Genomic DNA, 72,089 nt, shown 5'->3' with positions numbered 1-72,089 from the left:
CCTCCAGAAGACATGGTTTCTACCCCCTACTTTGGCAATAACCAGGAGCAGACTTAGGACATTTCCTGTTAATTATTCTCTCTCTCTCTCTATTTTCTTCTGTACAAATAAAGAGGTTGGGTCACATGATTCTTTGGATACTTTCTCATACTAACCATTCAGTTAAAGTGATTCTAGGAATTACAACTGACTCTAATAATGGTTTGGGCTCTGGACTGATGGGTTAATTTGATCTACAAGTACCCCTCCTCTTCTACCTGAAGAAAATGAAAGAGCGTTTACAAAATTGGAATCCTTAATAGGGACTATTATAAAGGCTCTGTCCATTTTTTGTAAGGCCTTCATTTCAAAGCATTTCTGAGATGGATCTTCTCAAACTCCTGATATAGAATCACACCTTAGTTCTGCAGTAGAATATGATTTAATTTTTGCAGTAGTTAAATGCAATAAATATTTACAGGTGGAAATGTGAATATAACACACATACACACCTATACACAAGTTGGGTTGGCCTTTGTTTTTTAAGTAAAAATGAAAGACACATTTTTCATTTTCACCAAGAACTATATTGAACAACGTATTCACCCTTTTGTTCTACTACCTTCTGCTATTTTTCAGACAACTTCATAATTCCATCTTCCCAAAACTTTTTATCTTTTTGAGCAAAGAACTGTTCCAGGTGCCTTTTACAGTCTTTCAGGGAATTGAAATTTTTTTCATTAAGAGAATTTTGTAAAGACCAGAACAAACGGAAATCCAAAAGTGCAATGTCTGGTGAGTACAGGGGATGAATAAGAACTTCCCAGCCAAACTGTAACAGTTTTTGCTTGTTCATCAAAGAAACATGCTGTCTTGCATTATTCTGATGGAAGATTATGCATTTTCTGTTGACTAATTCTGGACGCTTTTCATCGAGTGCTGCTTTCAGTTGGTCTAATTGGAGCAGTACTTGTTGGAATTAATTGTTTGGTTTTCTGGAAGGAACTCAATAGATGACTCCCTTCCAATCCCACCATATATACAATATCACCTTCTTTGGATGAAGACCGGCCTTTGGTGTGGTTGTTGGTGGTTCAATTCGCTTGCCCCACGATCTCTTCCATTCCACATTATTGTACAGTATCCACTTTTCATCACCCGTCACAATTTGTTTTAAAAATGGAACGTTTTCATTACGTTTAATGAGAATCGGATGCGGAAATATGGTCAAGAAGGTTTTTTTCGCTTAACTTACGTGGAACCCAAACACCAAAGCGATTAATCATACCCAAGCAAATGATTTTCAATGCTTGATTTGGATATTTTGAGTATGTCAGCTATCTCCCGTGTGGTATAACGTTGACTGTTCTCAGTTAATGTCTCGATTTGATCGCTGTCAACTTCAACTGATCTACCCGATGGTGGAGCATCATCCAGAGAGAAATTTCCAACATGAAACTTCGCAAACCACTTTTTTTTTTTTAACATCTTTATTGGGGTATAATTGCTTTACAATAGTGTGTTAGTTTCTGCTTTATAACAAAGTGAATCAGTTATACATATACATATGTTCCCATATCTCTTCCCTCTTGCATCACAAACCACTTTTGACATGTTCGATCAGTCACAGCACCTTCTCCATACACCGCACAAATCTTTTTTTGCATTTTGGTTGTGTTTTAACCTTTCTTGAAATAATAAAGCAGAATATGCTGAAAATGTTGGTCTTCTTCTTCTGTCTTCAATATTAAAATGGCTACACAAAAATTCACCAATTTTGGTGTCTTTTTTTAAATGCACGTTGATATGACAGCTGTCACAAACAATCTAACAAAATTGTTTCAAATGCAACTTCCGAATGAAGTTAAAGACAACAAAGTGCTACTAGAGCCATCTTAAGGAAAAAAACAAACGAACATTTTGGCCAACCAAATACATACATTGTTTCAGTTTTAGGAGTAGGTGAAATGATTAATCCTTTTAGTGTAGACACAAATTTCTTATCATACTTTTAATTTATGTGAATAACATGTGCTGAGTTTTTAATACAGTTAGAAAAGGAGTAAGCTCAGTTCACCTCTTCCTTTCTTATCAGGCTTAGTAAAGACTAAGAGAGGACCCTTTGTGGGAAGGCAAATGAATGTGTTGTCTTGGATTTACCTCACGCAATGAAGTACAATGATCTCCTCATTTTCTTTTCTTTTTTTAAAATAAATTTATTTATTTAATTTATTTAATTTTGGCTGCATTGGGTCTTTGTTGCTGCACGCGGGCTTTCTCTAGTTGTGGTGAGCGGGAATTACTCTTCGTTGTGGCATGTGGGTTTTTCATTGCGGTGGCTTCTCTTGTTGGAGAGCATGGGCTCTAGGCGTGTGGGCTTCAGTAGTTGTGGCACGCAGGCTCAGTAGTTGTGGCTCTCAGGCTCTAGAGCTCAGGCTCAGTAGTTGTGGCACACAGGCTTAGTTTCTCCGTGGCATGTGGGATCTTCCCGGACCAGGGCTTGAACCCACGTCCTGCATGGGCAGGTGGATTCTTAACCACTGCGCCACCAGGGAAGTCCCTCTTTATCTTCTCTCAGTATTTATAGTTATTTTTCTGGACACTTAAAATTTGGTGAATGTTATACTGTCACTTTCTCTTTCACACATTTCAACCACTGTTCTTCCATTTTTATAGTTTAAAAGAAAGCTGTAAAAGTTGTTCATCTTGTGTTCACTTGACAAGACTCCAGCTTGGGAGGCTAGAACAGTTATTTAAAACTAGTAGGAAATATTGGAAAAATATTAAGTTAAGTATCTAAAAGTAAGGTTGCTGTATGAGAAATAAGAATCACCACTGACTGGAAACCTCAAACATTCAGATCAACTGAACAGTTATTTTGGGCTTTATTTTTCATCCTAAGCAATCTCATGTTTCTGTGTAATCTATAGCAGTTTCATTTTACTACCCCTCTAATGTAATGAAGAGGCAAATTACTTCATCTAGTCAACAAAGTTTTTGGGAAGTTAAGCATAAGCATGTGTTACTCGGGACAATAAAAATACTAACTACATATTTGAAGACAGTATCTCCATTAGCAAAATGTATTTATTTGGCACAATGTGTTACTTCAGATTAAAAAAAACACACAAACCCTAGCTACATGGATCTTCCATTGAGTACTTTGAGGACATTCTACTGTTGGAATAAGTAAAGATTCAATGAGGTCTGCAAAAAGGTGGGATTTCTAATGGCCTTCACATATAACTTGATTTTTTTGAATGAAGCAATTATTACAACTTTTAGAAAACACTCCAATTAAAAATTTATTAAAATTGTTAAAAATGTATACAAATAATAAATGTGCAATTGGAAAGTGACGATACTATCTTAGTTGTTTAAGATTTGATTATAAAGAATATACAGATAGGTTTTAGAGCCATTTGATGACTGAAAGGGCAGACATATAAAACCACAATAGACCTTTTTGTTTTCAGAGTATATTCTCCTAACTACATCACTTATGTACGATTATTGAGCATATGAAATGAATGTGCCTTAAATGAAACGAAGGTTTTTGTCTAAGAATAACTTTCAGAGTCAAACTAACTCAATACATAAAGTGGAAAACATCATATTTTGAAACATCACAGAAAAATAACTACATGTGATAGTGGTAATTCAGCTAATATTTTTATCTTTAAAAGGCTTTTCATCTATTTCTTTATGCAGTAAGGAAATGGTGCCCATTTGGGCTGACTGGATAGAGAAAATTATTGGTGAATGCATCTGGAATTGTTGATTATGCTTAGGCATGGTAAGAGTTGTTAAAAGGAGACTGAATCAGGGAAATTGAGCTGAATTCTCTCACCGGTGGTTCTGTACTTTTCTTCCCTAACCATACTCCCTCCCTGTGCAGAATCTTCAAGATCACAGGTATGCACCAAATTCAAGAATGTTGCTGAAAAGACATTTATGATAATGTGTGATAACGAGGCAAGGAAAGCATAACTTAAGGCACATTTATCAATCCAGTAATATGCATTTGCTTGATGTGGGAGAAAGGACTGGAACTTGAGGATGGTGCCAAATCACAAAAGGCTGTGTGAGTGCATGTTAAAGAAGTTGGCTTAATTCTTTATCTATGAGTGGGAGTAACAATAATAGAACTCTCAAGGCTCCTCTTCTACACTTCTTCAATTTCAGGGGATTTTTTTCATTCCCATTTTCAATAGATTGTGCAGTTACTTTTAGGCTCTAATTCTCTTTTCTCTTTGTTCCCTCCCCTTCTGTGTTTTTAATGTGTTTCAAATCCAGCTCACATCTGTCAACTACTGAACATAGCTCTGGGATGCCTGCTTTAGCAAATCTGTCCTAATTCTCCTTATTAGTATTTATTAACTTGATAAAATCGCCAATTCCGACAGTATATATAAAATGCAAGCCCATGGTTCAGAGCAGGAACTTTCCTCTTCAGTGATCAAATGATATGAGACAGCCATCCCATGCATCTGCAAAAAATGTTTAGGAAGCCTTAAGAGTGAGAAGATATTCTAATCATTACTGGGGAAAAGCAAGGCTATTTCATTTATAAGGGAGCTTAAGTAGAAAGATTTGTGGAGCTATAAAGCAAGGTAATAAACGATTCTTTAAACATGTCAAGTATTATATAAACTCTAAACACGCTTTCTGATACTAAGAAATGCAGATGCCATTAAAGGTTTGTAAAATAGCCATTGCAAGATTTAGAGAAGGCCAACTTGGGACTCTCATCTTACAAAATTCTGCTGGGATTCTGTCAAATATTTTTAAAGGAACGAATATTTTATCCTGAACTTGAATTTGCCTGCTGGCTAATTCAGGCTCAATGGACATTTTTTTATGTTTAATTTTGATGTGTGTGAAACTCTGCAAAATAGCTGGATAAAATTCCGCATTGTCTGGTAGGTAATGAGTCTGGACTGGATCAAATCTTGTCAGGTTCAGATTAGAGTTGACCCTATCTTTAGGGTCACATTTTCCAATCCTCACACCACTCTACAAGCTTCAGTGTGCATGAAATTATAAAACATGGAGCATGAGAAAATATCTCCTAGGTTGTTTTTGAGGCAAGAGAGCCCAGAGAAATAAAGTGATTTTCAGCCCTTTGAGTTTTATTACTTTCTGAAGAAAGAAAATTCGGTTAGGGTCAGTTTTCAAGTTTAACAGTTCATCAGCCCATAATTGCACTCATTACTACTGTAGCCAGCTTTATATTGGAGTTTGATTAATAACTATATGCACTTCAGGAATGCTTTCCATTAAGTGGCACTAATTATACTTTAACTGCTGTTCAACAACCAAGCAAGTGTAACTACAATGTCATTTTTATGAACAAGATTTGCTCAGAAGGGTACTTGGATGATGCTAATATGGGAATGTAGTAACTGAAAGTGTGTGGTGCCATAGTTACTTTTTACTTTAAATCTTACAGACATTAAACCAAGGCATTCTGAGGTTCTTATGGTAGGAGAAGCTTTTGATATGGACTCAGTGAAAGTCTTTGAAATGTAATGAATAAGATTTATCTCCTTGGAACTACTTTGGGTACTAAGAGGCCCAGTTATTGAATATAAGAGCATAGGATTTAATCAGAAGACTGGGCTCAAATCTTCAGTTTACCTATTTATTACTTTGATCCTGGGCAAAGTATTTAACTTCTCTGAAATTACCACATATGTGTAATGATGCCTGCTCCTGTATTTGTGACATTAGGATTAAATGAGATACTGTCTGTGCAGATGCCTAATTTAGTGCCTGGTTTATAGTAAAGGCTTCCCAATGTTTCATAAAGGCACGCCCTCCTCATTCTTTCCATCATTCAGTAGTAGGTAATGGACCATTGCCACCTCAATAAGCTTTCTACTTTAATTAAGATTATATAAATATAAATACTTTAAAAATATGTACATGAGTAGGGAGGAAAAGTGTAAAACTCTAACAGGAAAGAATGCAAATTAATCACCATTGCATTAAGAAACCAAAGAAACTATAGGAAGGAGGAGGAGAGTGTAAATTTCATTCACAAAGTCGGGTATTATGCAGAAGGACAATAATCCATATTTAGCAAGGCTGGGGGCAAACATTTCAGCCAGATCTCAGGGAGGAATAAATGCTAGAAATAATGAAGCAACTTGGAGTGGACAAATTGCACAAGAAAGTGAACTTCTATTACTTGAGTGGTTGGGTTTTTTTTGTACTACTTCTGGTTCTTCTGGTAATCATTACATTTTTTTTTAACCCCAAAAATCTTGCTGAAAAAAAAAAATTGGAACCTGTATAGAATAAATGATTGCATTTCCCAGAGTGGGAGATAGATAGGATTTTTTTTTTTTTTTGAAGAGGAACCACAGGGAATGGGCAGTGTTCCAGTGTCTATAGCAGTACGGTTTGCAGATAATGTATTTAAGAGCGAGCGGTGACAGGCCAACTGAATTAGAATTCTTGCAGGGAATCACAAATATTTGTTGGAGAGGTCAGATGATCAAAGTAAAATCAAAATATCTTTATAAACTGATATGTCTTCTGAATATTTCCTTCATTTGAACACCGCTACTTCTTCATTTCTAAAAAATCACCTTATGTGGTCAAAAGGTACAAACTTCCAGTTATAAGATAAGTAAGTGCTAGGGTTGTAACATATAGCATAATGACTAGAGTTAACCATGCTGTATGATATACAGGAAAGTTGTTAAGAGAATAAATCCTAGAAGTTCTCATCACAAGGAAAATAATGTTTTCTTTTTATTGTATGTATATGAGATGATGTATGTTAGTTGAACCTATTATGGTAATTATTTCACAATATATGTAAATCAGAGCATTATACTGTACATCTTGAATTTATACTGTGATATATTTCAATTATTTTGCAATAAAACTGGAAAAAATAAAAAGGAATTTAAAAAATAATTTTAAAAACCACCTTATAAAAATTAGTTCAAAAATATATCCTGGGACTTGGTATGAAGGGTGATGTACAGGAAACATGGAGAAAAATAACTTAGATATAATGGTGTCTCAGTAGCTCTGGGTTATTGGAATATTACACAAATGAAAAAAGAGAAAGAAAGAAAAGAACAAAGAGAAGAAATCTCAAATGATATTTCTCTTTTAAACTATGTGCCCTTTCATCTCATTTTCTAATGAAATGAGTTATTGCTAAAGCCCAAGTATATCATGCAATAATTTAGCAACTAGTCTTTATGACACAATCAGTTGAAAGACTAGGATCTATTGAGTTAATGCCAAGAGACAAGGAGACTTGAGTGTAATGAAAAATCTTAAAGGTTGGTGAGCTTGCTGACAGGAATGGGCCCTTTCTGAATGCCGGCATCTGTGATTAATAGCTGGTGAGCATCAGTAATTAAACATTTGGTTCTGATTTTCTGGATTGTAACAAACTCAACTTTTACTTAAACTTGTTGAAAGGGTTTTCATATTTCCTTTCAAATAAGATTTTTGTGAACTTCCATTTATCTAAACATATTGAACTGTGAGAAAATTACAGGCTCCCATAACATTCATATTTGATGGGAAAGTCGCACCAACAATGAGTGGAACCACCAATTGATAAAGAAGACTCAACACTATCTCCAGCCAAAGAGGTACTCAAATCACTGATATTTCATGTGAAATATTTAATCCTCATTCTAGTTTTAGTTACCTCTAAATATATTGAAATATGGTATTGTACAGAATTGTGACTAAAAATAATGAGTTTAGTGTTTCCACTTATATAGGCATGTATTAATTCACAGTATATATTAATTTACAGTAATTGTAAAGAAAAAAATAAACTTCATTAGTGTTAACTAACTAGAAATAAGTTTATGTAAATCTATTTAAAATATTTAATTCTTCATTAAAATATGAACTGTAGTTGTTGGGAAAACTGATGCCTGAAGAGTTTCTATTGAAGAGTGAGGTGGCAGCAAACCTAATATGTGATATTGAATGGAACAGAACACAAAGGATAAAGGTTTATCAATTCACAGTACAGCATAAATTAATTAATTATGGTTACTTTATCCACTGGTTATGATCAGTCTAACATAGGTTCTTTAAAATTTTAAAAGAAGAATAAATATTTAATTATAGTTAGTAAGAATTCTATGAAAAATCTACTTGTTTTTGGTATAGAAAAACTATACAGGGTCGTTTAACATTGAAAACACAACCTTTTCCTTGTGAAAACATTTGTTTGTTGACAAATGCATTTGAATTTTGTTAAACACAAAACAGATCTACCAGTTTCAGATTTTGGTACATTTGATAGCATGACACAATAACATATCTTGGGTACCTGTAAACACAAGTTATTAAAATTTTCTAAAAGCAAAGAGTTGTTCATTGCTATCTAACTCTCTGGAAAAAAACAAGAATATAGAACATTGTTTCATGTTTCATGTCCATAATAACCACATGGAAGTTAAATGGCAAATTTCTCACACAGTTACAAGAATGAAGCTTCTATATGGTCAATTGTTTGCCTCAACCAGGATGACCTTCTAATGGCTGCATCAAGGAACGTCTAGAAAGAGGACTTGTTTTATATCAACTTGAGAATGTTAGTGCTTAATAACTTTTCCCAGAGTGATAAATAAATTTTATTTTAGATTGACCTTGAAATTATTTGCATGTTCAGGTTAAATTATCTGTATTGAATAATACCATTTATAATTCGGTATCACTTTATTTGCCTTAAATTTTCCTATAACTAGTAACTAGGAAACCCTAAAGCCAATAATTTGAAATTTTATTGTAAAGTCCATGTGCATCCTAAATGTACTATACATAACTGTGTAGACTTTGCTAATTCTCCACGTTGAAGTTAGGACTCCAACAAGTTCTGTTCATTTGGACACTTGCTCACTTTCACTTCTCCATCTTTATCAAAACAACTTTGTAGCTCTTGGGGCAGAATTCTACTTTACTGGGCGTTTGTAATAAAGCTTTTCTTTAATTCTCAATATGTTCTCAAGGGGTGTAGCATGTTTGATTTGAAAATTCTAACAGACAATCTGAACATTTAAAAAATATCTTAAAAAAGCGTTGAAAAATTCTCTCAGATCCTTACCTGGTTTGTACTTGGGAGTCTAGTTTTTCAATTGCTTTTCCCCACATACACATCACCATCTATTCATTTCTTGATATGTTTATTTGTAAAATAAGGTAGACTTAGTATTCTACTATCCAATCCAATACAAACTCAACACACACACACACACACACCATACTTTTTAACATGTATTATACTTTGGAAATTATTTATTATACATTCATGCACTGTATTTATGCCATCAATTTTTATTTGTTCAAGAATCAATAATTATCTATATTTACAAATATCATTCACAATTCCTGTAGGTTATCAGAATTGATTCAAGCCTGTATCTGAATTGTTAGAGTTGTCTGAAACATGGAGGTCGGAGAATAACAAAGGTCTGACAACAAAACAGATTTTCCATTTACACGTATGCATGTGTGCTCATACAGACACAAACACACACATTCACGTACACAACTTTGAGCATATTTAGCTGAATACCTCTGTATCTATATACTTTTGGGTGTTTCTGCAATTAAAAATTCCTTAAAAATTTTTTTTCCTTTGGTCTATGCTCCCAAGATATCCAGGATGAGGCCTATAGAAAAATATGAATGGCTCATACCTTATTTCTTTTTTAAATACATTTTTTCATTTATTAGTGAAAATAACAGTTATTTGCCTCCATGTGTGCGTGTGTGTGTGTGTGTGCGCACGTGTGCATGTGGGTAACCATAGAGAGCAAAACACAAGCTTTATTTTTCTTTAGTTTTCTTACTGACGGGTAGATTCATATCTATTTTAAAATAGAAAAATTAGCACCACTGTGAAGATATTTGTATATCTAGATAGAAATCCTTTTTACTTCTATTGTAATTCTAATATGAAAATTGAAAAGCCAAATAAAAACAGCAGGATTTTAGTTCTGAGGAACTAAATAGTCAAAAAAACCCACAAAATCACCTGAATGTCCAAACTGTACTGTGCAAGTCTTATTCTTAGCCACCAGTAGGTTCTCCAGTCCATATTTTGGTCTATCTACCAAACATTTCTTATATATAATCTTTCATATTTTCCTAGCCTCTTCTGTCTCTTGTTTTAGTTGCTGCTGAGACAATCCAGCTGTGCCTAGGGTTCAACCAACTTTGCAATGGCATAACCCGACTGCCTCACCACATGTTTGTGCTGCATGCCTTAAGCCTTATGCCTATAGCTTCTTGATTCACACCAAAGCATGAGACATCTTAGGGCCCCTCAGTGTCCATACATGCACAAGCTGGATGTATGTGAGTTAAAACCCTGTGGGCTGAACCAAGGAGACAGGAGGTCTGTGAAGTGACCTATGGGATACAGGAGGCGATTAATGCATTTTCTCCCTCTTTTTAATATAGACCATACTGAGAAGCAGTTGTTTATATGGCCTTTTGGAAGAGGGTCTCAGTGAAATCCATCAAGAGGTTGCACTTGACACAATGGCAGTTGCCAGCTAAACAACACATCATTTTACTGGTAATTTCTCTTCCTGCCTCACTTCTGATTTCCCTCACTCCCTTTCCCTGGGATTAAACTCGAGGCTCCACTTTCCAGAGAGCTCAGATTAAAACTGGTGTTAGGAATAGCCCTCAAAGACAAAACTCATAGGTCTATTGGCAATAAAGATTCATTTGCTGATGGTAAGCTAGATGATGATATGTTATGGTGTATAGTAGCTTTGCAATTTCTAAGGATTTGTTTTGCAGTTAAATAGGGTAAGGTTCAGATAGAAGGTAAGCTGCTGCATTTTACAATGGCGTTGCTCTTTAATGGTATGGGGCAAAAATAATCATAAGAATTGTGCAGTGGGCTGGCTTTTATTAACAGCATTGGGATCTGTGACAGAAGAAAATAATAGACTAAAGAAAACCAAATGCCTACTGAAGCCCAAGAGCCTCTATTGCATCTTTTTAGAAACTCCCTTATTCTGTAACCAAAACGCAGACTGCACCAAATATACATCCTAAACAGGTCTCCATGTCAAAATCAGGTCTCTAATAGAAAAAGACAGGGACTCCAAGATTTATCATGGGGCCATTTGACTGGGCAAGACTCAGACCTTGGATAGCATTGTCCTTAAAGTCCTGGCTATATTCACCTCCCTTATACGTATAGCTACTGTGAAAATAACCCAAGGAGGGAATCTTTACTGTTTATTTACAGAAGGGCTGTCCTTGAGTAGGTAACCAGAATTGTACCCAGTGCATCTGTGGAATGTATACCCCCAGAAAGAAGCATCTTCCTTGAATCTATAGTAACAAAATGAAAAGCATAAGAAATGAATATAGAGCAGTTGTGATGGTTAATTTTACGCGTCGACTTGACTGGGCACCAGGGTGCCCAGACATATTTAGTCAAATGTTATCCTGGGTGTGTCTGTGGCAGTATTTCTGGATGAAATTAACATATCAGTTGGTAAACTGAGTAAAGCAGATTGCTCTTCCTAATGCGAGTAGGCCCCATCCAATCATTTGAAGGCCTGAATAGATCAAGAAGTCTGATACGCCTTTGGGTATGAGGGAATTTCCTCCTGCCTAACTGCCTTGATGTGGAACATGGGTTTTTTTTCCTGCCTTTGGGCTCAAATGGAGATATCGACTGAAACATCATCATCCTCTAAGCTGCTCAAGCCAAATACTGCATATTGACATCCCTGGCTCTTCTTTCCCTCGTTCTCATAACTAGTTAATCAGCAAGCCTGGTTGATTCTATCTCCTATATATATATCCTGAATCAATTTACTTCTATTGTCCTATCTTTTGAGTTCAAGCTACCTTCATCTCCAACCTGACTTTCCACAGTACACTGCTACCTAGTTGCCCCTGCTTCTATTCTTACACTATCAATCTATTCTCTATTGAGCAGTAAAATATTAAATATATATATATATATATATATAATATTTCATCTCATTCCACTGCATTAAATTCACAGTGCTTTCCCATCACATGTGAAGTACATTTTGAATGCCTTACTCTGGCTTTCCAAGCTCTTCATGGTTGGCTAGCACATGCCCTGTCCCAATTTCCCTCCACGATGACACTTGTTCGGTACTCTTGAGCCACACTGGATTTCTATCTGTTCCTTGACCATGGTGAAATTACTCGTGCCTTAGGGTCCTCTACTTCTTCCTTGCTCTTGCATGACTTCTAATCATGCAGATACCAGCTTAAATGTCTCCACCTTAATGCAGCTTTTCTTGACCACTCAATATAAAATAGCTATCCTGGCAGCTGCTATCAATCTTTACTGAATCTTTATGGAGAAAGTGTCAAAATGCTAATTAAGGCTTGGCTGGAGAAGGATGTGGTCAGAGGTGTGACAGATAAATTCTAGGGCAGGACAGTTTAGTGGAGCACAGATTTTAAAAAGTAAACAGCAGTTAGTCTATTAAAAAAAGAACTGTTTTTTTGTCTTCAGAGACCTTTGGACAACAACTAGGTTAAAAAAGGGGAAGACAAACAGTAAGTAAATGGAGGACACAGGGAGGGGGTACAGATATTGTGTGTGGATTTTATGAGTATTGCTAACAGAATAAACATTTTCAGCAAGAACTGCAATGTTCAGAGACAATCTTTGTGATCAAGAGATGACTTGTAGTTTTCTGCTTATTTAATAATTTTATTACTTGAAAGCCTTTACTATCTAAGTACTACATTGGCTGGAAAGAAATTGGTGTAAAAAAGGATGTTAAGGACGTTATTAATAAATGATATGTAAGCTGATTTAAAATTTTCTTAAATACTGGTTGAACTCTTTTATACTACTCAAACTAATGCTAGCCACATGGTCTAACTCCATTACAATGCAGTGTAACTGTAACAGTAGTCAATTATTTATGAATCAGTGGAAACATCTGGAAGCTTGACCTCCTTTTGCTATTAAAAGGACTTGGAGCATTTGCTGTATTTCACTATTAGTGCCACTTCAGTGGCATCTTAGACTGAGATAGTGAGGTGGCTTGGCCCGAGAGCTCTAACTGGACTGATTTCCTTCTGACTCATAAGGTCAGCTGGCTGTGAAGGCAGTGAGTTTTCTAGGCACTGACACCTACGTCTATCTCCTTATTGATACAGTGCCCTGCTAACTAATGCTCAAACACAGTGGAAAACAGGTTAGTCTAGCATTATATAGTACACTGTGTAAGCATCAAAGAGAATAAACTAATTTATTTTTCTGGACCAGTCTTACATTCATGTTTTTTAGTATTTCCAATCTTTTCATTTTTTTGACTTATGCATGTATATATGCACAGACAGACACATAATTAGATGTTCACATAATTAGATGTTCCTCATCTATATCTAAAAATACAATGACCTTACCCACAGGTAGAATTTACTTTAGCCAGTTAAAAAAAGAATACTTCTGTTTTATATCAAATATATTTCCAATGTACTTTGCATGGAAAGTAGTGATGAAGAAAGTTTATGTTCACAAGTGAACTTGCAGTTCTATCTCTGACGAGACAAAGAATATGCAACTAAGCGGATGTATTCTACTTAGTTGGATAATCCCAAACTGTAGACAGTATGTTATTTGTATTTGGCTTTGTTACTGTTCTGCCAACAGACTTCCATCCTAATTCATTTTGCTTAGGCTTATTTTTGTTCATGGGATACTTATTGTGAATATTCCCTGTATCTGACACAGTATCAGACACTGGGAGATAAAAATGATGATTAAGAGAGTCTTTGGTTGTAATGGATTTCAATGTTTATATGTAGTTTAAAACAACCCAGAGAAGCACAGCACCAAGGTGAAATGTTTAGAGAACCTAAATGGGATATGAGTAGTTGTCCCAAGATTAAAAAACATATGCAAACAAATAAACAATAAAAAACAAATTGCCAGTTTAATACCTAATCTGACTAGTTTGCAAAACTCCTATATTTTCTTATCAGGGTGGCTCAATAGCAACATTGAAAGAACTGAGGTGAAAAAACAGAACAAGTGATGTGAGTCCTTAGAAGGGACCATGTAAGGAACAGATTTGGAAAACAAGTCTTTTTAATTTCAATAGAAAACAAATGTTTGGGGAGGTATAAACACTTCAATTGTGGACATGGAAAAACTGTGAACCTTGGAAGACAGAGCATATTTTGTCCCTTGAAATCACTGGAAAATACACATATCTAGCACCTGTCTCAATCCCTTATCCATTCCTGGCAGCTTCTTGTGGTCTGGTTGCTATGCTTTGTGCCTTATTACCCCACCACTCTGGCAACTGATGATTGGATCAGCAATTTGACTCTAAAACCATCTTAGACAGAAGATAGTGAGGTGGCTTGGCCCGAGAGGTCTAACAAGCTAATGCTCCCTAAACTGAGTGTGGTTGACTGACCCAACACCCCATTTCCCTTGGAGGGTTTGCATGGGAGATATAAAGATAGAGGCAGCAGCTGGCAACAGCAGATTAATACAAAAGTCGAGAGTTATATTGAAACAAGGCAGTATGCCACCAGCCAGGGGAATCCACGTGGTGAGAAGACAGAAGGCAATAAAATCTGGCAGGTGGTAGAGCAATAAGCAAGCAAGAGGCATGAAACAGAGAAAAAGAGGTTAGACTAATGTTATTGGGTAGAGGCAGGAGCACTAGCAGCAGAAACAGAGAATAGTTGAATCATCTTAACTGCAAGACTCTGGAGCTCTGAAGGCTAAACCTCAAGCATCCATTGGCAAAGCAGGTGGTACCAACTTTAATTAAGAAGTAAGCATGAAAAGGAAATCATAAACAAGACGAAAAGGCAACCCTCAGAATGGGAGAAAATATTTGCAAATGAATCAACTGACAGAGGATTAATCTCCAAAATGTACAAGCAGCTCATGCAGCTCAATATCAAAAAAACAAACAACCCAATCCAAAAATGGGCAGAAGGCCTAAACAGACATTTCTCCAAAGAAGACATACAGATCGCCAACAAACACATGAAAGAATGCTCAACATCATTAATCATTAGAGAAATGCAAATCAAAACTACAATGAGGTATCACCTCACACCAGTCAGAATGGGCACCATCAAAAAATCTACAAACAATAAATGCTAGAGAGGGTGTGGAGAAAAGGGAAGCCTCTTGCACTGCTGGTGGGAATGTAAATTGATACAGCCACTGTGGAGAACAGTATGGAGGTTCCTTAAAAACTACAAATAGATCTACCATACAACCCAGCAATCCCACTACTGGGCATATACCCTGAGAAAACCATAATTCAAAAAGAGTCATGCACCACAATGTTCATTGCAGCTCTATTTACAATAGCCAGGACATGGAAGCAACCTAAATGTCCATCACCAGATGAATGGATAAAGAAGATGTGGCACATATATACAATGGAATATTACTCAGCCACAAAAAGAGACGAAATTGAGTTATTTGTAGTGAGGTGGATGGACCTAGAGTCTGTCATACAGAGTGAAGTAAGTCAGAAAGAGGAAAACAAATACCGTACGCTAACACATATATATGGAATCTAAAAAAAAAAAAAAAAGGTCATGAAGAACTAGGGTTAAGACAGGAATAAAGATACAGACCTACTAGAGAATGGACTTGAGGATATGGGGAGGGGGAAGGGTAAGCTGGGACAAAGTGAGAGAGTGGCATGGACATATATACACTACCAAAAGTAAAATAGATAGCTAGTGGGAAGCAGCTGCATAGCACAGGGATATCAGCTCGGTGCTTTGTGACCACCTAGAGGGGTGGGATAGGGAGGGTGGGAGGGAGGGAGATGGAAGAGGGAAGAGATATGGGAACATATGTATATGTATAACTGATTCACTTTGTTATAAAGCAGAAACTAACACACCATTCTAAAGCAATTATACTCCAATAAAGATGTTAAAAAAAAAAAGTAACCATGAGGTGTGATTACCATACTCAGTATTTCTACAGAAATAAAAGCCTCATATAGTCTTTCTCCCATAGTAGGCCCAAACACTTAAGAGAATCTTTGAATAAAAGTTACATCACATGGGAAAATGGGTCTCCTAAATAGGATAAAGTTTTCTTTACAATTAATTACATCTGCAAAACTTCTATTTGTACAAATAATCTTTGGCCAGAACATTGACAAATTATCAGGATTTCTTAAGTGTTCTTGTCTTTAGATTCAAAGAAATTGGGTAACAAAGGACCCAAAGGTCAAGTGGTAATCGTAATTCTGAATATGGAATCATCTTATTCAATTCCTTTTCCCTTCAGGGGAAAGAAAGACCCCAAATGATCCTAGGTGTTTTGCTTGGTAAGTAGTATATCTCAGTGAAAATGGCTAGAAAGCAAATTCATTCTCTTTCATGGTAAAATCAATATTCCGTTTAAAAAAATAAACTTCATGACTGTGGAACAATGTTCCTCAAAGTCAACATCAGGGAGGAAGAGATACACCTAGGATTACTGTTTCACATGGGGGTACACCCTGAGAGAAGTGGGATGTTGGAAGGAAGAAGCCCATTTCCTTCGTGGGATTCACTGTAAACCATCCAAATGTTTTTCTCTTTTTCGTCTTTCATGGTATCAAATAGAGTTGGGTTATGCCACATTTCTCATCTTCTATCTTTAAATAAACGAATTGTCACAGTTTCACAACCTGACCCAACACTTACTATCTTTAATAGGAGAAAGTGAGGCCCTGCATACTTAGGACTGGGTTTCAAGCAGGTATGAGAACACTAGAGCTCCTATTTTATCCTAATAGCATCTTTCTTTCTTTTTGAGCCTAACTACAGTACGGCTAGAATGGTTTCTTCTTATCTTTATATTCCTTGGTTTCTCTCATTAAGCACCAATTAACTGACAGGCACCTGTTTTCTGCGATCTGTAAGACTCTTAAGAAAAAGGGTGAAAACAAAGATTCAAACCATTTTAGGATATAGAGGAAGGAAACTAATGACTGTTTGCTTTCACTTTCTAAGTAATGAGGAGGCAAAGTTAGCCACACAGAAATAAAAAGTTGGGATAGAAATGGGTAGTAAAGTTTGGAATTGCTACTGTGAAAATATGGCAGGGAATCAACTACAGATGACTAAGAAAATTGCAATAAGGGTCCAAGAGGTGATGGATAGCATGTCTTATTACAGTGATTTGTACAGTTTTTTCCTCAAGTCATGGCCAAATGTCTTTTGGCAGAAGTCCGTGTTTGAGGATGGGAAAATTTACGTGTTTATTTTCAGTAACGTTGAACTGAAGTTTACATTTCCTTCAATTGTGATTATAGGCCACAAACCACGTTAGTATTAGTAGTTCTTGTAACATTTTACCCAATTGAACTATTAGATATTTTCATATCATATTAGAGATAGTATCTCAAAGTATCATCTATTATAATCCAATGGTGTTGCTTTTTATTTAATGTGTTATTACAGAAGAACACATATTGCAATTTCAATTTTTTTATAATTATATTTCAATATAATTGGCTTCCTGTGTATTCTATAACTTTTTTAAGACTTTAAAGTACTTTTAGAAGGGTTCTGTGCTGTTCATAGGCTTCATAAAGTTACCAAAGGCATTCATGTCATGTAAAAAGTTAAGCATTCCTGTTTTTTGCTGTGTCAATATTTGTCACATGTTATATAACACTTAAGACTGAAAGGAATAGGATAAAATCGGAATGAAATATTGTTATTGAAATGGGCAGAAAATATAAGCAATTACCTAGGTTCAGCAGCTAATATGAGATGCTGCTTTTTATGTCAAAATTTTAATATTATGACTTAAGTGGTATTTTTCTTTTACAAATGCCCAGGACTTTCTGTTACAGTCAATTAAACCTGTCTCATTAATCCTCTCTAATCTTCAGTTAGAATGCACACATAATGTAGCATTGATATTTTAACATTGTATGTCCTACAGCATGACTTAAGGTTGATGAAGGCTTTCTATATAGGTACTTTATTTGCTGAATATCCATGGCTGCCATTTACAAGTCTGTGGTTGCTTGCATCAGAGATTTTTGCAGGTTAATATTGATTGCCTACCTTTGATTTGTTACTGATTGATAAATCATTTCCTAAATGAGGTGACTGAAGAAGACTGACAATTTAGCTTCAAAGTAAGGATTACAATACTGTAATGGATATCTGCTCCTTCCGGCATTCACCACATCAATGCACCTCCCCCATCATTTTTGTAGGAAAGCAATTAACCTTCTATTTTGTCAAAATATTCTCTCTACTCTTAATTCTTATGATTCACTTGGGATTGGTCCTTTCCCCAGATTCTGGGGTGAGCGTGTAACTCAGGCCAATCAGAGCATTCTGTTCTTTTTTGCACAGTGATTGTCATAGACAGAGGCATAAATGATTGAGGCAAATAAGACTCATTTTGAGGGACATTCATTGGAACTATTGGGAAAAAAATGGGGCTGTTGAGAGCGTGCATTAAGCCTGGAGCAGCTGGCAGCCATCTTTCCACTATGACAGCAGAGTCTGAAACAGAATGGAAGCTGTAGAGAAAAGCATTCCTTGGGAATGTAAGAGCCATAGTCATTCTGGTGACCTAATTAGAGCCTTGGATCTAGCTGTGCCTAAAGTCAGCATGTGGGTTTTCATTTCTGTGCACCTATCTATGTGAATCTATATTCATCAAGTCACTTTGAGGCTCAGTTGCTTGGAACAAAAAGTGTCTGGACTAACAGATGTTTTTGCTAAATTCCAAATTCTAATTAGTCTGGAAAGTTCTTATTAACTATGAAATACTTATTAGTGATGCATGAATTAGTCAAAATAAGAATAGCAACAAAGGACAATTATTTCATACTTTAAAAAAATCTTGCTTTAAATTAAACCAGGACCAAGTATGGAAGGAATAAAATAAGTGGGATATTTCAGGTGATCAACAAATTGTATGAGTTAATTATTTGAGGGGATTCTGCATTTATCATCCAAGATGCCATAATTTATAAACTGGCATGCTTTGAGCATTTGCATACTTTGAAGTCAGGGAATCTAATCAATCTTCCTCCTAGATTTGTATTCCTATAGAAATGATGGCCTGTTCTAGGGCAGGCAGTATCGCCTGGCCTATTGTACTGAAGAATAAATGAGTAAGAGTCTTGATTACCTTACAAATAAATCTGGTTAACAGTTATATTAATTAAAATGCCTGGTTCTGCGGCTATTCTGAACTATTTATACGTGATTTAATTCATATCAGCAGCTAATTTGTATTTAATGCAAACTAATGGGTTTTATGTAAATGGAGCATGTGGCAGTCTATTTAAAAAACAAATTATCTCTAGTTTCATTTGAGTTATTTTAATTAAATTTAGAGTGTGTGTGTGGTGGGGGGCTGAAGGGGAAAGGGATGTGTTATATATGAAGTGATGATTAAATCCAGTTTAAGTCTACAGAATAAGAAACAAGTAATTTTCTCAACAGACACATTGGCCCTTTCATAAAGTTTCAAGAAGTCAAGAGGGTTAGTATACAGAAAAGCCTCTAAGATTCTAGATGGCATAACTATCTTAAGATCATGCTTTTACATTATAAACTACAAGTACTTATAAGTGCTTGTGGAAATACATCTCTTTAAAGATTTTTTAATTTGCCTGGAAATTATTTTATGACTTAAGTACTCATAATAAGTATCTATGTGCATTTTTTTCCTTTCTTTGATTTGGAAATTTTGAAACCATCCTTTAAATTGGTTAACTAATGTTTCTTTACTTGGTTTTTTGTCAATAGCTTAAACCTATGGAATCATTTTTAACTGTAATAAAGCTTTCCCCAACCTGTAGTTTATTTTTTGCTCATTCATCTTTGATCTTTTTATTTCTTTCAAAGGGTAATTTTTTCTCTCTTATTTCCTTAATTTTGATATGTACTCTGGAGCTAAAGAGGATTTTGGCATAGTTTCTGCTATTTAGTCCTAGTGCAGAACCATCTCTCAGCTTGTGCAATTTGGTTAACTTCGAAGTTGCTACACTTCCCTTTCTTTTTCTTGCATCATGATAACTTTTTTATGTTTCTCTTTCCAGCCAGATCATACTTTTTTTAAGAACTAGAACTAATTTTTTCATTTCCACACAATGCATGTGATTTTGTTGCATGTAGTAAGTGTTCAGTGTTTCTTGAATATATCCTTTAAAAAGAATCATTCAAACCACTGAATGACAAGTCTTCCAAAGTCTCCACTTTCAACAAAAAGCAAAATATAACTCTCCTCCTTCTGATGCTATTCATTACAGGATAAAAACAAAACTCAACAATCTAGTTTTCCAGACCTAATGCCCAAAATTATCTCAAAAATTCACAAACCATTACCTCTAAGAAGTTGTACTCATGTAACAGTAGCAATGAAGGATCACCTGTTGGCTTCTGGGATTGGGAAGGCCTCCAAGGGGAGGCAATGATTGATCTCAGGCTTAAAGGAATTTTCTAGGGAAACAGGGGAAATAATGGGTTTCCATGATGCAGAACAGCACATGTATTCCTCACGTAATATGGTACAGCATTGATCCTAAAGAACACTCTGTGGAGTGGCATTGAACTCTTTCCTTAAGAAAATACATTAAATCATCATCTACCTTAAAACTTTTTCCAATTTTACATTTGTAAAATTTGTAGCCATTCTTTTTTTTTTAGCCATTCTTAAGATACCCTGGATCGCCCCCCTCCTCGAATATTCTAAGATTACCTAAAACTATAATGGCAAAGATTAAAATAAATTTTAGAATCGATGTATTTATCCTCAATTATAGAATATTGTCACAAGCTTGTACAGGAAAAGACGATCAATTTTTAAACTTCACATTTCCTTGTCACCAGAGACAGAAAGAGCAAATCCAAACAATTGTTTGCGGATGTTAATCCTTGTCAGATTGATTAGCTGACAACTTCTCCAGTTTCACTGGTTGTCTAGGGAGCCTTGACTTTCCCACAGAGCAGATACAATGACTTCTGTTTTAATTCAACTGCCGCCAATTTGGAGCCACACACAATTCAACTCCACCAGAGGAACTTTAACAGATATAATTCGCCATATTAGAAATGAAAGAACATTCACTCAGTCAAAGTGATTGGAAATCCATTTTTCTTTTTTTACAATCGAGTTAGATTCTAACAAATTATTTAATTAATTTAATCATAACTCACTTCAGGAACATCTAACTATTCAGATGGTATAGTAAATGCTTTGTTCAGTACTGTGAAGTAACAGATGCACCAGAATAGGGTGGTCTCATTCATTCTTCAAAAGCAGACAGACAGTGGAAAGCTGGTATGGTGTATAGGAGCCACCTCATTTCAAAGTGCATATGCAAATTGTAATTTATACAAAAGATACCTCAGAGGATGTGGTTCAAGGAAGAGACGGGAGGGTGAGAAAATGCACTTCAGAGAACACATTGCTATATCCTTTTTCTAAAGCAAAAAGTAAGTTACTAAGATAGCATTATTTGTGTAGTTGCCAAATCCCTCTTCTCCGACCCACTCCCTTTCAGGCCTTCCTCCTCTCTCAATTTAGCTACATTAGCTGTCTACATTGATTCAATTGACAGGTGATTTATCAGGCGAGCATTTCATCTCCTTACAAAGGCAAAACATGCCCTGTTCCTGGGTGCTACAAGGGGGAACAGACAAATATTCCTTTGATGCTACAAGGACACCAGACTGATAAAATTTGCTCCTGCATTGAACTTGACATGGAGGTAGAGTGCTTTAACTTTTAAAAGTCTGTTCTGTAACTCTCAGCATAACTGATGACCCTCGCTGATATGCACGTTTCAAATGCAGATATACCTCTTTTTTTTTTCCCTTTGATTCTAGGTCCAAAATTTTCACCTTCTACACACATACACCCTGCTGTCTCAAACTGACAAAACCTTTTTACTTGCTGAGTCACTCAGTCCATCCAGCTATTTATTCATCTACCTATCCATATGCAGTGGGATGGAAAAATATTGCTATTTAAACCAAAGTCACCTGCATTTGCTGAGTGGGATGATTTATAATTGAGAGAAGATTCTTTGTTTAGAGAAGTACTATAGTGCTTATTCCCCTTACTTGAGTGGGACAGATAAGAAGAAAATGCATAAGAAAATGAGAAGCAGCTGGAGTTTTCAAAGGCACTTCAGGAATTAAGGAAGGAAACAGCAGCACGCCACTTCACAGGTGAGTGATTTGTGCGGTAGTAGCACAGAGCCCTGCATTCAGAAGGGTGCCATGCTTGGTTTAATGTTCTACTGTCACTATCTTGAAATCCTAAATAATGTTTGGACAAGGGACTTGCATTTTTATATAACATTGGAACTGCAAATTATGTAGTCAGTCCTGGAGAGCAACACTCCATTTTCTTTAATTTAGCCCAAATCTTGAGTTAAATATAGTGAAGTATTGTCAATCAAGTGTCTTAGGTTTATTTCCAGGTATGAACCATTATACCAAATATTGTGTAAAGCCATTTAATAGCAGTAATGACTCCGTATCCTATAGCCCTGAGTTTTTGGATGCTAGGGATGCTTTATTCCATAGGCTTGAGGTTAATTTACAAAATTAGCATTTATTTAATTAGATTAAAACTTCTTTTCCCTTCTTTTACGAGTGTGTGTCCTGTGCTTTTTCTAGGAAACTGATTTTCATAATGAGCGTTCTTAGGGCATGGGCTAATGTAACACAGACTACCTTAGACCTCAGCTTTATTTTTTAATTTATTTTTTAAAGCTGAATGTTCCCTTTGGGTGAATATGAAGGAGGCTTGGGTAGGCAAGACTGTAGTAACCTTGTGGAAGGTTACCTCTCTGCCTTTAGGCTGAGAAAGTTAGTCTTTAAATATAAGGCCCTGAATGCCAGATATTCTCCTTCACCAGATTTTCTTAAAAATAAGCAATAAAATTTGTCAAATCCTGGCTAATGCGAGCAGAGGGGAAAGGCCTGTTGGAGGTTTTGAGGATAGGTTTTCTTTAGAGAGGAAACACATCCATACTGCTTGCCTTTGGATATGGTTGCATGAACACATGGTGCAAAGAGCTACAGCAGACATCTTGTGACAATGCAGGAAAAACCAGGAAAATGGAAAAGAGGAAAGATGGGGAGCACGTGGGACATGGTTATTGCTGGCTTAACCAACACAGAAAACACCTGCCTCCAGAACTCATAAATTTAAGCCAGCGGTTCTCAAAATGTGGTCCTTGAACCAGCAATGTCGGTATTACCAGGAAATTTGTTAGAAAGGAGAATTCCCGCACCCCCCCCCCAAAAATTTGCTGAATTAGAAACACTGGGTATGGGACCAAGCATTCGTTGTTTTAACAAGCCCTCTTGGTAATTCTGATGCACATTAAAGTTCAAGAACTACTGCTTTAAGTTACATTTTGTCAGCTACTAACTAGAGTCACCATGCTGGACATTTTGTCAGCTATTCTTTTCACTGTAATTCATATAATCTCAATTTTATGATGAGAGATTGAGACACTGTAAAATTATTATTTTTAAAAGATTGTATTTTCTTCTAATATTAGTTTTTGGCAACACACAGATTCCAGCAATTAGAACTGAACTTAGTATTTAGTTAACAAAAATAGTTTAAGAACTTATGCCCCGTGTTCACTATAGCATTAATTACAAAAGCCAAGATATGGAAACAACCTAAGTGTCCATCAGTGGATGAATGGATTAAAATGATGTGTTATATATATCCAATCAAATAGTATTCAGTCATAAAAAAAGAATGAAATCTTGTCATTTGCAATAACACAGATGGACCTGAAGGGCATTATGCTAAGTGAAATAAGTCAGACAGAGAAACACAAACACTGTATGATCTCACTGTACTGCAGAAGCTTAAAAACAAAACAAACCAAGCTCATAGATACAGAATAGATCGGTGGGTTCCAGAGTGGAGGAAAGTGGGGGTGGGTAAAGTGGTGTCAAAAGGTGCAAACTTCCAGGGCTTCCCTGGTGGTGCAGTGGTTAAGAATCTGCCTGTCAATGCCGGGGTTGCGGGTTCAAGCCATGGTCTGGGAAGATCCCACATCCTGTGGAGCAACTAAGCCTGTGCGCCACAACTACTGAGCCTGCGCTCTACAGCCCGCGAGCCACAACTACTGTGCCCGCATGCCACAACTACTGAAGCCTGCATGCAACCCGTGCTCTGCAACAAGAGAAGCCACTGCAAGGAGAAGCTCGCGCATCGCAAGGAAGAGTACCCTCACTCACTGCAGCTAGAGAAAGCCCGCGCAAAGCAACGAAGACCAAATGCAGCCATAAATAAATAAATAAATAAAAGTACATACAAAACCATGTAATAATTTTAAAAAAAGGTGCAAACTTCCAGTTATAAATAAGTTGTGTGGATGTAATGTCCAGCATGGTGACTCTAGTTAATAATACTGTACAGCATATTTAAAAGTTGCTAAGAGAGTAAATCTCAAAAGTCCTCATCACAGAAGAAAAAAGAAAAAAAATTGTAACTATATATGGTAAGGGGTGGTAACGAGACTTATTGTGCAGATCATTTTGCAGTGTATACAAATATCGAATCTTTATGCTGTATACCTGAAACTAATATGATGTTCTAGGTCAATTATACCTCAATTGAAAAAAGAGAGCTTGTCACTTTGCTGGTAACATCCATCTGTGAGAATCATCAACATCAGATATGAAGTTGATTTGATATATTATTATTTGTCTCATTTTCAAAATTGTTAGTTACATTTTTGCTGCTACTTAAGGATTATTTTTTATCTCAATGGGAAAAATCAGAATAAAGAGAAATATTAGTTGTAACAATGTATGAAATTTGATATGAGCAATCTCTTTGTACACCAATAAAACCATCATTAGATCTGGACGTAACATTCCTGAACTGACTCTAACATTAGTTTGTCACTTCCCAGTATCACTCACACATTCTTGCTTAGTATATTTGCATACTCTGCTGTCAGCTTACTCTGCTTCAATCATAGCTCAACCTATGTCTTCTGTGTAAGATTCCTCATTGGTTCACCTCTGCCTATAGAAGTCTTCAAAGTAGAGACATGTACACTCTAGAAATTTTCAAGATGATAAACTGAGGCATGGGAAGAACTAGTAAAACTTATATTTTTTTATCCACTAATAGGAAACAAATCTTTACTAATAATGTAAACATATGGATCGACACTCATATACAAGTGGTCAATTTTCCAGTACATCATACATCATATACAATTTGAGAGCTATCTTGAAGAAAGAATGAAAGTGACACATTGGATAGAGGGGAACAGCAGAATCTCATTTTTTAATTTATATTTTTTGCTGTCAGCATAATGTTATTAATGCAGTTTATTTGTGCTAGACTTTGTGGAGTTATTGACGATATTACCATTTTAACTACATGAGCTTTCACAAATTAAGGTAGTAAGATAATCCTAAAAAGAAGTTGCAGGTTGAACAATCATAAATAATGTAAATATTGGTGAAAAAAGTGATGTTGGTTCTTTCCATTTTATTCATGGGCATTTTGTCAGGCTTGCTACAAGATAAAAACAAGTATGTTCTAATATGGCACAATGACAAGTTACCAAGTATTTATTAAAATAATCAAGATTATTTGGAATATGGATTTATAATAACTATTTTAATGATGTCCCTTACTCTAAACTGATATTTGCCTATAGATATCAGCTAATGATAGTTATAGCTAGCTCTATAACCATCTATTATGCACACTACACACACAGTGCTATTTTATTTTTTGTTTCTAAAATTTTTTGGTGCTCCTGATTTTATTCTAATTTATATATTTATTTTGTAACTGATAGAGGGTATTTAGTCAAAAAAGTGTGTAGTCTCTTGACTCATAGAATGAGGTAAAAATTCCTTGCTTTTCATACTCGGGCTTTTGGCATCTGAGCCCAAACTGCTTTTCAGTCATAATTTGCCTTTACTCTTCCCTCACGTTTTGTATGCTTCTGCTGCAGTGAAGGAGCTGTTTGCTTTTCTCCATGCCCAACTCTACACCCTTTCTCAAACTAATCTCAGCCAGGAGTCATTTCACCTTCTCTGAATCATCATAATGAAAGTTGATACTTCATAGCCTTTTGAGTTCTCTGAGGGCAGAATTCATCATCTGATTCATTTTACATCCCCTGTAATGCACAGGATATGCATTCCAAGAAAATGTGTTAGAAGGAAGGAAGACAGGAAAGAAGAAATATCAACTATGTGAGCAAAAAAATAGTCCTTCACCTTTCCTGTCTGAAGGTTCAGGCTGATGGGGAGTTACCAAGCTATTCAAATTAATTCCTTTCATTATCTCATTTTGAAAGTGTACTTCTTTTTACACAATGTTTCATGACTAGAGCAAGTTTAAAATATTACTGGGCTGCTGTCTTTCTGTCATGTAGTGACATGTGAAATATTACTTTATTTATAAGGCTGTCCCCATATGACAGAAACTACTGAACTACAGCCAACACAAAAGCCTTAGAGGCAGGAGTATGTGGGGTGTGGACTTTTTACACCATCTGACCTAGATGACAGTCCCAGCCCTGTTGCTTACTCAGTGTGCACATGCCATCATTCTCTACTCTTTGTTCTCTGAAGATCTCATCTTTTTTTTTTTTTTTTTTTTGCGGTACGCGGGCCTCTCACTGTTGTGGTCTCTCCCGTTGCGGAGCACAGGCTCCGGACGCACAGGCTCAGCGGCCATGGCTCACGGGCCCAACCGCTCCGCAGCATGTGGGATCTTCCCGGACCGGGGCACGAACCTGTGTCCCCTGCATCGGCAGGTGGACTCTCAACCACTGTGTCACCAGGGAAGCCCTAAAGATCTCATCTTTAAAATGGTTGTATGAATGCAAATAAATGATATGTGTAAGGAACTTAGCATAGTACCTGGACATAATAAATGTCCTATATGCTACTGATGGGAAACTTTTCTTTCTTCTACTTACAACACTTCTGATATCAAATATGTGTGTGTGTTTTTTTCCCCACACCAACCAATTCTCCAACTCTCTCAATACCAAGTAGGTGTCAGACAATTCAGTTATGACACTACCCACAGTTAGCACAGGTTAAGGGCTCAATCTCATATGACTATCTCCAACTTCAGATGCCAGTTGTAAGGTTGTCCAAGGTTGTCACCTGTACTTCTGATCAACTGGCTATAAATCAAGGGTTCCCATAACCCCCTCCTAGGTTTAATAATTTGCTATAATGGCTCAAAGAACTCAAAGAAGACCTGTTTACAGCTACTGGTTTATCATAAAGGATACAATGAAGGAAGGATACAGATGATCAGTCAGATGAAGAGGTATAAAGGGCTAAGTCTGAGCTCAGGAACTTCTGTGCCCATGGATTTGGGGTGCACCACTCTCCCAGTATAGGTAGTGTTCACCAACCTGGAAGCTCTCTGAACCCTATAGTTTAGGAATTTTTTAATGAAGTCTTCATCACATAGGCACGGTCAATCTCCAATCTCCAATCCTTTTCCCTTCCCCAGAGTATTAGAAGAGGGGCTGAAAGTCCCAAACTTCTAATCATGCTTGGTCTTTCTGGTTACAGCCCCCATCCAGGAGCCCAGCAAGAGTTGTTTCATTAGAACAAAAGATGATTCTTTCACCCAGGAAATTCCAAGGAATTTAAGAGTTCAGTCTAAGGTGCTACTATCATGACTATTACTCAGGAAATTACAAGGATTTTAGGAGCACTGTTTCAGGAACTGGGGGCAGACACCACATCTATATTTCTTATTATCTCACAGCTATCTTATTATTAATCATTCTTCCTATTTCATGTAACCTTAAAGCCTAACTATGATAACATATATACATTATTTTGGTTTATATTGTTTAATCTCTAAATTCTAAAGTTAATTAATTAGCATTGGTACAATTATCTTACATTTCATTCATAGCTTAATAATTTTATACTTCGATTATTTTCTCAGGCTTTCTAATATAAATCCTTTTCTTTTTTTTTTTTTTTTTTTTGCGGTACGCAGGTCTCTCACTGTTGTGGCCTCTCCCGTTGCGGAGCACAGGCTCCAGATGCGCAGGCTCAGCGGCCATGGCTCACGGGCCTAGCCGCTCCGTGGCATGTGGGATCTTCCCGGACCGGGGCACAAACCCCTGTCCCCTGCATCAGCAAGCGGACTCTCAACCACTGCGCCACCAGGGAAGCCCCTAAATCCTTTTCCATAATCAAAGTTACTAATCCTACAGCTTAAGTCTCCTCTAATATTCACCAGATTGACCATTTAATATTCTGGGAAGTAGAAGAGAAAGTTTACATACTTGCAAACAATAGGAGTTATAGTCAAAAGAGAACAATAAAAATAAGGGAATAGTATCAAATAAATAATAAAAGAAATTCCTCAGATCTGAAAGACACCAGTCCTCAGATCAAGTTTCCTTTGAATGTCCAATAAAATGAAGAAAACACACCAAAGCATATTATTGTGTAACTTCAGTACACTAGGACTAAAGAGGCATTTCTTAAAGATTCAAAATGTTGTATGAGTAGAAAACTGGTTCATTAAAAATGATAGGAAATCAAAATGTCATTCATACCTCAATGCTAACCCATACTCTAGAAATCCTTGAAACAATTCCTCTAAATTCTAAGAAAAGGCAGTTTTCATCCTATAATACTATAGTCTGGCTAAATTTCCATCAATTATGAGAGGAGTATAAACACAATCTCAAAAAGGTAAGGACTCAATAATTTAGCTCTTATGTATTCTGCCTTAGGTAGGTTCTAGATAATGTACCTAAGAAAAATAAATGATAAACCTATACATGCACAAAAAAAGCATGCTATCCAGGAAAATGGCTACCCAATACAGGAGAATGAAAAAGCGAAATTCCAAGTAACAGCTGTGTTTCATGCCCAGAAATAAGTAATCCTTCATTTTAGAGCAGGTGGTTAGAGGGCTGTGTGGAAGAACCTCAAGTTTTCTAAAGTATTCGGGTATTTTGGAAAATTATTACTAAGCATTTGATAGCTTTGATGGAGCATTTGAACAAATACCAACAATAGATGCATAAACACCAAAGAAAAATTTGAAAAACAGAAATGTATTCTAAGGAAAAAATGTTGTATTGAGAAAGAAACATAAACTGCTTGGCATAGCAGTGAATAAATAATCTTTACAATAGTGTAATTATATAAAAATTGACTAATGATTTAACCAAACATAATACTGCAATGTTGGAATGCTGTGGGAGAGAAATTTGGGAATGGTGGTAGCAGAATAAGAGAATTTAAGCCTCAAATACTAAAATAGGAAGTCAAGAGTTTCTGCCCAAAATAAAGACCTACAATTTTTAAGTATTTTAAGTATTCATTTAAGATGAATACCAAAGAGGCAGTTAATAGATTAGCTGTCCAGGGAGCCATTAGGGGAGAGAATTCTGGAATTGATAGTCTGGAGTAGGCTTTCTCCTTTTCTCCCTCTTTTCCCCCTACTCCCCACTTGCAACCTACATGCCTTCCTGAGATCATCAGGCAACTCCATATTCCTGAAGTACCTCTGCATGAGAACTTTGGCTTGTTGAAGTTTGCAGTATTAGGTTCTCTTCTATTTGAACTTAATAGTGATATGACCAGTGGGGTTGGAGACCAGGGATGATACGCTGAGGGCAGCAGATTACAGGAAAATCTTTGCTTAAGCCATTGTGGACCCAAGGGGCAGCTGGATGTTGAGCTGTGTTAGTGTACTGGATATCAAAGATTCCCAGAGGGCTGGGAGACAGCTGAGCCAGTGCGCTGAGTTTCCTCTACCCATGAAGCCATGAGAGTATGGGGAGACTGGAAAACAGATGGTTTCTTATAGAGACCTGTGTCTTTCGGATGCGGGAGGGCTATGGATGACATTTTACCTTTCAACAGCTTTAGGAGTCCCATCATTTAGGATATTACAACAATGAAATCTAAACCCAATTGAGCTTACACGGAAAAGCAGCCACCCATTTGAGGAGCCTAACAGAGGTAGAACAATCAGTTTGAAAGACCTAGGTACAAGCCTAATGAAATAGAATGCCTGAGGAGATATCTGGATAGCTGAATTAATATAGCCATTTGGAAAAACCCAAATGCACCACCAGCAATACTGTCAGGAAATTATAAATATGATTTGGGATTAAAAAATAGTTTGAGTCAAATCAGTACATATGATCATTGCTGATACTCAGTTTAATGTCCTTGGCAAGAGAGCCCCCAAGATTCTCAGAGCAGAAACAGGTGACATACACCATTTCTGCTTACAGCTCATTGACTAGACCAGTGTCATGATCCTACTGAACTGCTGCGGGAGGGAAGTATAGATCCTGCCATGTGCCTGGAGAGAAGAAAGAAGGTCCCATGGATGAACAATGAAAGTTGCCAACTCCAACTGAGGTCAGAGAAAAGATTCAACTAAAATGCAAATGAACAGAAACCCCCAAAAGGACATATTAGTGAACAATGGATAGTAATGTAAAGATATAGATAACAATACAGAGATAGAAATATATTGATTAAGGATAGACTGGCAATACATAACACAAGTGCTAAATAAGATCATTTAAAACAGAAGAGATATTTTGTAAGAGAAAGTCTAACTACACAATTCCCTTACAAACCCTACGAGTGTGGGGTTGGAGAGGAAGGAAATAAAAATGTTACAAAGATCTCACTCATCATGGGGAGGGAAAAATGGGGAAAAAAGAGAAGAAACCCTATTTTAAAGGTTTTATTTTATGGGAGGTGGGAGTAAAGCAAAAGAAGATGAGAATTAGAAATCATTGTGAGAGAGGCAGTGAGTTTTAGTGAGGGAATAGTTGGTAATATAATAGAATAAATAATAATAGATTTGAATATGTGTGTTTAAGAAAGTAAAGAGAGGGATCATAGCTAAAGGAAGGAAAAATATAAAATCTTCAAACTAATTGGGAGAAATTTAGAATGGAAATCAAAAAATAGCTAAAATCATTCTAGGTCAGGTAGAATGAACAAAATCAGATATATTAATTACACTAAATGAGAATAGACTGAAACTATCCATTAAAAGACAGACACAGATTAGAATAGAAAGAAAACACAGATATATGCTGTTTCCAAAGAAAACACTTAAAATCGTGATAATAGTAATAATAATAAGAAGAAGAAGAAAAAGAAGGAGGAGGAGGAGGAAGAGAAGAAGAAGAAGGGGAAAACAAAGGTGGAGACAAAGAGATACCAAGTACCTGAAACCAAAAGAAAATAAAAACGGTAAACTTATTGTCTAACAAGTTGGGATTTAAAATTAATAGCACTAAAGAGGATTAAGAGTGACACCATACATGTTAAAAAATATGAATGAAGAAGACATAATAGATATAAATGTATCTGAAACAAATAGTGTAGCAGCTAAAGATAAAACGAAAAGTATTAGATTGTAAGAGTTAGAAATACATAAAATTAAAAAAACTGCAAAATACTAGAAGATTTTATTAGCTTTATCTCAGCATTACACAGAAGTAGTAGGTAAGATTTGAAAGTGGCTGCTTTCCTAAGAAGGACTGGGGTTTGTAAGAGGATAGGAGAGAAATTTAGCTATATAGATATATGACTTTCAGTACTATTTTAATTTTTAAATTATAATTATACATTTGATAAACCTAAATATTAATATGAATTATGTCTGTGTAATAATCACTTCTCAGAATGACAGGAGAATTATAAGAGAATATTGCTTATGATAATGCTGCATATTCACTGGACAGTATTAAAATCCATGCCATCCTCTGAGTGGAGTGATCTGTTAACTTTTTCTTCATTCATGTTTAAATTGCAAATAAATATATAGACTTTACAAAAGAAAATAATTAAAATTATGGACATTTCATAAAAGTTTGTGTTAAGTTTATTCCAAATGAGCAATAAAGGTTAAAATCATGTTACACCTATGACAAACCATTAAGCAATTGTCTTTAAAAGAATCTCATGTCGAGAGAAAAAAAATTTTCTTTCCTTGATAAAGGAATATACAATTTCTTTTACTTTAAAACTGTCTTTTATGTTTGATTTAAATTTTCATGTCTTAGGGGAGGTTCTTAAAATCTATGTGGGCATTAATGAAATTCTAAAACTGTTTCTCATCACTGCATGCTATTTTGTCATGCTTCTTTTAAAGCAACTAACATTTCCCAGAAGTAAACCAAGTTGCTGCAAAATGATGAATTGAGAGAAGACCTAGAACATTTTTTGGTCTTCTTGCCAGGCACATTTTAATTAAAACTTTAACAACATTCTTTTTATGAGATATGTGGATGAATTCATGGGGATTAAATTTGATTCTTATTTCCCTTTATGACTTTCTCTTTCAAAATTCTTTTTTACATAATCATTTTTAAAAAATGTGATTTTTATCAAATTCAGACTGACTTAATGAGGATGTTAAATGGAATTATGTTAAATTGGAGGAAATTATCATATTCATAACACTCATTATTCCTATCAAGAACTTTCTGTATCTCTTATACAGTCAAACCTGGTTTTATACTTCTTAGCAAAATTTGATACTTTTCTCTATACATTATTCAAATATTTTTGTTTATTTAATTTCTATTTTATCTTTTTACTTATATTTTATGAATTGTTATTGCTACTTTATTAGTTATATCTTGGATTTGTCATATTAGTTTTTCTGTCCATTACCTTAATAAACTTACTTTTTAAATCTAATTTTATTTTAGTATGTTTTCTTAGGTCTTCTATATAGATCATTAATCTTAAAAAAATAATAATTTTGACTTTACAAAATTTCTATTTCTATTTCTTGTCTTATTGCATAGGATAGAATGAGGTTAAATAGTAATTAGCACAGCAGGCATCCTTATTATAAAGCTTAGAAATATATTATTGGAAAAGCCTCTAATGCTTGCTCATTAATGTGTAGTTGTTTGTTCATTTAAAGTAGATAGGGTAATTTTAAGGGAGTGCCCACCTATTGCTATTTTACTAAGAATCTTTCTTGGGATGGTGGTCCCAAGTTTCATCAAATATCTTTTGGATCTTTCGGGATGATCACATATTTTTTCATCTAGGGTCTATTTATGTTATGATTTATACAAAAATATTTTTGTGTTTTGGGGAAAACCCTATTTGGTTGTGGTGGATTAAGTTTTAACAAATTACTGAATTCAATTTATAGTATTTTATTTGGCATTTTTACATATAATTTATGTTTCATTTTATAATATTTTATTTGTGCTACCTTGTATATATTTTTTAATACCAGGGAGAATACACAACATTTAATCCCACTATATAGTCTGAAAGAGATTATGAGTGGGAATTATTCAGTGTTTAATATTCATGTGAATTCACCAGAAAATATATATGAACAAAGATATTATTTTAGGATAATTCTTTCTTAGATTGTCTAGTTCTATTGTCATTGGCCTAATTAGATTTTCTAATTCTTGAAATAATTATGGGAATTCTAATTTTGTCAGAAAATCCATTAGACTAGGATGTAAAATATATCAACATAAGCTCATGGATACTAGCATTTCATAACTTTAGAATGTTTCTCCAATTGTTATCTCATTTCTTATTTTTATATGTTTTTTAAAGAAGATGTTTAAATTGTTATATTTATGAATGGTATATGAATATAATAGCTTTATTGTTACTAATTAGTTGCTTAAATGAATTAAGTTGCTTAAATAATTTTAAAGTTTTATTTCCTTGTTCACTTATATTTTTGTTATTAAATTCTGGACTTACTGCATTATGGTATAAAAATGTGGTCACATGTTTTATATTCTTTGTACTCATTGAGTTTTACCTCTGTGAACAATGTCATAAATTTTAAAAATTGTTTCATATAATTGAAAAGTTGTGTGTTCTCTATTTATAGGATGTATATGTACATGTATTATCAGTTAAATTTATTGTCCATATTATTTCATTTGTTTTTGTGTGTTTTTCTATATATTTTGTCTTCTTTATTTGACTGATTATATGGGTTTAAAAATTGCTATAATTACTTTAAAAATTTGCTTTTGCAAATACTAAATATCTTTTTTAAAGTAATATGATTTATTTATTATTTTTTTAAAGTAAAATTATTTAAACTACTGACCTCTAAGAGAACATAGTTTATTCTCATATGTCTATTGGAAGTGTAATATAAAGCAAATCTCAGATGACAACTGTTGGAAAGGTAGAAAAGCCATAGTAAGTTGTAATTAATACCATCAACATTAAAACATAAATGAGATCAATTCAATCAGTATAAATGTCCAAAAAACAAGCATTTTGAAAAAATTAGAAAGGTAAAGTGCATTTAATATGAAAAATTACAAAATTAATAACATTATACTTGGCCCTAAAAACAATTAGTTTCTAAGTGGAAATAATTAAAATGGTGTTTATATTTTGGAATCCATTAAAATCAAAAGTCCAAATTAAAATGTAAGAGTCAAATAAAAAATTGAATTATTTTCTACATATGCTTCTACAATTTAATTTTTCTGCTCTAAAGTTACGTTAAATATTTGCTGAGGATTCAATTTTTTCTGATAAAGAATGAAAAATTTATCAATTTTCAAAAGTTTCAGAGCATATTTAAAGAGAGAGAAAAAAATAAAGAGAGAATGATATTTAAAAGAAAGAATAATGTGAAATATAGTGGTATACCTAATCTTTAGTATCTTAGAGTAATGAGACGGTGTTGAGAAAATTGGACAGTCACATGAAAAAGAATGAAACTGGACCACTAACTATACCATTCACAAAAATTAACTCAAAATAGATTAAAGACTGGAACGTCAGACTTGAAACCATAAAACTGCTAGAAAAGAACATAGGAGGTAAGCTCCTTAGCATAGGTCTTGGCAATGATTTTTTTTGAATCTGACATCAAAAGTAAAAGTAACAAAAGCAAAAATAAACAGGTGAGACTATGTCAGACTAAAAAGCTTCCACACAGCAAAGGAAACCATGAACAAAATAAAAAGGCTGCCTACTGAATGGGAGAAAATATTTACAAATCATATATATGATAAGGGGTTAATATGTAAAATGTAAAAGAACTTAATCAACTCAATAGCACAAAGGCAAACAATCTGACTTAAAAATGGACAGAATATCTGAAGAGACATTTTTCTGAAGAAGGCATTACAGTTGGCCAACAGGTACATGGAACAGATACTCAACATCATTAATCGCCAGGGAAATGGAAATCAAAACTACAGTGAGACATCATTTCACACCTGTTAGAATCATTATTTTCAAAAAGACAAGAAATGACAAGTGTTGGTGCAGATGTGAGGAAAATGGAACCCTTGTGCACTGTTAGTGGGAATGTACATTGGTACAGCCATGTACCATATTTAACACTACGGAGGTTCCTGTTAACATCAAAAACAAATGTACACCAGCCTTTAAAACTCCTTGAGCAGACAAAACTGGTTTAGTTATACAAGCAAAACTCAATTTATCTTATTTTGTAAGACTAACTTGACCTGGGTCATTTCTTGCTTATGTCTCTAGAAATCATAAGCAAAACTTAAACTGTTTCCCAAGGTTGATTGATATGAGGTAACCACTAACCAATTCTCTATCATTGAAGAAAATTCTCATATTACAACCAGTCACTGTGAAGAATAAAGTCACTGCTTTCTCACTATATAAGCTACTTTATGACAATATACCCCTGTGCCTCATTCCATGTTTTGGTTTGAGAGTTTCTGGTTTGCAAACTGTATTCTTAATGTGTGCACAATAAACTGTTACTAATTACTACTTTGGTGATTCATTGGTTTTACTTCTGTTATTTCTGAACTTTTGACGTTCCTCAAAAAATAGAACTACCATATTATCCAGCAATTTCACTTCTGGGTATTTACCTAAAGGAAACAAAAATACTAAAATAACTTGAAAAGATACATGCACTCCATGTTACTGCAGCAGCATTTAAAATAGATAAGATATGGAGAGAAGCTCTGCCCACTGAAGGGTGAATTGATAAAGATGTGAGATACACACACACACACACACGAATATTATTCAGCCATAAAAAGAAGGAAATCTTGCAATTTGCAACAACATGGATGGACCTAAAGGGCATTATGCTCAGTGAAATAAGTTAGAGAAAAAGAAATACTGTATGACTTCTGTTACATATGGAATCTAATGCTCCCTCCCCCAGACTGAACTCATAGATGCAAAGAGCAAATTGGTGGTTGCCAGAGGCAGGGATGGGGAGGGAGAAATGGATAAACAGGGTCAAAGTTTAAAAAAATAAAAATTTAAATGAATTTCCCTTAAATGAATTGCCAAACTCCTATTCTTTGCTTTGAGACTCATATATTTATGTGGGAGAATAAATCAATTTTCATGGTTTAGTTAATATTATTTTTACAAGAAGGAAGTTTATCTACTAACTTAGTGGAACAAATTCTCCCACTGGCTAAGAAAATAATTCAAAATTGCTGCATGTTATAGACATCTCTTTTAATTGCCATTTATTTTCTTAAAGTGGTATTTTAGTCATTGCCTTATTAGATTATAGTTATACAAGTCTGGATATTTACAGGATATATTGAAGGCTCAACCTGACCCATCTTGGAGGAAGAAAAAGAAATATTGATAGAGTAACTACATAATAAGAATTCACTTTAACCATGTCCATCTTAACTCTTGTAGAGTAATGAACATTTGAAGAGCTCTTGTGTCAGCTTCATAGCTCTTGCCCTTACCAACTATTTCAGCCATGCTGCATTAGTTCTGTGCCAATGTTTTGCACAGGTTAAACTGACTGCACCTAGTCAGTTATTTGCACCCCCTGGACCTTTCTCTTCCTGCCCTGGGGCTTTTTTGAATACACTGTATAGGAAGCCAGCTGGGAAGCCTGCAGAAATTGCTTGATCCCCCTGCATGCACTGCTTGGAAATGTGGAAGAGTTAAAACTCCATAGTGCAACACTTTATCAATGGGGAATAGGAGCCAACGGATTGATAAACACTTCTTTCACTTGTTCCCTAGGTGGATAGTTCTAAGGTACATTTTATAAAACTCCTTAGAAAGTTCTGGTGGCAGCGAATGCTGAGTCACCCTTAGCTGTAACCAGTGTGATAACCATCCTTGCATTACTGTGTGAGAGAGAGAGAGAGAGAGAGAGAGAGAGAGAGAGAGAGAGAGAGAGAGAGGAGGTGGTAGCAGAGAAAGCGAGAATAATGTTGAAAACAGAGATATACCTCATCTTCAGTATCTTAGAGTAATGAGATGACAGTTTGCATGCTCTCTGAGCTAAAAGATCTTTCTCCCAATCGTTCTTCTACATTTTACTGGTAATTTGCTTTTCGTCTGAGTGACATTAAACTTTTTTGTTGGAAGACTGATTTAGTTGTGCCACAAAGTAAAAGCCTGCTTATTTGGTTACATTTGATGCTGACCAAATGTTCTTTTAAAAACTAATTCTCACATCTGCCAACTAAATTCTATCATACATCAAATTAAATGTTAGGACTATTTCTTGCCATCTGTATTCTGTAAACTCTTTGAATGATAATTTACCATGATTATACAGAATATATGTTTTAGATGAGAAATCTATTTTGTTTAATCGGTGATGGATTTGGATATGTTATCATGCTAATTATGAAGTTTTAGAGTTTAAAAAAACAAGTGTGGTTGTCACTTCTCCCTGGGCACAGAAAAAAATTACACCTTCCAACACCTTGCAGTCAGGTGAGACCATGTAATTAGGTCTGCTCAATAAAAGTGTGTTAAAATGATGTGTGCCACTACCAGGGCAATGAAATTAAAAGCCTCTTAGTGATTAGCTCGTGTCTTCCCTTCCTTCCTGTGGTTCCTGTCTTCCCTTCCTTCCTGTGGTGGTTGTGGAGATCCTGAGCTGAGATGTCAGAATCACAGGATTAAAGCCCCCTGGATATATGAGTCACTGCATGGTTGACTGATGCCCTGGGAAGTAGCCTGGACTCAAATGGATTTTACATGGATGAGGAATAAACTTTTGTTGTCTTAAAGTACTGAGATTTTTAGGTTATTTGTTACTTCAGCATAGAACCTTCTGACAAATACATAGAGAAATCTGCCAACTTCAGCTTTTATTTCCCAGTAGGGAGTTTATGAATGTATGTGCTATACTTATTGCTATTCAGATACTATTTTGATTGAATCTACCTTTAAAAAAATGTGCATCTCAATGTACATATTATGATAATTTAATAATGTATCTTCATATATATTACGATATTTATCTAAAATATACTTTATACCTAATGTTTCTATTCACTTTACTGTTATCAATATGTAAGTGCATGGTGGCAATTATATTTGACCCAGAAATGTTGAACTCATCCATTTTATTTGTAACGCTTGTCTTAGGACATGATTGATTATGTGAAATGTGCTCCACCCATTGAATTTTGTTGTTATATTTTGTACTTGTCACATAGAATGCTTAACATGAAATATTTATGTCTCCAAAGGAGCCTTAAATATGCTCCTCAGCATTTGAAGTAGACAATAGTGGTAGTAAATATTTATTAATTGTAAAATATGACACCAAAATTTATGAGATGGACTACAGGCGCATGGAATTTCCATACTGAATGCCAGTGTACACATTGATGTGTAATGGATAGTAGGGCTGACATCTCTGAAAATGACTGTAAGCTCTTTTGAGAAAAGACTCTATAAATATATTGAAAGACATTACTTAGCCTTTTTTCCCTCTGTTTTGTTTTCTTTTTTCTCAAAATTTGGGGCATAGAGACATAAAGACTTTCTCTCCATTGTGCTCTCGTCCCTTGTGCCTATGACATCATTCACACATATATTTAACTATTATTGAGTACCTACTCTGTGCTAGGTATTGCTCTAGGTGATGAGGCAGAACATTTGAAAAACATTTTCCTGCTGTCATAGAATATTTACTTTAAAAGAGGCAATCAACAAGATAAATATATGTGATGATTTCATAGAGTAATAACTGCTACAAAGTTGATGTGTTATGGGGAATGATCAAAGAAGATGTCTCAGGGGAAGTAATACGTTTTTTCCAGTCTTCTTTTTTTCACAGTTTTATTGAGAAATAATTGACATACATTACTGTACAAGCTTAAGGTGTACAGCATGATGATTTAATGGGAAGGTGCTATTTGAACTGAGATCCTAATGATGAGATCCAATCCCTGTAAAAATCAGATCTTTATTTTGGTGTTCATGGACATCTAAATAAAACAGTGTAATAACTATCAACTGACATTGTCTGATTTAAATCCTCTATGTGGAGGTACTACCCTATACTATTACCTTTTCCTTTAGGATTAAGGAACTGAAAATGTGTTCCAGCAGTTATTCTTGGTAATAATTTCCAATTTTTTTTTTTTTTTTTTTTTTTTTTTGCGGTACGCGGGCCTCTCACTGTTGTGGCCTCTCCCGTTGCGGAGCACAGGTTCCGGACGCGCAGGCTCAGCGGCCATGGCTCACGAGCCCAGCCGCTCCGCGGCATGTGGGATCTTCCCGGACCGGGGCACGAACCTGTGTGCCCTGCATTGGCAGGCGGACTCTCAACCACTGTGCTACCAGGGAAGCCCTAATTTCCAATTTTTGATGCAGGAATCATCAACTCTAGGGATCAGATCCATTTATTTTTGCATAGTTCTCTCCATCTTCCAATGAGCCTATTAATGTGTCAAGCTTTACATCTATATCACATTCAGTTTTTTTGCTAATGTTGTCATATTTATTACTATTTTTCTTAATCACTTGGAGAACTACAGTGCCTTCCATATGCTTACCCAAAACCACTGGTTCCACTTCAATTTATTTCTTACATTGTAACTAAATTAAATCCTTTAAAATGTCAATCTTATTACCATCCCTAACCCCATACACACATATCTGAGATTCTCTACTACTTTCTTCTTGCTCTTTGAATGAAGCCACCAGATCCTAGTGGCCCTGGAAGCCCTACATGATCCTTTCAGGAATTCCTGCCTGCCTTGGTCCCTCTAGAACATATTTAGAAATTGGTTAACTTTCTTTCATGTACTGTGTCCCACCCAGCCACAAGGCCTTGCATATGATGCTCCATCTAGAAGGTTCTTAACTCATCTCATTTCCTAACAATTTCTTTACAGTTTTCACATTCTGAATTATTTTAAATGTTAGGAAACATATGTAGTAATAAAGCAAACATTATTGTTTAGACATTACTTATTGGATTAAATATTTTGTCAAATTTGTTTCTGAATTTTTAAAACATTGAATGTATTATAGAAACATTGAAAGTATAAGGTGTGTATCTATTATTTCATTGTCTTCCTTCCTAACTCCAAATCAACCACTATTTTCAATATGATATATTCTCATTAGTGATTTCACAGCAACGAGTTCCCCTCTTTATACAATTACAGTCTCTATCTGAATTTGATAGATAATAAGAATTTGGATAAAAGTTTAGGGAACAAAGAGTAGCAACTTATCTGAATATTTGGTTCTGAAATTGCAAATAGCAAGCAGTAAGAGTTTATACAGAGAAAGTTTTATAGAAAAATTTATCTGAATCCATCAGTTCCTATGTTTGAAGAGTGAAAGTTTGGATAGTGAGGGATCTTTGAATGTGTATGTGTGTGTGTGTGTGTGTGTGTGTGTGTGTGTGTGTGTGTGTGTGTGTAAATTTGCATTTTTTTTTGAAATGCACATGAATGAGTGAATTCATATGGTTTACATAACTTCTGCTACTTTAGCAACATTATGTTTTCTGTAGACTTATCTATGCTGACCTATTTTATTTACTTTAATTGGTTTATATTTTTGTATGATTATGCCATAATTTAACTATGTATCCTCTCATTCTCTTCCCTTTTTTGTATTATAAGTAATGGTGTAGTGAACATTTTTCCATATTTTACTTTTGCCTAAGTGTAAGAGTTTTTCTAGGATACATACTTACGAATACAATGGCTGGGTTGAGGGCTTGAACATTGTCAGTTTTACAAGATATTGTCAAATTGCTCTCTAATGTAGATTTACCCAATTCACCCTCCACTTATAGTACATGGGAATGCACAATTCTTTACTTGCTTTCCAAAATTTGGTCATATCAATATATGCTATATGTTTTTATTTCCATCCCCAATAATTAATGAGATTGAGTATTTTTTGTATTTTTATTAGTTAATTTTCTTTTTTTGTGAACTGCCTATTCACCTGTTTTACCCAAAGTTATATGGGGCTATTTTTCTTTTTCATATTAATTTATAGAGATGCTTTACATCTAGATATTAAAATATTGTCATTACATGGGTTTCAAATAACTTCTCCCTATATGTCACTTTTCTTTTAACTTACTTTATGATATCTTTTTCTGAGCAGAAATTTAAAATTTTAATACAATTGAATTTAGCTATTTTTCACTTACAGATTGCTTTTCCTGTTTCTTCTCCAGAAATCTCTCCTTACCTAAGGTTATAAGAATACTCTTATATACTGTATTCTCAAAATTTTAGAGTTTTCCATAATTATTGTGCTTTAATGTTGTATTCAGACCTGAAATTTATGTTCATGTATTATATTATGTGAAATAGGGATATATTTTTATGCTCATAAATAAACAAGTGTCTAAGCATCATCTATTAAGTAGTTTATACTTTCCTCCACTTATTTACAATATCACATCTGTCCTATATCAAAAATTCTACGCTTGATTCCATCAAAAAATTTATTCCTGTATCAATACTCAACGTATTAGAAATTTCTGTATAAAATATGTTTTGATATTTGGTAGAGTAAGTTTTCTTCTTATTCAATAAGTTTTGCTATTCTTGGCCCTTTATTCTTTTGTAAACATTTTTGAGTTAGGTTATCAAATTGAGCAAAAACCTCTATTTGGATTTTGATGGAAATTACATTGAATCTAGAGATTAATTTGTGGAAAATTTACCTAATTTTGATATGGGGTTTTTAGTGCATGGGCATTTTTAAAGTTTTGTTTTATGTATTTAAGTCCACTGTTTAATTTCCTCCATAAATTTCTTGCACATGTTTTTTAAAGAAACATTCCTAGGTATCTCATAGTTTTGATTACAATTGGAGGTCATAGTGTCTTTTAAAAGGTGTTTTCTAAATTTTTTTTCTGTTGTAAATAAATGTAGTTGCTCTTTATTTACTACTTATTTTTCAGATCTTCACTCACATATGCTACTTTCCAACCCCTCTGGCTTCCTCCATATATTTCCTCACTCTGGGTACCTCTTTTTCATATACTGACACAGATGTTATTTGCCTTTGTTTTTATGTTTACTTTATTAAATGTTATCCCTTCCACTAGACTTTATGTTCTAAGTTACGGAACATGTCTTTTTTTTTTTTTTCATCTTTATATCTCCTATGCCTAATAGTAGTGCTTTGCACATAGCAGATATCTAACTAGTACTTTTTGAGTAAGTGACTATATGAATGAATGGTTGGGTTAGTAGTATCATTTTTTTAAAGCAAGTTATTAATTATGCTTAGATCCTCAGAGTATGAGAGAAATTAAAGGATGTTTCTCTTCAGACATAATAGTTCAGCTCACACTGGAGACAAATCAATGCTAGCAGTTTTTAAAAGATTGGAAATGATCACTATTTAAGACTTGAAATTATGTTTTTACTATCTCCTGTCTGCTGATCATAACAACCCTCTTCAAATAAAACATGAAATAAAGAATTGCAGGGCTTCCCTGGTGGCGCAGTGGTTGAGAGTCCGCCTGCCGATGCAGGGGACACGGGTTCGTGCCCCGGTCCGGGAAGATCCCACATGCCGCGGGGCGGCTGGGCCCGTGAGCCATGGCCGCTGAGCCTGCACGTCTGGAGCCTGTGCTTCGCAACGGGAGAGGCCACAACAGTGAGAGGCCCGTGTACACCGCAAAAAAAAAAAAAAAAAAAAAAAAAAAAAGAATTGCATAGAAGAGGAGAGAAATAAATGTTGTTCATCATTTTAAGTGTCCTTTAATAGTAAAATGCTGCGGAGTATTTATGTAAATCAGAATGAATAACAAATGAAATTGTTATGATGAAGACTACTAAAAGGAAGGCTCAAGGAATTAATTGTAAACAAAGTACAGCTCTTCACAATGCAACATTTCTTAACTGGGTTGCAGCTTTATGAACTATAAGGGAAATAGTTTAAATTTAATTTTATACTGATATAGTAACTAAAGTTTTAACAGCACTTCTTCCAATTTAGAGTACAAAGGAAGAGGAGCACATTAACTGTTGTCAAGATATTTGTTTACTTTTTCATCTATAGGTTTTCCAAGCAGGAGGAGATTTTGAGCTTAGAAATGACCTTTTTTCCTAACCAAATCTTCTGTTAATAGCACATGAAGGGGAGCAGAATTTCTCCCCGAAATATGTCGCCTTGGTATAGGATTATTTTAGGCTGAACATTTTTAAGAAATAGCAGGCAATGGAAAAGCTCTGAAAACCAGAGCTCTTTGTAAGAGACATTTACTTTTATAAGGGAAATCTCCATTTGTAAGAATGTCTTCCTCTCAGGACCAGGAAGAGGAAGATACTGAAACTCTAGAAACTCCTATCAGTGGAGAAGGCTTAGACTTAAAACTGTGGAAAACTATACCTTTGTTTACTGTGCTTTGCCTGATAACCTTCCTCCCCACCCACAAACATTTTTTGTCTTTAGCTGGAGAAGGTATTTAAGGTAATGGCCTGAGCTATTTCCAGGAGTTACACGGTTTTCCTGGGTATCTCCCATGTATACAGGAGGTTATATGTTATTAAACTTCTATTTGTTTTTCTCCAGTTAAACTGTTTTTTATAACATGATGGGGGGGGCAGTCTCAGCCAAGAACCTAGAAGGGTAAAGGAAAAATTATTTTTCCTCCCCAACACCTATAAAGCTAAATATTTGGCATAGATTATATTGATGAGACCAGCTATGTCTTCTGAACCATGTATTTTATTTTCTCTTTTTGTCTAGCTTATATACATTTCCTAGGAGTTTTGGAAAGGTCAAGGAATCTAGGCGAGGAAGAAGTAACTCTCACTTTCCACATGTACCCCTGGATTCATATGCTATGGACTCTTTGCAAATGATCAATGGCATCTTTATGAAAGGTCTCCTGAGAAATTCATGACCACGGCTTCAGCCAGGATCAACTATTGAATACACACTTTGTGGGACCCAATGCACCATGAAAATGTGGATCCCTTGTTTAAAAATATTAAAAGAGTTTCAGGAGGTTGACAACAGAGCATTCAACAAATTGTGGAGTCCTTTTGAGTCCCACAGTTCCCTCACTCATGAAGTGGGGGCTTTTCTATCTGCTTTTATAATTCTGATATTGACATAGTGGGGTTCACTTGTGCTTCCTCTTTTTTGAATGGATGCTGATGAAGTGCAGATGAGGAATGGGTGAGCTTCCTGAAAGGGTTTCAGGGGAGCCCTAAAACATTAACTTTAACTGATCATCAACAACATTACTCAGCAATTACTGAGAGCATGCCAGACCTTTCTGAGTAGAGGCAATAGTGACTATCAGTGGTGTAATTTCTGTGACCTGAACCATAATTATAAAATTAATTATGAATGTATTTTAATTATAAAATTTATTAATTATAAAATTCCATTTCCCCTTTGTAAAGTTTTTAGCAGGAAATAACTGAAAAAAATGGACATTGTCCAGATTAAAAAGACTTTAATCTGAAAAGGTACAATGCAGGTACTATTGTAGCTGATCTCAGCTTCTCTATGCACTGGTATTTTTTTGCTTCAAACTACTTTCCTTTTATTCTGGACCATATCACTATGTCACCTACTACCACTTCATAGGAACTGCCATATTTTTCTTTAATTGCTTCTCCCTCCCACTCACACCCCCCCACACCACCACCAAAAAAAAACAGGAAAGCTCTTTTAGAACTGGGCTGTAATGTGCTAAACTATTTTGTAAAGTGCAGGGACAAAAGCAGATGCTCAAAATGGTTGTTTCTGTTGCAGGAGAGTGAGTCCCTTTGAAAAGCAGAAGATAGCTCTATGGTCCTTTGGGCCTGACTTGGGTGACAGCTAGATATGAAAAGTTTAATACAGCAGGTAGAGTATGCTTGACGGAAAGAGGTTACATCATGAATCACAAGTGACTAGTTTGTTCCTGGTGATATTCCTCCTCTTAGCAGGGTGCAGGTGGAAAAATGTGTAGCTCTGAAAAGAGGAAATGACAAAAGCAGGGTAGGGCTAATCCATGTCCAGAGAGCTTGATCTATGGCATGGCTTCTGTCTCATCAGAAAAACTGAAACAGAAGCCCAATCAGTAGGATGGTTGTGTGAGGAGGCAGAGTGATGGCAGACAGGGGGACAAGAAAAGGTGGAATCAGAGAGAATAGCATGGGAGTTTTAGGCATTAAGAAGAGGGACCCTCAGAGCTAGGAATATTCCATCAACATTTACAGAGCACTAGCAGGCATTGTGGAGGCAGGTGAGAAAGATACATGACATGCATAGCCTTGCCTTTAGGTGCTCTGGATCTCACAGGCAGAAAAGACACCAACAGTTTCATTGTAATAGGATAACAACAGGCTTAGAAGTATACACAGAGTAAGTGTAGCAACACAGTGGGTTGCAACACAGAAATCCTGGGATTTCAAGGACAATGTTTATGACCAAATTTTAAAGAATGAGTGGGAGGTCATTCTAAGTAAACAGAATAGCATAAAAGATGTCAGCAAGGTGTGAATCAGCATGGTGTACCACAGAACTACAGCATTTAGTAACATTAGCTTTCCAGGCAAAGAAAGGTAGGGAATGGAGGGATTAAGTCATGGAAAGACTTGTTTGTCACACTGCTGGGCTCTGACTCCTGATATTTAAGCTATTTTTTTAAAAGGAGACTGATAAGGCAAAATTGCACTTTACGTTTAATCAAAGGTAAAGAGGGTAATCTGTAGGCAGTGAGATCCCACCGGGAGGCTACAGGAATAACCTGGTGAGAACAGCTAGAGGCCTGGACCAGAGGAGTGATGGTAGGACTGGAGAGCAAGGGGCGTATCTGAAAGAGATTTAGGCGGTAAATATATGGATTGTTAACCAAACTGGTCTGTGGTTTAATGATGATCTTGAGGAGGAGGAAATAAATAGCTGTACCTGAGTGTCATGGAGAAAGGCAGAAAGTGTGTGAATTTGAGTGGCATGCAGCACGTTACTCAGCGCAGGCTGTTATGCTGCAGTAAAAACAATCAAAACTTTCAGTGACTTAACAGCAAGTTTATTTCTTGCTCATATCCTGCATGGACTGTAAGGGATCTCTGCTCCACACAAGCACTCGGGGATTCATTTGGTACTTGCAGCCGCTGAGTCATGTCCCAACAGCAGAGGGAGGACAGCCTGGAGAAGTGTACAGAGACATGTCTCACCTCAGTCACGAGGTAATACACCTTTCGTCTGCTCACATTTCTTTGGTCAGAACTAGTGACACATCCAACTTACAAGCCTGATAAATGTAATCTTCAGCATTCCCAGAGGTAAAGAAGAACTAAATATTGATGGCAACTAGCGAATTACAGCGGAACCTAAGGTAATGCTGACCTGTTCTGGTGTGAAGTTATGTCACATAAAACAGGCTAGGCTCGGCATTAGGGAAACAGTCAGAGTGCTCAGTTTGTGATAACTTGCTCTGTGCCAGGTGCTGTGCTAAACCTGTACATATTAAGAGAATTCAGTAATTTAATCCTCATAACCATCCAATAATACAATAAGCTTACTGACTTTTTGAATTTTAAACTTGGAAGAGAACGTTCAAAAGATTATTCTAGAACAAACCCTTTATTTTGCAGATGAAGAACTGATATCAAGAAGAATGAAGTGAAAAGTTACAAACTTCCAGTTATAAAATAAGTAAGTCCTGGGGAGAGAGTAGATCTTAAAAATTCTCATCACAAGGAGAAATATTTGTAATTATGTATGGTGATGGATGTTTACTGGGTTTATTATATACATAATATATAATATATACTGAAACTAATATAATGTTATATGTCAATTATACCTCAATTTAAAAAAATACAGAAAACCCCCCCAAAACAAGGATGTTGACGGGCTGACAGACAAACGTGACCATTCTATGAGCAAGAGACCCAGGCATTTTTATTTATCACAGAGACGCATACAAAAAAGGACAAAATAAGTAAGTTAACAAGAAAAAAAAAGTTAAATGATGAGATTCAGATGACATAAAGAATAAGTCACAGAGTTAGGAATCAAGCTCAGAATGAACTCCAGAGTGTTTTTCCTCCATCACACTATTCCTCATGCTCCATGGTTTGAGTCCCAAAGATTATATGAAGGCTCTGTGGCATTTCACAGAGTTGGGGAAAATTACTGGTATAAACCTCTCAGTAACGAGTATAAGGACATAACTTAAATCATTACATTTTATCCAATATTGATATAATCTCTATGGTTTACTCAGGAATACATGGCTGGTCATGCAGGTTTTATAGATATCCCAAATGACAATGCATTATTTGTACTGAAAACCTCACGGTTTAGTGGAGTGAAAAAAGGGTGCAGTTTTCCCCCTATTAACCCCCAAAATGCTTATCAATGAGGCCTCTATCTTTATGATTCAGAGCTATATTTGGCACTGTCACACCAAATTCTGACTAGTATTCATGACTAGAAGGAAATATAGCATTCCTCTGGCCAATTCTCTCATGGCTTACTATGTTCATTTAACCTAAAAATTGCCACACCATGGCATTAACTAACTTCCTGATTCAAAATTCGAAACAAAACTTCAAAACAAAAATGAATTTTAATTACTAAATGCTACAGGAGATTAACTGTATTATTTAAACTGGCACTTAGGTTGAGACCCATAGTCACTGATACAAGTGGAGTAAATGTAAAAGCTTGTTTACTTTTCAGTTGCAGAATTTAACAAATACTATATTAAAGTCTACAAGCAAGAAAGAGACTTAATTCACCAGTGATTTATAAAACAGTTAAGTGATATAGAAACGAGATATAAATTATGAAATTAGACAACAAAGGGCTCTTATGAATGAAGAAATGTTTTTAGAAAAGCATGAGTGAAAGGTAGACGGTACTTCTCAAACTTTGATGCTTACCTCTGAGGAGTGTGCAGAGGCTATTTAAAGGTACAGGGTTATTATAGACATGGATAAACCTTACATGACTTTTTATGATACAGCAGGAATTATAATGGTAGTGGGTCACTTAGTCTTCTCTGGGGACGTGTCATCTCTGTCATTAATAGTAGGATAGCAATGAACTCTGAGAAACAGATAGAAAAAATTTATAAATTGGATCAACACAAGTTTGTGGTTTTATCATGTCTTTGGACTTCAGAGTAAAGGACTCAAATTATCCTCCAGCAGGTAAAGAAGGAAAAGACCAAGAATTATTATCTTCCCTTGAACATGAACTGGAAAATAATGTGGATAAATGATGAAAGGTTACATTCAGTTACAAAGCTGGCAGAGCATCTAAGAACCTTCCAGTTTCATATTAGAGAACAGAGGGTTGGCCGAGCCCTAGGCAACAATACTCAAGACACCTGTTGTGATGAGGATTTTAGTCCTGTCTACTCCTACAGAATCTATGTCCTCCGTTTCTCTTGGCATATATTTGAATTGTATACTGAAACTGTGAAATAGAGAGACAGATTTAATAATCATTCCACTTAGTAAGTACAGCTGGGGAAGGTAATTAAACAGGTTTTCTCTTGCCAAAGCGATGTAGCTCAGAGTCTTGGTCACACCACTGGACTGAGATGGAAAGCTAATATTAAACAGGCCTTCTCTAGGCAGGTCCATGTCAGCATTGCTGTTCTTAGCAAGCAGAAGTTATTAAAGGGGCCTTGTCAGGCTGCCAGAAGCTTGCCAAATCTTTAGTCTTAGGAATATTGAATTTATAGGCTGAAAAATGAAAAGGAACTAGACTTATTGAAAAATTATTATCATTATTATTGAGGTGGCTGGTATATAATAAAATATGCTCATTGTGAATCTTTGATATTGTCATGATATGAATAACTAGTCAAACACTGGAGACATAATTTCTCAATTTTCAAAATTTTTAGTTTTCTTTGAATTATGAAAATACACATTTAATTGATGTGAGACATAGTAGTCTAATTGTGTGGAGGTTGAATAGCCACAAAAGACTCATAGGGAGATGAAAATTGATCTTAGTTAAGTAACAGTTTGTTAGGAAAGGGTTTTTTGCTTGTTTGAAAATGGAAAGTCAAAACAATTTAAACATTTTTCATTTAAAAATATATCAAATGTATCTCTAATTCAGTTAATAATTTTCCTATATTTATTGTACCAGTTATATAATGTTATGTAACAAATTACCCCAAAACGTAGTGTCTTGAAATAGCAAACAACTGTATTATACCTCAAATTTTTCTGGGTCAGGAGCTTGGGTAGGACTTGGTTAGGTAATTCTTCTTCCCCACATTGTGCTGTCCTGGGTCACTTGGTGGTATTTAGCTGATGGCTGGTCTGGTGTAGAGAAGTCCAAGACAGCTGGTGCCTTGGTGGGGACAAGCAGAAGTTTGGGCCTAGCTGTACCTTTTTCCTTCTCCATGGAGTCTCAGGGTTCTTCACAGGGCCATATCAGCACATACTGATTACCCACCACTGGAGCTGAGGTATGCTACTAATTTAGTGATTGCTGATATCAATGATACATCTAATCCTAATTTCAACACGGTGTCTAAACTATAAATGTTCTCACATATCAAACACAGAAGTTTCAACAAATATTTTTGGACACCTTACTGACATTTCAATCTTGTTCCCTGTCTGGGAAGCATCAAAGCTAACTGCAAGTTTTATCACCCTACCCTGTCGTTCCACTTCTAAATGGGTGTGCATGGTGGTGGTCGAGGTGGTAAGCAGAGAAGGGGCTTGGTTGGGGCAGACGTGTCAATGAATTCCCTATATTATGTGTTTTTGTTTGCTTGTTTTTTGGTGGGGTAGGGGAAGAGGGTGGGAGGATTGAAAATTTAGGAACTGAAATGGTGTTGTATTTTTCACATTAAAATAAATTTGCTTTTATTGAAGGTTTTTTTTAACTGTTTTAAAACATTTAAAAAAATATTTCCTAATCAATATGAACTCAAATTGCATGCATCATGCTAAACATAAACATATGGGTAGCTGTGTAATATGAGATATCTACAATTTAAACTAGATGAGAACAATGCAAAAATAAACACAGAACTGGAACTGTTGCATGAATATGTAAAAATAGAGTAAAGACATAACTCTAAATCTATCACATAGACTTAAGAGGAAGTTGAGTTTCAGGGATTTTCACACAACATTAAGCATTAAAATGTATAATATATTTTTAAAAATTTTATTAGTTTACTAAATAAAATTTTTACATGGCCAAAACTTTATAAAATATATTAAATTTAAGTTATAGAGAAAAAAGTCTTTCCCTGCCCCTACTCTCTATCCACCCAGGTCTCACCTCAGCCCCACAGAGAGCCAATATCAGCAGGTTCTTTATGCATGTACAGGTAAATATGAATATGTAGTATAATTTTTCTATTTTTTTCTAAATTTAGTATTCTATACCTGCTATCTAGACCATGATACTCAACAATAAATCTGTCCATATTCACACTTTAAGTGCTTTCTCATTTTATCACTTGCATATTATTGTATTATATGAATGCACCATAATTTAAACAGCTCCCTGTTGATCAACACTTACCTTTTTAAAAATTTTTTATCCAGTTAATAACCTAGTAGTTATATTATTTAAAACAAGGGTATATCCATGAAAAATCTTCCAGAAGTAAGATTAACTAGGTCAAACTACATATGCATTTGCAGTTTTCACAGGTATTATCAAATTGATCATCATAAAAACTATGAATGCACACTCACGCCAGAAGTGTATGAGAGTGGCTTCTACACAACCTTACTGACAGTGTAAAATGAAATCTTATTCTCTTTTTCAAATCGATAGGCTAAAAAAGTGGCATTTCTGTGTCATTAGTGCATGTTTCTTTTATTATCATTGAGTTTATGCTTTGCTTTTCACATTTAAAAGAACATTTTCTTTCCTGTAAACTGTATGATCATATCCTTTCATCAAAGATCTATTGAGTTATTGTTCTTTTCCTTATTCATATTTCTTACAATATTCTTTAATATTAATATTTAGGAAACTATATGTTAGACTTGAGACATTTTTGACCTGATTTAGCAAATAGTTTCTTCATTTTTCTGTTTTCCTTTTGACTATATTTATATATATTATTTGGCCTTACAGAAGTTCTTTACATTTATGTAGATAAATCTATCCATCTTTTCTTTAACGGTATGTTAATCTATTGTTTAAATATTAGCTTTGTTTGGAATTTATCTTGGTGTCTGGGATGAGGTATGAATACAGCTTACTTTTATCCATTTATTCCAATGCCATTTATTGAAGAATTAATCTTTTCTTCACCAATTTGATATGCTAACTTTTAGCATCTTTCAAATTTTTATATATATTTGTACAGATTTCTTGATGCTTTATTCTGGGCCACTGATCTCTCTGTTTATTTATGAGCCAGTACCTCACTGTTTTAATGTTGAAGTTTTACTAATATTTATTATAAACATATCATAAGTAAATTGTTATCTCATAAGGTTCATATTCTTTATTGTCTTCCTTTTTTAAGAGTTTTGCTCAAAATTTTTCTTTGTATATTTTTCTATTTAAACATTTTAATTAGTTGTGATTATGATTATTAGTTTGTCTAATTTATAATTACTATTTTTATTTAGGTTATATCAAATTTAGAATAAATTAAGGAGAATTAAAATGTTTTTAATATTGAGCATTCCTATCCAATGACATAGTATGTTGTGACATTTGTTTACGTCTATGCCTTGTCCTTCGATGCTGCTTTAAAGTTTTCTTGAAAGAGATCCTTTTCATCTTTGTTATTGTTAGTCTTTCCTGTTTAACCTTGATATTGTAAATAGGTTTTTTTTCCCTTGAATTACATTTTCTGTTTGTTACTTGCATATATGAAAGCTGCTGGTTTCTGTATATTAGTTTAATATCCCTTTAACTTACTGAATTTTTTGTAAGAATTTTCTAGCTTATTCTCTTGGGTTCTACAGATAAACAATCATATCTTAGAAAATAGTAAAAGTTTTACATGCTTCTTCCAAAATGCTTTACCTCTGATTTCTTCCTCAGTTTAAACTCATTGACTTGTGAGCTGAGACAGATATACTTTTACCATGAATCTATTGACTTCTATCTCATTTGGTATTATTAGGTGGAACAATATTTGATTTCTTTTCTCACCTAAAAAAATTACATTCCACATATCTCAACTAAACGTTTATCAAGTGTGGCTGCTAAATTTTTTCAAATGCTTTTTATTGTCTGTGGTGGTGATTTATATTACTTATGATAATAGATTTCCTAATTTTGAATCATCATTACATTTGTGTAATAAAACGTAGTCAGGGCTTCCCTGGTGGCGCAGTGGTTGAGTCTGCCTGCCGACGCAGGGGACACGGGTTCGTGCCCCGGTCCGGGAAGATCCCACATGCCGCAGAGCGGCTGGGCCCGTGAGCCATGGCCGCTGAGCCTGCACGTCCAGAGCCTGTGCTCCGCAACGGGAGAGGCCACAGCAGTGATAGGCCTGAGTAACGCAAAACAAAGAAACAAATAAACAAACAAACAAAAATGTAGTCAGTCATGGTAAAATTATCTTTTAATTTTGCTGTATTTTCTTTTTCAGTATTTTCTTTAGGATTTTTTTTTTTTTTTTTTTTTTTTTGCGGTACGCGGGCCTCTCACTTGTTGTGGCCTCTCCTGTTGCAGAGCACAGGCTCCAGATGCGCAGGCCCAGCCGCTCCACGGCACGTGGGATCCTCCCGGACCAGGGCACGAACCGGTGTCCCCTGCACCAGCAGGTGGACTCTCAACCACTGCGCCACCAGGGAAGCCCGATCATATGATTTTTATTCCTCAATTTGTTAATATGGTTTATCACATTGATTGATTTGCATATATTGAAGAATGCTTGCATTCCTGGGATAAATCCCACTTGATCATGGTGTATGATCCTTTTAACGTGTTGTTGGATTCTGTTTGCTAATATTTCATTGAGAATTTTTGCATCTATGTTCATCAGTGGTATTGGTCTGTAATTTTCTTTTTTTGTGATATCTTTGTCTGGTTTTGGTATCAGGGTGATGGTGGCTTTACAGAACGAATTTGGGAGTGTTCCTCCCTTTGAAATTTTTTGGAAGAGTTTGAGAAGGATCAGTCTTAGCTCTTCCCTAAATGTTTAATAGAATTCGCCTGTGAAGCCATCTGGTCCATGACTTTTGTTTGTTGGAAGATTTTTAATCACAGTTTCAATTTCATTACTTGTAATAGGTCCATTTATATTTTCTAATTCTTCCTGGTTCAGTCTTGGAAAATTGTACCTTTCCAAGAATTTGTCCATTTTTTCATGGTTGTCCATTTTATTGGCATAGACTTGTTCATAGTAGTCTCTTATAATCCTTTGTATTTCTGTGGTGTCAGTTGTGATTTCTCCTTTTTCATTTCTAATTTTCGATTTGCATGCTCTCCCTTTTTTTCTTGATGAGTCTGGCTAAAGGTTTATCAGTTTTGTTTATCTTCTCAAAGAACCAACTTCTAGTTTTATAGATCTTTGCTATTGCTTTCTACATTTTGATTTCATTTATATCTGCTCTGATATTTATGACTTGTTTCCTTCTACTGACTTTGGGTTTTCTTTGTTCTTCTTTCTCTAGTTGCTTTAGGTGTAAGGTTAGATTGTTTATTTGAGATTTTTCTTGTTTCTTGAGGTGAGCTTGAATTGCTATAAACTTCCCTCTTAGGAATGCTTTTGCTGTGTCCCATAGGTTTTGGGTTATTGAGTTTTCATTGTCATTTGTTTCTAGGTATTTTTTTATTTCTTCTTTGATTTCTTCAGTGATCTCTTGGTTATTAAGTAGTGCACTGTTTAGCCTCCATGTATTTGTGTTTTTTACAATGTTTTCCTGTAGTTGATTTCTAATCTCGTAGCCTGTGGTCAGAAAAGATGCTTGATATGATTTCAATTTTCTTAAATTTACCAAGGCTTGATTTGTGACCCAAGATGTGATTTACCTAGGAGAATGTTCTCTGTGCACTTGAGAAGAAAGTATATTCTGCCACTTTCAGGTGGAATGTCCTATAAATATCAATTAAATCTATCTGGTCTATTGTGCCATTTAAAGCTTGTGTTTCCTTATTTATTTTCTGTTTGGATGATTTGTCCATTGGTGTAAGTGGGGTGTTAAGGTCCCCTACTATTATTGTGTTCCTGTCGATTTCCCCTTTTATGGTTGTTAGCATTTGCCTATGTATTGAGGTGCTCCTATGTTGGGTGCATAAATAAATATATATATGTATTTTAACATCTTTATTGGAGTATAATTGCTTTAGAATGGTGTGTTAGTTTCTGCTTTATAACAAAGTGAATCAGTTATACATATACATCTGTTCCCATATCTCTTCCCTCTTGCATCTCCCTTCCTCCCACCCTCCCTATCCCACCCCTCTAGGTGGTCACAAAGCACCAAGCTGATCTCCCTGTGCTATGCGGCTGCTTCCCACTAGCTATCTATTTTACATTTGGTAGTGTATATATGCCCATGCCACTCTCTTACTTTGTCCCAGCTTACCCTTCCCCCTCCCCATATCCTCAAGCCCATTCTCTACTAGGTCTGTGCCTTTATTCCCGTCTTGCTGCTAGGTTCCTCATGACGATTTATTTTTTCTTAGAGTCCATATACATGTGTTAGCATACGGTATTTATTTTCCTCTTTCTGACCTACTTCACTCTGTATAACAGACTCTAGGTCCATTCACCTCACTACAAATAACTCAATTTCATTTCTTTTTATGGCTGAGTAATATTCCATTGTATATATGTGCCACATCTTCTTTATCCATTCATCTGTTGATGGACACTTAGGTGGCTTCCATGTCCTGGCTATTGTAAATAGAACTGCAATGAATATTTTGGTACATGACTCTTTTTGAATTATGGTTTTCTCAGGTACATGCCCAGTAGTGGGATTGCTGGGACGTATGAGTTCTATTTTTAGTTTTTTAAGGAACCTCCATACTGTTCTCCATAGTGGCTGTATCAATTTACATTCCCACCAACAGTGCAAGAGGGTTCCCTTTTCTCCACACCCGCTCCAGCATTTATTGTTTGTAGATTTTTTGATGATGGCCATTCTGACCAGGGTGAGATGATATCTCATTGTAGTTTTGATTTGCATTTCTCTAATGATTAATGATGTTGAGCATTCATTTATGTGTTTGTTGGCAATCTGTATATCTTCTTTGGAGAAATGTCTATTTAGGTCTTCTGCCCATTTTTGGATTGGGTTGTTTGTTTTTTTGATATTGAGCTGCATGAGCTGCTTGTAAATTTTGGAGATTAATTCTTTGTCAGTTGATTCATTTGCAAATATTTTCTCCCATTCTGAGGGTTGTCTTTTCATGTTGTTTATGGTTTCCTTTGCTGTGCAAAAGCTTTTGTGTTTCATTAGGTCCCATTTGTTTATTTTTGTTTTTATTTCCATTTCTCTAGGAGGTGGGTCAAAAAGGATCTTGCTGTGATTTATGTCACAGAGTGTTCTATGTTTTCCTCTAAGAGTTTGATAGTGTCTGGCATTACATTTAGGTCTTTAATCCATTTTTAGTTTATTTTTGTATATGGTATTAGGGAGTGTTCTAATTTCATCCTTTTACATGTACCTGTCCAGTTTTCCCAGCACCACTTATTGAAGAGGCTGTCTTTTCTCCACTTAACAATTGTTATATCTTCTTCTTGGATCGATCCCTTGATCATTATGTAGTGTCCTTCTGTGCCTCCTGTAATAGTTTTTATTTTAAAGTCTAAATATTTATCTGATATGAGTATTGCCAGTCCAGCTTTCTTTTGGTTTCCATTTGCATGGAATATCTTTTTCCATCCCCTCACTTTCAGTCTGTATGTGTCCCTAGGTCTGAAGTGGGTCTCTTGTAGACAGCATATATATGGGTCTTGTTTTTGTATCCATTCAGCCAGTCTGTGTCTTTTGGGTGGAGCATTTCATACATTTACATTCAAGGTTATTATCAATATGTATGTTCCTATTACCACTTTCTTAATTGTTTTTGGTGTGTTTATGTGGGTCTTTTTCTTCTCTTGTGTTTCTTGCCTAGAGAAGTTCCTTTAGCATTTGCTGTAATGCAGGTTTGGTGGTGCTGAATTCTCTTAGCTTTTGCTTGTCTGAAAAGCTTTTGATTTCTCCACTGAATCTGAATGAGACCCTTGCCGGTTAGAGTAATCGTGGTTGTAGGTTTTTCTCTTTCATCACTTTAAGTGTATCCTGCCAGTCCCTTCTGGCTTGCAGAATTTCTGCTGAAAACTCAGCTGATAACCTTATGGGGATTCCTTTGTATGTTAGTTTTTGTTTTTCCCTTGCTGCTTTTAATATTTTTTCTATGAATTTAATTTTTGTTTGATTAATATATGTCTTGGTGTGTTTCTCTTAGGATTTATCCTGTGTGGGACTCTCTGCACTTCCTGGACTTGGGGGACTATTTCCTTTCTCATGTTAGGGAAGTTTTCCACTGTAATCTCTTAAAATATTTTCTCAGACCCTTTGTTTTTCTCTTCCTCTTCTGGGACCCCTATAATTGGAATGTTGGTGCGTTTAGTGTTGTCCCAGAGGTCTCTGAGATTGTCTTCAATTCTTTTCATTCTTTTTCCTTTATTCTGCTCCTTGGCAGTTATTTCCACCATTTTGTCTTCCAGCCCACTTATTCGTTCTTCTGCCTCAGTTATTCTGTTATTGTTTCCTTCTAGTGTATTTTTCATTTCAGTCATTGTGTTGTTCATCTCTGTTTGTTTGTTCTTTAGTTCTTCTAGATCTTTTTTAAACATTTTGTATTTTCTCCGTCTGTGCCTCCATTCTATTTCTGAGATTCTGGATCATCTTTACTGTCATTACTCTGAATTCTTTTTCAGGTAGGTTGCCTATTTCCCCTTCATGTATTTGGTCTTGTAGGTTTTTACCTTGCTCCTTCATCTGTGACATATTTTGCCGTCTTTATTTATTTATTTAATTATTTAGATGGGTGGGATTGTGTTCCTGTCTTACTGGTTGTTTGGCCTGAGACTTCCAGCAATGGAGTTTGTAGGCTGTTGTGTAGAGCTGGGTCTTGGGGCCAAGATGAAGACTTCTGGGAGACCTCACTCCAATGAATATTCCCTGGGGTCTGAAGTTTTCTGTTAGTCCAGTGGTTCAGACTTGGAGCTGTGACCTGACCCCTGGTTTGTGAAGCAAGATCCTGTAAGCTGCATAGGGCAGCAAAAGAAAAAAAGAAAAAGAAGAAAGGGAGCAGAACAATAACAAAGAATAAAAAATAAAATTAAAAAGTAACAGATATGTTAGAAAGAGTAAAAAAAAAATTTAGATGAAACAACAACTGGAAGGTAAAACAGAACTACAATAGTAAAAAAGAGGAGAAAAAGAGAAAAAAAAAGAGAGAAAAGGTGTTGCCTGTGGGGGGTGGGGCTTAGGCAAGGCGGGGTTTAGGTGGTGGGCAGTGCCTATGTTTAGGACCCACAGGGCTGGAAAAGGCCCTGGGGGGGTTGGCGTTTGGGCTTAGGTTCAGCCCAGCAGGAGGGTCCCAGGCATACCTCTGGCCTTGGAGGGTAGAGTACCAGGTCCAGGACCCCAGCAGGCTCATGGGCCCGAGTGGGTGGGGGAAATACTAGGCATGTTCCCCCCATGATCGTCTGATCCCAGAGGGCCCCTTCCCGTTGGGCTCTCTTCTTCTTCTACCCCTTCCCTCCTATGTCCCTCCTATGCCCACATGGCCAGAGGGAACCCTGAAAGTCAGGGGACCAGACCTGTAAGCCCGACAGGCTTCCTGGAGCCGAGTTCATGGGGGGAACGCCTGCAGCACCTCCCCTGATAACCCAGCCACGGATGATCTCCCCATCTGCCTCTCCTCCTCTTTCCCCCTCCTCCCTCCTTACTATGTCCCTAGGACCCCCAAAGCCGTAGGGGGCCTCGGAGGGCAGAGGACCAGACCCAGGAGCCCAGCAGGCTTCCCAGGGCCAGAGTGGGTGGAGGAAATGCCTGCCACACTTCCCCTGATCTTCCAGTCCAGGAGGGTCCCCTCCCACTGTCCACCTCTCCTCATTCCACCCCCCCCATGCCCCTAGGACCCATGAGGCCAGAGGGGGCCCCGCAGAATGGAGGACCAGGCCCAGGAGCCCAGAAGGATTTCCGGGGCCTGAATGGGCAGGGGAAACACCTTCTGAGCCTCCCTTGATCCTCCAGTCCCAGAGAAGCCCTCTCCTCTTCTCCCCCCACCTCCATCCTATGCCCCTAGGACCAATGCGGCCCAGAAGGGGCCTTGGAGGGCCAAGGACCCAGCCTGTGAGCGCTGCAGGCTTCCCCGGCCGATTGGGCAGGGGAGATGCTAGGCATGCTCCCCCCAATCCTCCAAGCCCCCAAGGGTCCCTCTAGGCATGGGAACCCCTCCTCTCTCCCAGCCACCCCTCAGGGGTGCCCGTCCTGTCTGGTCTCCACTTCTCCTCCCTCCTCACTCCCCCCTCGTCCTACCCAGTCACTCGGGTGTTCTTCCTGTCTCCTTGGGCGTCAAGGTCCCCCACCGGTGTCCAGAAGGTGCCCTAATTTTGGGCAGACGTGAACTCCACATCCTCCCTTGACACCATCTTGACATTCAGTACTCTATAGTTTGTTTGTAAAGTACAGTCTTAACGAGACTTTAGTATCAATGTCATATTCATTTTATAAGCTTGCTTTCTTTTTTAAGCCTGAAGCAGTTTAATAGCATTTCAATAGTCTGGTTGTTGAACATTTGTTGGAATTCTCCTGTGAAGACCTTTGACTCTACTGCTCTCTAGGAGGATTAATCTTTGACCATTTTTCTTTCAATTGTTTTATGGAAATTAACCTTTTCTTCTTTTTTTTTTTTGTGATATCGCCTCTCACTGTGGCCTCTCCCATTGCAGAGCACAGGCTCTGTACGCGCAGGCTCAGCGGCCATGGCTCACGGGCCCAGCCACTCCACGGCATGTGGGATCCTCCTGGACTGGGGCACGAACCCGTGTCCCCTGCATTGGCAGGTGGACTCTCAACCACTGCACCACCTGGGAAGCCCGAAATTAACCTTTTCTGATTTTCAACATCAGTTTTGACAAATTATTTTTCTTAGGAAAATATGTTATTCATATTTCAAATTTATTTTTATAGTATCAACACAGTACTTATCAGTCACCTAATTTCTTCTATTTTTTGTGTCTTTTGTGACATTTCGTCATTTGCCTTCCTGTTATATGCTTTCTTCCAATTGATTTGATTAGCTAGTGACTTTTATGTTTTATTGTTGATTTTTTCTTCAAAGAAGCAGTTTTTGGATTTTGACCATTTTTATCTCATTAAATTCTAATTTTGTTTTTTATTAATTTGTTTTTTGTTTGTTTTTATTAATTCTTTCCTTATGCTTGCTTTCAATTTATTTCTGTACTTCTTACTATTCTAATATTACTTAATACATTCTTTTTAACTGATAAAAGTATATAAGGCTGTGCATTCTTTTTTTTTAGCTGATAAAAGTATATAAGGCTGCTTATCTATATTCCATATACTCAAATATGGAGTATTTTGTATTATCTTTGCTTTTTAGAAGTTCTACAATTTTGATTAGCACCTAACTGGAATTAAGAGAGGTTTTTCCATGACCAGCTTTATAGATATATACATTTACTTTTTTGTTAATTTCTAATTCATTGCCTTTTTATCACAGAATATTGTTTCTACCACCTGTGGTGGTTAATTTTATGTATCAACTTGGCTGGGCCATGGACTGCACAGATACCTTATCAAACATTATTCTGGATATTTCTGTGGCAGTGTTTTGGATGAGATTAATATTTAAATGGGTAGATTTTGAGTAAAGAATATTGTCTTCCATAATGTGGGTGGGTCTCACCCAATAATTCAATCAGTTGAAGGCCTGAATAGAACAAAAGGACAGAAAGGTCTCCCCCAAGCAAGGGAGAATTCTCCAGCAGACTGCCCTCAGACTGTCTACAGCAGCCTGACTTAGGCCTTGAATGGAATATTGGCTCTCCTGGTTCTCCAGCCTACTGACCCACCCTGCAGATTTTGGACTTGCCAGCCTCCAAAATCATGTGAGTCAATTCCTTATAATAAATCCTATATTTTATTGCTTCTGTTTCTCTGGAGAATGCTGTTAATACACCACCCAACATTTTAGTCTAAATTTCCCTATTATCATTTTGTTTGCTGAATTTTGTGTTTGTAAGAGGAACTCATGTAGATAATATTTTCTGAAGTTTTTCATGTTTAGTTTAATACCTTTATGACATTTGCAGTTACTATAAAATTTGTAAATGGTTTCTTCATTTTTTATTATCTTATAAGTTTTCCACTGTCTTCTGGCATTAAGTATTTCTAAATAGAAATCTGAAGCCAGCCTTATTTTTCTCCCTATAAATATCTGGTTATTTTCTCTTAGTTGCTGTATAGTTAAGGTCTAGTAATTTTACTAACCTATGTCTGGCTGTTGAGCATCCTACTCAGTTTGCTTTGGCATATAATGTGTCCTTTAAACATGTAAATGACTAGGGCATTGCCACTTATTAGCTGAGACTTGAGATAATTATCTGAATTTCAGTCTCCTCATCTGCATAATAGGGAAAATAATAGGATTTGCCTTAGAGGGTTGTTATGAGATTGAATTAATCTTTAAAGCATGTTTAATACCGTGATTGGTATACAATAAATGATATTGTTTATTTAATAAATTAATAAATAAAAATAAATTTAAAAAAAGTTTTCTTGATTTTATGTATTTAAATGTTATTTCAATTTTCTTCATAGAGAATTTCAATTATGTGTGTATTAGATGCTCTTTGCCTCTTTTCTAAATCAATTATTTTCTCTCTAATCCTTAAACAAAAACAAAATATTGAGGTATATTTTTTAGTACAAAATATTGTACAAAATATTGAGTATATTTTTTAAGTACAGAGTTCTATGAGTTTTGGCAAATGTATACAGTTGTGCAATGACAATTTTAGAACACTTCTATGAACCCCCAAACTTCTGTCTTGTTGTTTGCAGTCAATTCCTGCCCTCAGGCAATCTCTGAACTATGCTGCTGTTACCAGCATTTCATCTTTTCTAGAATTTCGTATAAATGAAGTCATATAGTATGTAGGCTTTATATCTGGCTTTTTTCATCTATATTGTGTGTATAATTTTTTTCCCTTGTATTACTGCATGGTATTTCATTACATTTTCTTTATTCTAATCTATGTAAATAGTTAATTTCCATCACTTTTGTGCTTACCTTACTTGTTTCTATTTCATATGTTCCTTATTGGGTTTGCTGCGGTATCTATTTTTGTGCTTCTTCAAATTTCATTTTTCTATATGTGATGTTCCTTTTTTTCCTACTTATTCCTTTCTTTTTTTCCTACTTATTCCTTTCTTCCACCTTGAAGAAAGTCCTTGCTGCATCTTTTTCTGTTGTTCCCCTATCTCTGCCCTAAGTTCTGAAATTTGTCCTTTATGAATTTCCTTCCTAGGGTGATGATTTAATTCAGTTCTCTTAATTTTAGTGATATGCTTGGCCATGCTCTCTATCCATTCTGTGGAAACATTTTCTGAAGAGTGTGCATTCATTTACTCATTCAGCCATTCAGTATTTAACGAATATATTGTGAATTTTATTTGCAGGCACTGAGGATGCAGCAGCAAGTAAAACAAAATACAATAAAAATTTGTGAAAATATTTAATATATCAGATTGTGAATTGTGTTATGCAGGAAAATACAACTCAGAGAAGAGGAATAAGGAATGTCCATGTATTGGTCAGTTTTAAATAATGTCACCTGTGACAATCACTTTCAGGAGGTGATAATTGATTAAAACTTGAAGGAGCTAAGAGAGTGACCTATATGGATATCTGGGGAAGAATATGCTAGGGAGAGAAAAGAGCCAAAAAAAAAGTCTGAGAGACGACTATACCTGGAGTTTTCTTGGAAAATAAAGAAGGTCAGGGGGCAGAGAGGTTTGGAAGTCAGAAGTGATGGGATGTGAGATCATATAGGGTCTTGGAGGCTTTTTTAAAGTTTAGCTTTTGCTTGAGTGAGTTGGAGAGAGAGCCCTGGAGTATATGGAGTAGAAGATAAAAGAATCTGAGTTTTTTAAATCTTTTGGTTAATTTTGTGATCTTTACTACATTTTTAAAGTATTTATATATTGATTCTGTGCCACATCCTTTTATAGTATATATCACTGAATAAGTTGGATTTTCCTAAACTAGCTATTTGTAGATTGTTCCTATGGGAGTGGGGTGTGAAAAGATCTTAGGCAGCGTTCCAGACTTCACGACTTAGTCTCTCCTCCTGCTGCCATAGAGACAGACTGCTTCCTACAAATGTGGCTCCTTTGTGTGTCTTTGTGTACTCCCACAACTTCCTGTGTCTTCAGTTTCTCTTAACACGCTTGGTTCAGAGGTGATGTTCTCTCCTTCTCAAGAGATATAGCTTTTGCACTTCTGAGTGAGCCCCTCACCTGCTGTTGATGCTGTCAGAGAACTGCCTGGCCATCTCACCTTGATTTCTTCCTTCATGTCTTCTAACCATCTAAACTTCTTTTGGCAACTTTCACATGTATGATGGAGGCAACTTATTATAGCTGCATCCTTATTCTGAAAATTGAGGTTATATGCTGGTGTTTCTTTGCCTTGTTGCTTTGGTGTGATTTTCAGGAAGACAGGGGAAACACCCTGACTTAGATAGTGTAATCATTAATTTTATGTATAAACTTGCCTAATCTATGGTGCCCTGTTGTTTGGTTAAATACCATTTTGTCGATATTGCTGTGAAGTTGTTTTTTAGACGTGATTAGCATTTAAATCAGTAGATTTTGAATAAAGCAGATTACCCTCCACAATGTGGGTTGACCTCATCCAATCAGCTGAAAGCCTTAAGAGAAAAGACTGAGGTTCTCTGCCTCCTACACTGTTGGTGGCAATGTGAGTTGGTGCAGCTGCTGTGGAAAACAGTATGGTGGTTCCTCAGAAAACTAAACATAGAATTACTATATGATCTAGCAATTCCAATCCTGGCATACATCCAGATAAAACTCTGATTAAAAAAGATACATGCACCCCTATGTTCATAGCAGCAGTATTTACAATAGCCAAGACATGGAAACAACCTAAATGTCCATCGACAGATGAATGGATAAAGATGCGGTACATATACACAATGGAATAAAAAAGAATGAAATATGCCATTTGCAGCAACATGGATTCAACTAGAGATTATCATACTAAGTGAAGTAAGTCAGAAAGAGAAAGACAAATACCATATAATATCACTTATATGTGGAATCTAAAATATAACACAAATGAACCTATCTGTGAAACAGAAACAGAATCACAGACATAGAGAACAGACTGGTGGTTGCCAAGGGGGAAGGGGTTGGGGGAGGGGTGGAGTGAGAGGATGGGGTTAGTAGATGTAAGCTTTTATACACAGAATGGATAAACAAGGTCCTACTGTATAGCACAGAGAACTGTATTTAATATCCTATGATAAACCATTAATGGAAAATAATATTTAAAAAAATATATATATGTATAACTGAAACACTTTGTTGTACAGCAGGAATTAACACAACATTGTAAATCAACTATACTTCAATAAAAAAAGAAGACTGAGGTTCTCTGAAGAGGAAGGAATTCTGCATTCAGACTGACTTTAGACTCAAGACAGCAACATCAGCTCCTGCTGGAATGCCTAGCCTGCTGAACTACCCTGAGAATTTCAAACTTGCCAGTCCCTACAATTGTGTGGGCCATTTCCTTAAAATAAACATTACTCTCTATATGTACATACATTATATTCATTCTACTTCTCTGAGGAACCCTAATATAGGTAAGCCATATTTGTAATGAAAATTCAATAACTAATTTAATGCAAATATAAGGGAAGTTTTGAAGAGAGATTTCATTTAATAATATATTGTACTTATTAAGCATTTATACATTTTAGGGTTTTCAAAGGTATATTTATTATCACACATGTAATTTCATAGGACAGTTTTTGGGAATAGTAGCTTAACATGGTGGGTAATTCTGTATTTTATTTTCATTCTTACTGTAGTATTTGAAAAGTGGTATTAGAGCAGAGAGGTCAAGGAAATAAAGTTTTACGGGGTTATCATTTGGGAAGACTATGTATTTAGGTACCAATAATTGGTAGATCACAGTGTGAAGATGGAGTTCATGTCATCTTTGAATGGAAGCAGAAGCATTCTAAATCTTTTTTCCTACCCAAGAACATTCCTATCATTTTGTAAGGCATTCTTTAACTACAATATGCACTTGTAACCAAAAATGTATCAAAGAGATATAAATAATTACATTAAATATGATACACAGTGATGTCATATATTCTAGATCTCGATATCAATACATCTGTTAGGCATTCTTGTCAGGGTCATTAGAGCAGGCTTAAATTTAAATCCAGGTTCAGAAAATCCCAAGGGTCGTAAGAAAAATATCTGAACTTTAATCATTAAAAATATAATAAGACTATGCATCTTTTAAATTATTGTTTTGTGTGATTTTATGTTCATATTATGAATATAGGCTTTGGTGGTATTCTAAATAAATATATAAAACTATAAACAGTAGCTTTTTAACATAGCTTGAATAACTACAACTTAATATTCAATGTGAAATATAGCACCTAACATACCATTAACTCTATGGGAACACATTTATTCACAGCATATATGAGAAACGTATGTTTTTCAAAGGATCTGTGCAGACCAGACATTTATCAATTAGCAGAATTACCCCACAGGCTTGCTCTTTGAAAGAAAGAACACTTCCTTATATGTGTTCATAAGACACACCGATTTGTGAAGTTTCATATTCTTGAACCTATGCTATGTTTTATAACTATTGATGGACAAATTATTTGCATAAGTGTTAGGTTGCCTTACACTTTCATTGTATTTATTTATAAAATTCACGGTGGTCATAAAGAGCGTATATGCTCCCCTAACGTAATGACTGACTGGTTAAGGCATTTAGACCTGAGGTTTCTGAAGGTGAACATATGTGAGTGTCACAGATTATTAGATATAGGTTTCATACTTGATTGTATGTTATAAAATCTTCAGAACCAAAAGTACTCACCAAATAGATGACCTTGTATGGATTATGGTTCACCTACACCAGAAGGGCATCCTAGAAAGAGATGAAATGGAGGAAATAAGGAAATAAGCATAAATTACCCTATCCGTGATTAGATAAATATTCAGATATTAGAGATCTGTAATATGCTGGAACAAGTTTTAAAGGGATATTTGTTTTATATGTGAGATTTGGCCAAAGATTTTCTAACTTTTATTTTGTTCTTAAACCCATATCAGAGGAATCATGTTTTATTTTTGTCAGATCTGCTCTGGATCTTATTTTATTCTTATTCCTAGATGTCATGCTCAAAACTCTTATTGTTCTTATTCCTAGATGTCATGCTCAAAACTCTTCTTGCTTCAGAGAAGATAATGTTGGTTTTTCAAAGGTGTTTATGTTTACGTATGCCAGAGGCTCTTAAACCTAGTAAATCAGAATTTACCAGTAACCATTTTAATAGTGGCAAGATGCCAGTTAAGGAGATTCTCATTTATTAGTGGAGTGGGCATGCAGTTAAAAATGGGCAGAGCTAGGAGTAATGATAACCACTGGCTTATGCTTGTCTGAAAGTTCAGTTCTTAAACTATCAAATGTGTTAATTGCTTCCAATGGCAGGAAAATGATCTGTAGAATATGGGCTGCCTGTTTTATTGCTTAGTACCAGGAATGTCTATGTGACATCATGGTGTCCTCTCTGAGTTTTTCCCAGTCCTGTTCTTCAATTTGGTTCTCTTGTCTTCTGTTTAGCATCATGACACTCCCTTGCTATGCTACTAAACAACACTCTAACTTTCCTCCTATCTCTGCCATCCCTCTAACCCCCAGCAATAGCTCAGCATGTTTACTGCTTAATCACTTCATGCTCAAGAACACGTGGGCTGAACTGAATGAGGCTTATAATCAAATGACAGAACTCTATTTGATTATCATACACAACAGCAGCCTAATATATGATTTTTCTAATTATCTCCCCTGTGGTGGACATTAGCCCCTGTTTGGTTTTCAATTATATCATCTGTATGTCTTAGTCCCCAAATATTCCTAAGGGATATACTATCAGAATAACCATGGAGAAGTTAGTCAAAATGCCAGGAAAGCAACTCCCTTTGATGACTTCCTTTTCTCTTCATGATAAGTTGGATTATTATTAGGAGAGGGGCTGAAGGAACATAGATGAATCAAATGCATTAGTTTTTCAGTTAAATAATAATTCTCAGAATTTTCCCCAGATAATAACAAGATTAAATGCCATATTAATTTCTTTTATATATTTTTCAGATATACAAGCATCATTCCTTTTCACTGAAAGATTGTTCCAAGGGAGCTTATTTTCTGCAGTCATTAAAACTGTGATTTGGGGGGGAAAGTTTATTTTGTTAAGTGACTGTTTTAAGTACATAATTCCTGAGAATCTGAGTCAGACTATATTATAACAATATTATATTTAAAGTAATTGATGTTATTGAAATTTTTTGAGGAAGTCTTCAATTAAATGTTGGTCAATATGTATTCAGCATTTTTATAGACAATGGCATGTATCATTTTTACTATTATTTCAGTTCTTCTGAAAAATTCATAAAAGAAAGAGATTTCCTGAAAACTGTTAAATTTGGCAAAATATTAAAATTCTTTTCATTTTATCTGTCCCCAAAGGAGATACTATGGAGTCATTTTGTTTGAGCGTCAAGTTTTATGGATGATCTTAGTCAGAATCATTTATATATATATATATATATATTTTTTTTTGTGGTACGCGGGCCTCTCACTGTTGTGGCCTCTCCTGTTGCGGAGCACAGGCTCTGGACGCGCAGTCTCAGCGGCCATGGGTCACGGGCCCAGCCACTCTGCGGCATGTGGGATCTTCCCGGACCGGGGCACGAACCCTTGTTCCCTGCATCGGCAGGCGGACTCTCAACCACTGCGCCACCAGGGAAGCCCAGAATCATTTATATTTTGCAGTTTCTTTTCACATGTCATTAATAGGGAGCTGCTTCCTTGCTTGCATGAATGTTTGATTTCCTTTTCTAGTTAACTAGTGATCCAAATGCAAAATCTAATGCTTAGGGTAATCATGTGAATTTATGACCATCGCTTGAATGCTGGGCTTTCAGAAATGAAATTGAATAGATCATATTTCTCTATAAATGTAGGTTTTACAGCTGAGATAGATCTAATATTGATAATCTCTTTATTTAACTGTTTCAAAATGCCATATGTGACTGAAAGCAACAGAATGGAAATAACTATGTTTACAGCAAATATAACAGGAAATGAAAGCAAGATATGCAGTAAGCTTCTCACTGAAGTGAGCATCATATTAGTGCTATAGTGCAGAGCATTAGGGGCAGTAATCAGCAGGTTGAAGGAAGGGACTGGAGTGCACTCAAGAAGTAGGATGAGGAAATTAAAATGGGAAAAATATGATGGCTATTTTCAGATGCTCAGCATCTCCTAGGAGGGATAACTTGAAGACTAAATTAAAACTAACTTAAGGGCTTCCCTGGTGGCACAGTGGTTGAGAGTCCGCCTGCCAATGCAGGGGACGCGCGTTCGTGCCCAGGTCTGGCAAGATCCCACATGCCGCAGAGCAGCTGGGCCCGTGAGCCATGGCCGCTGAGCCTGCGCGTCCGGAGCCTGTGCTCCGCAACGGCCGCAACGGGAGAGGCCACAACAATGAGAGGCCCGCGTACCGCAAAAAAAAAAAAAAAAAAAAACTAACTTAAAATCAGAGAAAGGCTTCCCTGGTGGCGCAGTGGTTGAGAGTTCGCCTGCTGATGCGGGGGACGCGGGTTCGTGCCCCGGTCCGGGAGGATCCCGCATGCCGCGGAGCGGCTGGGCCCCTGAGCCATGGCCGCTGAGCTTGTGCATCCGGAGCCTGTGCTCTGCAATGGGAGAGGCTGCAGCGGAGAGAGGCCCGTGTACCGCAAAAAAAAAAAAAAAAAAAAAAAAAAAAAAATCAGAGAAAAATACCTGTTGATTTATTTCAACAATTCTGTATGGAATAAAGTACATCTACTAGGTCACATTTTTCCAGTGTCTGCCATTGTCATATCTGTATTATTGCAAAACCATACTCAAGGTACAAGAAAATTTCAGTTTAGGAGATTTCCCTTATTCTAAAATGGATTCTGACTTTCACTTCTTCTTAGTCTGCATTCATGCATTTATCTCATGTGGTCTGCTCAAGTGAAATTAGTTAAAGGGAAAGTGCTATGGATGAATTGTTTCCTGAAATTCACATGTTGATGTCCTAATACCTAATGTGACTACATTTAGGAGTTAAGAGTTTTTAAGAAGTAATTAAGGGTAGGGTCCTAATCAGATGGTATTGGTGGCCTTATAAGAGGAGGAAGAGAGAGATTTTTCTTTTTCTCTACCATGTGAGAAGACAGTGAAAAGACCGCTGTCTGCAAGTCAACAAGAGAGCCCTTCTCATAAACTAACCATGCTGGCACCCTGATCTTGGACTTTCCAGGCTCCAGACTATAAGAAAATAAAGTTCTGTTGTTTAAACCACCCAATACATGGTATTTTGTTAAGGCAATCTGACCAGACTAAGATAGAAAACATATTCTTTCCAAACACAAATCTATGCTCAGATGACAGGACAATTATCTGTCATTTCATTTAATTTCCTAAAATGCTTGAATGTTTTAGCAGCCATGATGGTGACAGATACACACAGAGGTCTTCTGAAGACAGTATTCAGTCTGCTTTTGCTCACCATCCTGCACAGAGGGATTCTGTGGTTAAAAAGAAACTAGCAAACATAAAAGCCCTGTTTGAAATCTCAAAAATCTAGATGAGAATCAAATTAAGTTATTAAGGAAATATTAGGCCCAAAATATATAGATGCAAGAAATCTTTGAATTTTATCCTACAGAATTTTATCCTCTAGTTATTCAACTGACAACTCAAGTACTGGAATGTCTGTTTTCATATGTGTGGGATCTAGAAGGGACCCAAATGAATGCATATATTTCTAAGGAAAAAGGCAGGGATTTCTTTGAATTAGAATTTGGAAAAAGGAGATTATTATTTACCAATGTATCCAAATATATATATATAAAGGTTAGTAGATCATCCAGGATAAGTGTAATAAAGACCAGATTTTTAATTTCCAGACTAAATTCTGGAGGTATCATAAAATTCTTAATAAAGCCAATTACTATTTTTAAGCAATCCTAGATATCACAGCAAATGGACAGAGAAAAAGTGTACAAACTATATGACAGAAAAACTATATGCTTTTAAATCCTGACATAAAAGAAGAAATTTATTTTAAAATAAAAACAAGCCCTTTTAAGTTTCATCACATTAAGAGTTATTTCCCATGTTTATACACATATTCATTCATCATATATTTTAAGTACCTACTATGTACCAGTCACCTTGCCAGGTTTTAGACATGAAAAGGGTACAAAGATGGCATCCTTCCCTGCCTTTAAGATTTTCTATACACAAAAATGGCTGATAGCTCTGAGATCTGGTAAATTGGAAATTTGGACTCAAGGGAGCCACAGAGATATTGCTATGAAATTCATTCTGTTGTAGTTTTCACAACTGAGTTCTTTAAATATATAGCCTGTTATGAAAATCAGAAAGCAGATACTTCATTTAACTGAAAAGATAATATGTGATAGATTATTTTTGACTCCAATATCAAACTTAGAACGTCTCATGAAGAGAGACGTTTTCCCCCCTAAAAACACCAGTACAGAAACTATACAGTATAAGTCACTAGAGCAGGACTTTTCCAAATCAGCTACACTTCTCTGCCTCTAGAGATGATCTTTTCCTGTTGGATTCATTAATAGGTATAAACACAGAGGGAGGCTAGAAGGAATGGGGAAGCAGGACTCCTGTTCTCCTTTTCACCCCTCTCTCTCTTTTGCTTTTCTCCTGTAGATTGGGGGAAGATTTGTTTATGTGAGCAGCACTGGAGACTAATTCATGGATTTATGTGGTTTATATGTACCATCTATTTAGACTTCAGCCTCCGACTTCTCTCCTATATATCACACAGATTCAGGCAGACCCATTAAACTTGAGTTTTCTAGTTCTTCAGTGTCTATCCAAACTTCTTATCTCATTTCAGGCCCCCACATTCCTCACTTTTGGCTTAGCTCAGTTTAGTTTCCATAATTCTCACAACAGACACAGATAAAATAAGTTCCGAGTTGTTCACTGAAGACCATTATTTTCCTGTGCTCCTTGACACATTTGTGGGGTCTGCTATTCCACTGTGTGATGGGGCAATGCTCAGGGAAATTGTTAGCAGCATGATATACAGGTGCAGGATAGGCTCTGGATTGTAGTGCACAAGTTCCTGATTGACTTGATTATTAGGCTTATCTTTTATAGATTTGGATATTAAAAAACATTTCATCATTGTAAAGTTGAAGAAAAGGGCTTGGGAAATAGATATCCTGGGTTCTGGTCTTCCCTTTGGTATTACCCATATGGTTTGGGATAAGTCAGATCATCTTTGCGCTTCCTCATCTGTAATTAGTGCTTCTAGAGTATACTAATGATAACCTGTACTTTCCTGACTCTTCTCCTTCTTCCCATTTTTCAAGAGCAGTTAGAATGAGCCAACCCTCAAAGTTTAGTTTAAGGTTTATAGCAATTTAGACTCATTCAGCACTATGTGTGGAAGTAGTCAGCTGGTATACCATTGTTCATTTTGCTCTCTAGTTGGTAAGGTATAGCTGTTACACAAATTCTTGAAGAATTTACTAGAAATAACATCTTAGATATCAAATATAAAATAAAATATGTTAGATCTTCAGACATTATGATCTGTCTTATGGTTGACTTTAGTGTAAGTATTGGGTTGTCTTTCTTCATATAAATTATTTAGAATTCTATTTTCATTTTCACTCTTCAACTGTCTCATTCAAGTTCACAGAAATCTGTATGAATGATCACATTGAAGATCTCTGATGGTATTTGAATCACCTTCATTTCACCTTTTTTTCTGCTTACTTCATTATAGACATAACTGGATTCTGGGGAGACAATTTGCCTATAATTTTTATAAGCTAGCATTTACTTTATTGTTTTTCTTCCCTTGTATTAGATAATTACGAAGAATAGACCACAGTGGAGAGTTATGGTATCTTTGATATTCAAAATTTTAAGTTGAGGTGACAAGAAAATTATTTTGTGTGTATATTTTAATGTTACTGCATAATTAATGCATTCTAGTGAAAAGAGAATATAAAACATGTACATTAGAACCTTCAACTAACTCTCTTATTGTGGTAAAAACCAAACTTTCAATAATTATTTTCTTTGTAAGAGAGAAATAAAAGAAATCCAAGCATTACTACTATTGAATTATAAAACAACAAACTATCTCTTTCTCTGTGGCTTTCATCCATATCATTTACAGTGCAAATGCAATTTTTGGTTCACAAATGCTTCTATATTGAGAGCTGTGTGGAAAATAGAATGCCTAGTTCCAATTTTCTTGCCAAACAAAGAAAACAAAATCCTTCCCCATTTTCTGTATTATGTGAGTGCCAAAAACGCCTCTTTGATGGTAGCTTTGTGTTGTATTGTGTTTTTGCTTTTAATTAAGATATATTGGGTAAAATAGTGCTTCATTGTATTGTACAAAATACTGAAGTAAGGGCTAATTACAGCCTTCAATGGGATTCAGTATAGACCTCATGTTACTGTCTCTCCCATTTTTTAGCGTTTAGCAAAGTGTTCTGATGTTATATCTTCTCCTGGGA

This window comes from Lagenorhynchus albirostris, chromosome 3 (assembly GCF_949774975.1).
Source record: "Lagenorhynchus albirostris chromosome 3, mLagAlb1.1, whole genome shotgun sequence".
NCBI lineage: Eukaryota > Metazoa > Chordata > Mammalia > Artiodactyla > Delphinidae > Lagenorhynchus > Lagenorhynchus albirostris.
The sequence above is the reverse complement of the archived record's forward strand: the minus strand, read 5'-3'. Positions refer to the sequence as shown.